General features: G+C 42.2%; 2 protein-coding genes across 2 annotated transcripts; both read left to right on the top strand.

The window, feature by feature from the left end:
• Positions 1-16,125: 16,125 nt before the first annotated feature.
• Positions 16,126-46,453, top strand: OBI1 (ORC ubiquitin ligase 1). Its single transcript, XM_038387930.2, is given in 20 exon segments — positions 16,126-16,497; positions 26,299-26,434; positions 27,268-27,359; positions 29,496-29,744; positions 32,222-32,320; positions 43,708-43,760; positions 43,762-43,989; positions 43,991-44,180; positions 44,183-44,210; positions 44,213-44,259; positions 44,261-44,505; positions 44,507-44,567; positions 44,569-44,739; positions 44,741-44,780; positions 44,783-44,847; positions 44,849-44,944; positions 44,946-45,087; positions 45,090-45,113; positions 45,116-45,211; positions 45,214-46,453. Coding segments are annotated over 20 exon segments (2,178 nt in total). The 5' UTR covers positions 16,126-16,425; the 3' UTR covers positions 45,258-46,453.
• An 11,860-nt stretch (positions 46,454-58,313) lies between these two features.
• On the top strand, positions 58,314-59,338 carry POU4F1 (POU class 4 homeobox 1). Its single transcript, XM_038369762.2, is given in 9 exon segments — positions 58,314-58,489; positions 58,491-58,561; positions 58,564-58,652; positions 58,654-58,863; positions 58,865-58,976; positions 58,979-59,025; positions 59,027-59,165; positions 59,168-59,307; positions 59,309-59,338. Coding segments are annotated over 9 exon segments (1,014 nt in total).
• The last annotated feature ends 12,751 nt before the right edge of the window (positions 59,339-72,089 follow it).

The following is a 72,089-nucleotide window of genomic DNA, read 5'->3' as shown; positions in this document are numbered from 1 at the left end:
ACTTAACTTTGTTTATAGCAGCAAAGCTTTGGCCCTTAATTTAGCTCAGGTCTCAGGCCTCAGACCTTTGATACAAGGCCTTATGTCTCAGGCCTTCTTTCTACTATATTTATAAGATTTAAAATGTAATGCACTCATGGATCTTTTTATTTGCCTGTTGGCAATCCAACATTTAGAGTTCATATTTTCAAGCTTTTTTCCATAGCCATAAAGGCTAGAAATGTACTTTTGTTTTTAAAAGGAAGCTGATACTCACAGGTAATAATTTGATCACAGGAGCTAGGCCTCTAAGAAAAACACCAAAGAGTGTGAAACCAATGACCAAATCAGAAGAGTTGGCAACACTAGATGACATGTTTATGAAGACAAAGATAAATTCTGAAGTCCTGACTTTGGGCTTTCTGCTCACCTATGTACCTGTGTCCATGGAAGAGGAAGTTCCGCCTTCACAGACATGGAAAAGGAGGGGACAGGAGGAATTGGGGCTGGGGAGACAGCTGGACTCCTCCCAATTCCCCCTGCCAAAATAATTACCTGTGAAAGAGACTATCAAAAATTACTAAATTGGATACATGCATGTCATGTTTATATACCCCCACGCGTTATCCATCTGTGCTGCTTCCTCCGTCTATGGTGACCATACAGCAAGTGTGAAAAATTGGGACGGGGTGAGGGGGTAATAGGCGCCTATATAAGACAAAGCTCCAAATATCGGGGCTGTCCCTATAAAATCGGGACACATGGTCACCCTACCCCCATTGCTCTGTAGATCCCCCATTCATGGGCAGCTAGGAGGCTAACACAGCTGAGCAGAGGCAAAAGCATTGCACAAGTGCCCCTTATCTCTTATCACAGGGGTAGCCATGTTAATCTGTATCCACAAAAACAATGAGGAGTCAGGAGTCACTGTCAAGGTTTCCTTCCCCACTCTGAACTCTAGGGTACAGATGTGGGGACCTGCATGGAAAACCTCCTAAGCTTACTTTTACCAGCTCAGGTTAAAACTTCCCCAAGGTACAAACTATTTTACCTTTTGCCCTTGGACTTTCGCTGCCACCACCAAACGTCTAACTGGGTTTTTTATTAGGAAAGAGCCATTTGGAAACTTCTTCAACCCCCCCAAAATCCTCACCAAAACCTTGCACGCCCCTGTGGGGGAAGGTTTGGTAAAAAAAAAACTCACCAATTTGCATAGGTGACCACAGACCCAAACCCTTGGATCTTAAGAACAATGAAAAAGCATTCAGTTTCTTAAAAGAAGAATTTTAATAGAAGAAAAGGTAACAAGAATCACCTCTATAAAATCAGGATGGTAATAACTTACAGGGCAATTAGATTCAAAACATAGAGAATCCCTCTAGGCAAAACCTTAAGTTACAAAAAGACATAAAAACAGGAATATCCATTCTATTCAGCACAGCTTATTTTCTCAGCCATTTAAAGAAATCATAATCTAACACATATCTAGCTAGATTACTTACTAAATTCTAAGTCTCCATTCCTATTCTGTCCCCGGCAAAAACATCACCCAGACAGACCCAGACCCTTTGTTTCTCCTCCCCTCCAGCTTTGAAAGTATCTTGTCTCCTCATTGGTCATTGTGGTCAGGTGCCAGCGAGATTATCCTAGCTTCTTAACCCTTTACAGGTGAAAGGGTTTTTCCTCTGGCCAGGAGGGATTTTAAAGGTGTTTACCCTTCCCTTTATATTTATAACACGCCCTGCAAATCACAGATGGGGTGAAACGCTGGCTGGGATTTCTTCCTGGAGCTCTAGGAAAAAACAGAGTTAATAAAGACACATGCACCTCTAAATATACTACCAAAGACTAACAATATTTTCCATATCTCAAGGACGATTTTAACCAGTTGATTCTGGGAAACTTTCATGGGAAAGTGCATCAGCCACTTTGTTAGAAGCTCCTGAGATGTGTTGTATGTCGAAATCAAATTCTTGGAGAGCTAAACGCCACTGAATAAGTTTTTTGTTATTTCCCGTGGCGGTATGAAGCCACTGTAGCGCAGCATGGTTGGTTTGCAGGTGGAAATGCTGCCCCAAACATATGGGCGTAGCTTTTCCAGAGCGTAGACAATGGCGTAACATTCTTTTTCACTGACTGACCAGTTGCTTTCCCTCTCAGACAGTTTTTTCCTGAGAAACACTACAGGGTGGAATTCTTGATCCGGTCCTTCCTGCATTAAAATTGCTCCCACACCACACTTGGATGCATCTGTGGTTACTAGGAACGGTTTGTCAAAGTCTGGGACCCTTAGTACAGGGTCAGACATGAGTGTCGCTTTAGCTGGTTAAAGGCCTTCTGACACTCTCCGGTCCACTGAACGGCATTTGGCTGTTTCTTTTTGGTAGGTCTGTCAGTGGGGTAGCGATTTGGCTGAATTGCGGTACAAAGCACCTGTATAACCGGCCAAGCCTAAGAAGGAGTGAACCTGTTTCTTTGACTTTGGGACACGCCACTTTTGGATAGCATCCACTTTGACCTGTAGGGGGTTGATAGTTCCTTGACCCACCTGGTGTCCAAGGTAAGTCACTCTGTTTATGCCTATTTGACACTTCTTAGCCTTAACAGTTAGTCCTGCCTCCCTTATGCACTCAAAGACTTTTTGTAGATGTTCCAGGTGTTCTGCCCAGGAATCTGAAATATGGCCACATCGTCAAGGTAGGTGACTGCATATTCTCCTAATCCCGCTAGGAGACCATCTACAAGTCTTTGGAAGGTGGTGGATGCATTAAGGGAGTACATTAAATTCATACAGCATGTGACATGTGTGATGAAGGCTGATATTTCCTTGGCGGATTCATCTAGTGGTACCTGCCAGTAACCCTTGGTTAAGTCTAAGGAGAGATGAAACTGGGCCCATCCCAGTTTCTCTAATAGTTCATCTGTGTGTGGCATTGGATAGTGTCTGGGTGAGTTACAGCATTTAGCTTACGGTAGTCCACGCAAAAACATATCTCCATCTGTTTTGGGAACTAGAACCACTGGAGATGCCCATGCATGGGCATGGATTATACCCATCTGTAACATATCCTGGATCTCCCATTCTATAGCAGTTTTAGCTTGAGGAGACACCCGGTAAGGTTGGACTTTAATTGGGTGAGCATTACCTGTGTCAATGGAGTTCTATGCCTGTTCACTCAGTCCTGGGGTGGCTGAGAACATCGGCGCATAGCTAGCGCAAAGCTCCTAGATCTGCTGCTGCTGCATACGTCCAAGGGTCATGGAGAGGTTCACCTCTTCCACTTTTCCCTTCATAGTAGATACCTTCAGGCCACTCAGCATCATCTCCTCCCTGGGCTGTAAACTGACAAACTTTTAATTCTCTGGAATAAAACGGCTTTAGAGAATTAATATGGTACACCTTAGGCTTTCGGTTGGAGGTGGGGAATGCTATGAGATAATTAACAGCTCCCGGGCGCTCCTGGACCATGAATGTCCCTTCCCACCACACTTCCATTTTATGGGCCTGGAGCACCTTTAAGACCATGACCTGGTCTCCTACTTTGAAGGAACACTCTCTGGCATGTTTATCATACCAGGCTTTTTGCTCTTTTTGCCATCCTGTAGGTTTTCTTTAGCAAGGGCTAGAGAGGTTCGGAGGGTGTTTTGTAGGTTAGTTACAAAGTCCAGAATGTTAGTTCCTGGAGAAGGTGTAAATCCCTCCCATTGCTGCTTCACCAACTGTAACGGCCCCTTAACCTCGTAGCCATATACAAGTTCAAATGATGAAAACCCTAAACTGGGATGTGGTACAGCTCTGTAGGCAAAGAACAACTGCTGCAACACTAGGTCCCAATCATTGGAGTGCTCATTTATGAATTTATGTATCATGGCCCCCAAGGTTCCATTAAACTTCTCCACCCATGCCATTTATTTGAGGGTGGTAAGGAGTGGCAACCAAGTGATTTACCCCATGAGCTTCCCAAGGCTTCCATAGTTCCTGCCAGGAAATTAGTTCTTGCATCTGTGAGGATGTCAGAGGGCCAACCTACCCTGGCAAAAAGTCTGCTAGTGCCTGGCACACACTTTTAGCCCTGGTGTTGCTTAGAGCTACTGCTTCCGGCCATCGGGTGGCAAATCCATGAAAGTCAGTATGTATTGCTTTCCTCTGGGGTCTTTTTTGGAAAAGGACCCAGAATATCCACAGCTACTTGCTGAAATGGAACTTCAATGATGGGAGTGGCTGGAAAGGGGCTTTGACCTGGTCTTGGGGTTTTCCCACTTTTTGGCATACCTCACAAGACCGGACATAGGTAGAAACATCCTTGCCCATTCCCTCCCAGTGGAATGACCTCCCCAACCGGTCTTTGGTCCTGTTCACCCCAGCATGGCCACTAGGATGATCGTGGGCTAAGCTCAAGAGCTTGACCCGGTACTTAATTGGAACTACCAACTGTCTCTGAGGATGCCAGTCTTCCTGGTGTCCACTAGAAAGAGTTTCCTTGTATAAAAATCCTCTTTCTACAACAAACCTGGATTGATTAGAAAATCTGGGTTGCTCCATGCCGCCGTCCAAGCTCTCTGGAGGCTTTCATCTACTTCCTGTTCGGTTTGGAACTGTTTCCTTGATGCTGGAGACATCAGTTCCTCACTGGATTGTGGACCTATGCTTGGTCCCTCTGGAAGCAATGTAGGGGATGGAGCTGTTTCCGTTGACTGTGAACTGCTCTCTGCTGGTGCACTATGTTGGGGTTCAGGCTCCGGCTCAGCCTCTTGTGTAGGGTTATTGGCTGCTGCCGGTTCAGGTTCGGTCGGGCCCCCTGGGGTTGGGGTTGCAAGTACTGGATTCAGTGCTTGCAACGGGTCTGGTGCTGGCTGTTCCGCCGGTTTCAGTTCTGGGACTGGCTCTGTCTGGGTCTCTGGGACTGGATCCACTACTGCTGTTGCAGATACTGGCCTGGTGTCCAGGTCCATCACCTCTGACCGGGTCCTGGTAGAAGTTTCCAGAACAGCACTAGGCGTCATTGCTGGTTTAGTCTGGCTGCGGGCGACCATTCCCACCCTCTTGGCTGACTTCACATGATTGGCCAAGTCTTCCCCCAACAGCATGGGGATGGGATAATAATCATAGACTGCAAAAGTCCACGTTCCTGACCAGCTCTTGTACTGGACAGGAAACTTGGCTGTAGGCAAATTGAAAGAGTTTGACCTGAAGGGCTGAATCGTCACTTGGATCTCTGGGTTGATTAAATTGGGGTCCACTAAGGAAGCATGGATAGCCGACACTTGTGCTCCAGTGTCCCTCCACGCAGTGACCTTCTTCCCACCCACACTCACAGTTTCCCTCCACTCAAAAGGTATCTGGGAGGTATCTGGGCCTGAGGACCTCTGGTGTGATTCTGGTGCAATGAATTGTAATCTGTTGGGGTTCTTGGGGCTGTTGGCCTTTACATGCTCAGTCTCGTTGCATTTAAAACATCATCCAGCTGACAGGTTACTGGGGCGAGGTGGGTTGCTGGAGAATGGGGTGGCGGGACGATAAGATGTCTGGAGGGTTCATTGGGTGGGGCCTTGGGTGGCCCCTGGTAGTAGGGTGTGGTCTGAGGTTGTCCCTTCTGGTATCCGCTCCAACTGTGACCAGTTTTTCTTTTCTGTCACCTCCACCCATTTGGCTCCAATCTCCCCCCGCCTCGATTACCGTTTTGGGCTTCCCATCTAGGATGTATCTTTCTATTTCCTCAGGAACACCCTCTAAGAACTGTTCCATTTGCATTATGAAGGGCAAATCTGCTGGAGATTTAACACTTGCTCCTGATATCCAGGCATCCCAATGTTTCACAATGTGGTAGGCATGTTGGGCAAATGACATGTCTTGTTTCCACCTTAGGCTTTGAATCGCTGATGGGAATGCTAGGGTGTTAGCCCCATTCTGACTCTCGCCTTGGTTTTAAACAGTTCATTCTGGTTCATGTGTTCCTCAGGCATTTCAGCTGCCACCTCAGCTAAGGGTCCACTGAACTGCGGCCTAAGCTCTACCATGTATAGGCCTGTAGAGATGCTGTACCCAAGGCAGACCCTTTCGAAGTTTTCTAAGAAGGCCTTGGTATCATCGCCTGCCTTGTAGGTGGGGAACTTTCTGGGATGGGAAGTGGTACCTGGAGAAGGATTGCTAGGGTTTGTTCTGCTGAGCCTTTGCCTTCTCCATCTCCAGTGCATGTTTCTTCTCTTTTTCCTTCTCCTCCAGTTCTTTGGCCCTTGCCTCCATTTCTTTTTCCTTCGCCTCCATAGCTCTCCTGTGAGCAGCCTCTTGGTTTTTTTCTGCCTCCACAGCTCTCCTGTGAGCAGCCTCTCGGTGTTGTTCTGCCTCTTTCGCTGCCTCCATTCTTTGTCCTTTGCCTCCATTTCTCTCCTGTGGGCAGCTTCTAGGGCTTTTTCTGCCTCTTTTGCTGCCTCCAGTTTGGCTAACTCCAATTTGTGTAGTGTCTTGGTTTCTGTTATCTTTACCTCTCTGTTTTTAATTAACTTTACACCCAAGAGTTAGAAATAAAACAAACAAACAAAAAAAACTTGGCTTGTAAAATTTTGCTGTGCTGTAATATGATATCTATATTCTCTGATAGTGATTGTCAGCCTACAGAAAAATCCAAAAAAACCCCAAAAACCAAAACCAACAACAACAACAAAATTCAAAAAAAAACTCCAACAACCCTAACACCTTTGTCTCCAGGAAAATAGGCAGAAAACCTCTCTAGTTGCTCTTAGATAAAAAAAAAAAAGTCTTCTTCAGGTCTGTGAAGACTTGTGAATTTCCCTGCAAGAGGTTAACTACCCTTCTTTTAGGTAGAGAAAACTCCAGCTCACAAAAGACAATTCCCTTTAGTCTCTGCTCTGGCCCCAAAGCAGAGAAAAAAAAATCCTAACTGCTTTCAGTTTAACCTACTTTCCAGCAGCCTAAAGGAAAAAAAATATTTCCTTTTCAAATCTGTGCTTCTGGTTCAAAAAATCTCAAAATGATTTCAAGTTGATCCCACCGCTCTGCCACCATGTCAAGGTTCCTTTCCCACTCTGAACTCTAGGGTACAGATGTGGGGACCTGCATGAAAACCTCCTAAGCTTACTTTTACCAGCTCAGGTTAAAACTTCCCCAAGGTACAAACTATTTTACCTTTTGCCCTTGGACTTTCGCTGCCACCACCAAACGTCTAACTGGGTTTTTTATTAGGAAAGAGCCATTTGGAAACTTCTTCCCCCCCAAAATCCTCACCAAAACCTTGCACCCCCCCTTCCTGGGGAAGGTTTGGTAAAAAAAAAACTCACCAATTTGCATAGGTGACCACAGACCCAAACCCTTGATTCTTAAGAACAATGAAAAAGCATTCAGTTTCTGAAAAGAAGAATTTTAATAGACGAAAAGGTAAAAAGAATCACCTCTGTAAAATCAGGATGGTAAATACCTTACAGATTAATTAGATTCAAAACATAGAGAATCCCTCTAGGCAAAACCTTAAGTTACAAAAAGACACAAAAAAGGAATATCCATTCTATTCAGCACAGCTTATTTTCTCAGCCATTTAAAGAAATCATAATCTAACACATATCTAGCTAGATTACTTACTAAGTTCTAAGACTCCATTCCTGTTCTGTCCCCGGCAAAAGCATCATCCAGACAGACCCAGACCCTTTGTTTCTTCCCCCCTCCAGCTTTGAAAGTATCTTGTCTCCTCATTGGTCATTGTGGTCAGGTGCCAGCAAGATTATCCTAGCTTCTTAACCCTTTACAGGTGAAAGGGTTTTTCCTCTGGCCAGGAGAGATTTTTAAGGTGTTTACCCTTCCCTTTATATTTATGACAGGCACCTTAAAGACTAACAGATTTATTTAGGCATAAGCTTTCATGGGTAAAAAATCCACTTCTTCAGATGCTTGGAGTGAAAATTACAGGTACAGGCATAAATATATATTGGCACATGAAGAGAAGGGGGTTATCTTACAAGTGGAGAACCAATGTTGAAGGCCAATTCAGTCAGGGTGGATGTGGTCCATTCCCAATAATTGATGAGGAGGTGTCAATACCAAGACAGGGAAAATTGCTTTTGTAGTGAGCCAGCCAGTTCCTATTCAAGCCCCAATTGATGGTGTTAAGTTTGCAAATGAATTCTAGCTGTGCAGCTTCTCTTTTAAGTCTGTTTTTTAAGTTTTTTTGTTGAAGAGTGGCTACTTTTAAATCTGTTCCTGAGAGTCCAGGGAGATTGAAATGTTCTCCTACTGCCTTTTGTACGTTACCACGGCACACCTGGTGGCTGAGCTTTGTGACTTTGTCCTCACCCACAACCATTTCAGATTTGGGGACAATCTTCAAGTCAGTGGCACTGCTATGGGTACCCGCATGGCCCCACGGCATACCAACATTTTTATGGATGATTTAGAATAACACTTCCTCAGCTCTCATCCCCTAGCACTCCCCCAACCCTCTACTTATGCTACATTGATGACATCTTCATCATATGGACCCAGGAAGGAGGCCCTTGAAGAATTCCACCTGGATTTCAACAATTTCCGCCCCACCATCAACCTCAGCCTGGACCAGTCCACACAAGAGATCCACTTCCTGGACACTACGGTGCAAACAGGTGATGGTCACATAAACCCCACCGTATACCGGAAACCTGCTGACCGCTATACTTACCTACATGCCTCCAACTTCCATCCAGGACACATCACACGATCCATTGTCTACAGCCAAGCCCTAAGATACAACCGCATTTGCTCCAACCCCTTAGACAGAGACAAACACCAACAAGATCTCTATCAAGCATTCTTAAAACTACAATACCCACCTGGGAAAGTGAGGAAACAGATTGACAGAGAGAGACGGGTACCCAGAAGTCACCTACTACAGGACAGGCCCAACAAGGAAAATAACAGAACACCACTGGCCATCACGTACAGCGCCCAGCTAAAACCTCTCCAGTGCATCATCAACGATCTACAATCTATCCTGGAAAACGATCCCCCACTCACACAGGCCTTGGGAGGCAGGCCAATCTTCGCTTACAGACAGCCCTACAACCTGAAGCAAATACTCACCAGCAACTACACACCACACCACAGAAACACTACCCCAGGAACCAATCCCTGTAACAAATCCCGTTGCCTTCTCTGTCCCCATATCTACTCTAGCGACACCATCATAGGACCCAACCACACCATCAGAGGCTCATTCACCTGCACATCTACTAATGTGATATATTCCATCATGTGCCAGCAATGCCCCTCCGTCATGTACATTGGCCAAACCAGACAGTCTCTATGTAAAAGGATAAATGGACACAAATCAGACATCAGGAGTGATAACATACAAAAGGCAGTAGGAGAACACTTTAATCTCCCTGGACCCTAAATAACAGATTTAAAAGTAGCCACTCTTCAACAAAAAAACTTCAAAAACAGACTTCAAAGAGAAGCTGCAGAACTAGAATTCATTTGCAAACTTAACACCATCAATTGGGGCTTGAATAGGAACTGGCTGGCTCACTACAAAAGCAATTTTCCCTGTCTTGGTATTGACACCTCCTCATCAATTATTGGAAATGGACCACATCCACCCTGACTGAATTGGCCTTCAACTTTGGTTCTCCACTTGTAAGGTAACTTCCTTCTCTTCATGTGCCAATATATATTTATGCCTGTACCTGTAATTTTCACTCCAAGCCTCTGAAGAAGTGGGATTTTTACCCACGAAAGCTTATGCCCTTTATCGCTTATGAATCCACTGGAGATCTCCGGAGATCTCAGGGGATTTTTAGGTTAAATGGGTGGAATTTCCTACTTCTCCTCTGGGGGGGGGGGGTAGCGTGGAGAACACAGGCCCTCCCAATACCACCACCCATGGAAGAACTCCTGTGACTCGTCTGCACAAGAACAAAGAGAATGGGACCCTACTTAATCAAGTCCAATTCTGTCTGAGGGCAACATTTGTTTGGTTTGAGTGAAGAGTAAAAAAGGAATATGATTTGCCCTATGGTTTCCTTGTACTTCTCCCTCCCCTCCCCTAAATCTATGTTCCTGTTCCTCCTTCTCCATCTCAAACCACCCTAATCTCTGCTAAAGATTAGCATGTTTGCATTATCACTTAGTATTAATGACTGTAGTATGAATATTTATCATGATAATTATTCTTATGTTATATACAAGCATGTCATTATTATTTCACTAATTTCTTATTGCATCTATCACAGTGGGTCAGGCACTTTCATTACAATAAATAAATAAAAATAAATTAAAACACAAACCAGGACCAAATAAAAACATTTAATCAAATGCTAGCTGAAATAGAGGCACCTGCCATCCTCCCCTGAAGAGACAATGTTATCAACTCACTTTTATCTGCTTAAAAGGTTGATTTTTATTGGAAAGGTATTTCCTATGGGCAATGGAACACTGATAATTCTTAAATATATAGTTTTGTGTAATGCAAAGCTTTTAAACAAAAATGTGGGACTTACTACTCAGAAGAAGCATGCATTAGTGGAAAGCACAGCAGTGTATGAGCCAGAAATTACCGAGGTCTAATCCTTGCCCTATCAGTGACTCACTCTGGCCTTGAGCAAGTCACAGAACCTCTGTGTGTCTCAATTTTCCCATCTGTAAAATGGGGTCAATAATCCGTTCCCACTTCACAGAGCTGTATTGAGGATAAATTATTTAATGATTCAGGTACTGACCAATGGTTACATTTTTAGTCAAGCTGGTTGAAACTTTATGCATGAAAAGGTTTTTTGGGTCTATGTGTGAAAAAATGGACTTTTTTCAACATTTAAAATTTTTGTGAAAAATTGCAGACTTTTGGAATGTTTTGGTTTTTGCAAAGAGCTCAACAACATTTTTAATTGATGGTTTTATCAAAAAAATTATCAAAATCATTTTGAAAAATTTCATTTGCCAAAAACCTGGCTTTCAGTTAAAAGACATTGAGAAATCCTTGTGGCACCTTAGAGACTAACAAATTTATTTGGGCATAAGCTTTCGTGGATTTTCCACTCTATGCATCTGATGAAGTGGGGTTTAGCCCATGAAAGCTTATGCCCAAATAAATTTGTTAGTCTCGAAGGTGCCACAAGGACTCCTCGTTGTTTTTTGCTGATACAGACTAACACGGCTACCACTCTGAAACCAGTTAAAAGACATGGTTTTTAGTAAATGAAAACTTTTGACAGAGATTTTGATAACTTAGTTGAAAATTTCCATAACAATCTTAATAAAAGGTATTTAGAAAAATCCGTAAGAAACAAACAGATAATGGGTTCATTCTGAACCTGGTGAAATGGAAACAACTTCAAAAATTTACATTATTTCATGAAATCATTTTCCCACCGTTTGACCAGCTATACAATTTTGACTCTATCCTGCCTTATTTTTAGAATGTCCCCTGACAACGTTGAACAATACAGATGATGTTACAGAGGCTGTGTAAAGCTTGTTGTCATTTTGTATCAACATATTTTTTCCTTCTATTCTCACATAAAGGGTTCAATCCTACATACTTTGCATACTCAAAACTCCCATTGACTTCAGTGGGAGGTTTAGGTACACAAGCTAGGCAGGATCTGGCCCAAACTACCATTGCTTTCTCTGATTTATTCTGCACTTAGATGGGTCCCCCACTCTGCCCAGTCAAGGCGTATAAATTCATCTGGGAGGCACTTGTTAGAAGCCTAGGACCCAATCTTGTTCCTATTGATGTTAATGGAAAAGCTCGCATAAACTATAGTGTTGCAGAACTCAACCCTATCTCTGAATACATTGGGCCTGATTCTTCACTCCCTGGCAGCGAATGTAGTCTCAGAGTGAAGCTGGATCACAAGCTAACCTTCTATGATGATCTGAAGAAGGTAGCTACCGAGACGAAGACAAGGATCAACCTGGTCCAGAAACCAGCAAGCACAAGCTGGGGAGCATCAGCATCAGTGTTACAGACATCAGCGATGGCCCTTGTGTACTCCATAGCTGAGTTCTGTGCACCGGTATGGACCAGAGGCTGTTATATGCAACTTGTTGATGTCCAACTGAACAGTGCAATTAAGTGCATCACTCGAACCCTCAAGTCAACCCCAACACCTTGGCTTCTAGTGCTGTCGCACATCGCTTCCCCATCCATTTGCTGTGATGCTGCAACCCTTTGGGAATTTCAGAGGACTGCGGAAAACAAACATTTTCCCATCCACCAGGATCTTAACAATGTCCCTCAGCACTGCTTGAAGTCACATAAACCCTTTTGGACCCACAGGTTTAACCTTCAACAATGCAACTTCAACCCTGATGAAAGCCAAATGGAGTTTACAAGAAGTTACACATAAATATCTCGTAAAAGACCCGACACAGAGATCCCTGGCTTCAATCTCCCACGGAGCTCCTGGGCAACCCTAAACCACATCCGTACAAACCGTGGAAGATGCGGATACTCGCTGCACAAATGGAAAATTAAAGACTCTCCAGTGTGTGACTGTGGTCACCCAGAATAGATCATGGAACATATAACAACTCAATGCCTAATTCACAAATACAAAGAAGGCATCACAGCAATACACTCTGCTACTCCAGATGCAATTAACTGGCTTTACCATCTGAATGTAAATCTATAGTTGTTGCTCTACATGTACATCAGCTATATGAAGAAGAGAATGTAGTCATTTCTACCTGTGCACAGTAACAAAACAGCATCTTGCACCCACTTTGCACAGGTGGTGGGAAGCGGATAATCAGGCCCTCTGTGTCTATAACCAGGGTTTTCTCATTCCAGGAGCCCTATCTTTGGAATTCACTCCCTTTGGGGGTCCCTCAGATTGTGACCCTAAGAAGCTCTTAGGGCACAAGACAAGGTACATCTTTTTTGCTTAGTATTTGAATAATTGCTTCTGTTTTGATTCTGTTTCAATTTTCTGAAATTTAAGTGCCTGGCTGCTACAGCAAGAAGCAGTCCAGAAAGAAGCATTTTTAAAAAATTCTTGAAGAAAGGTATGACTGTTTAAGAGCTACAAATTCTACCAACAGAACTTGTCTATATTCCTTGCCCTTCTCAATTATCTAAATGTGAAAAGATTTAGTTGTCTCCACCTGAATGGCTGATCAGCGCTTCTTGTGCTGGTTTTTCTTAGAGCTTTCAACAAAAAAACCTTGGAATCATGTCACAAATAATACTTTTGATATTTTTGGGGTAATGTGCCAAAAAGGCTTCAGGGACTCCAACTGCATTTAATAAACTAAGTGATAAAGTTAGCAAGTAAGACCCCAGTCCTGCAAGCTGATCCTTGCTTTTTTGATACCCCTCTTTCTCCATTTTTTTAGCTGTGGGTATATTAATGCCACTCTCCAAATCAGATGAACTTTCACAGTTCACCACCTAGACTCCTCATGCTGGAGTATTTCAACAGCCATCCAAACATTCCTAGAACTTTTCTTTTCTTTCCCACCAACCCTGTGCTCATTGACAGATCATTGACCCAACTCCCATTGACCCATGTTAACCAACTTTTCAGGGCCTGGGCCATTTAAATCCTTGTTACCTTCTGCAACATTTCTCATCTCCGCTTAGCAGAGGTAGATTGCTAAAAACTTCCTTCTTCTTTTCACTCTCTCACACTACAGAATTAAATATTTTCCATGCCCCAGAAAAGTTGGTAACATCATTCCATTTCAGCTAAACCTCAGGTACTAGTAGATCACAAATAATTTTTGAAGTATTTGTTCACTGTCTAAGCTTCCAACTACAGCAGAAATCTGCTAACCAAATAAGTTTAACCTCTGCATAGAAAATGTATTCCTTTTAGCAGGTATTCAGAAAGAATAGCTTGCTTGTTTTAGGAGCTACTTTTGCTTTAAAGACAAGATATTCATCTTCAAACTAATGTGTTCCTTTAACAGATCAGTTTCCTCTTACATATACTTCTTGAAAGTGGAGGAATTTTATTCCTTTGAAAGATTTACTGCATTATCAGGTATTTGTTTAAAAAGGTCTCACATGTCAGTTCTAAGACACATTTCTTTATATTTGATTTCACTTTCATGTATTTTGGCCTTTTTGTTCTTTGTGTCATCTGTTAACGCTGTTTCAATTAAAAAAAACAATATAAAAATAAAAATAAGAAAGATAAATAAAAGGGTTTCTTTGACAGCCTGTGATTTTGTTTGGTGCATGGTAAATTCAGTAATTTAACAAATCTCTTATTTCGGCGGTATATTTAAAGCTCGTTTAACTGTAATAATAATCTTTAGGTTTATATAATCTGTGCTGCGATGATTATCAGAGTCTTTTCCTATTTTCTTCCAGGTCTTAGGTGAGCAGGCCAGGGATAGCAGCAGTGTATTCTCCTAGAAGATGGCAACCTGCCTCTATTAGTTTTAATTAGACAGGCCTAGTCTAGAAAATCACACTTCCCAAAATCTGGGGAAAGTTTACATCTAGATCTTGATTTTATGGCTTGGGCCTATCCCACTAGTAATGGGCGAAACCAGAACCCAAATCCAAGCAACCCTACTTCTGGGGAAAGTTGAGATTTTGATCTGAGTGTTGTGATGTAGGCTGTTTTCTCTCTCTTTTAAAGAGTTGCTCTACAGTTTTTTCTGGTAGGGAATCTGTATTTTGGAGATTGTGGGCCACATCCTTGAGTCCAGCTGTGCTGCACTTGGAGTAGAAACTGGTGGGGGAGGAATGTGGCTCTAAACCACCCTTCTGCTCCCCTGATCCAGAGGCTGGCTGGGGGATTATTTCATCTTAATTTAGAGCACCGTGAAGTATGCTGGCATTAACAGTCCCATACATACCTTCAGATGCCATGGAGCACCAGAGCACAAGCAGCTCTAGCCGGACTGCCAGCCCCTCCTTAAAGCACTCCTCTTATATTAGAGTGGGGACCACAAACAGATAGTTTAGAACCTGTGTTGACTTTGTGACACCTGGGGATTCCCTTTGGCCAGGAAAATTCCCAGTTAAAAAAGGTTTCTAGGAGATTTACACTGAGCATTGCAAATCAACCACAAATGGGAGTGGCAGGGGGATTAAGGATCTGGCCCTGTTCACTTCTCTAAAGTCTAATCCTGCAGACATTTACTATTAGGCATAACAGTTTATTATTCTAAAGCCTGCTCTACATGCAGTTTTTGTATCAGTATAACTATTTGAATTAGGGGCAGGGGGTGATCTTTTTTTCAAAATAGCTATACGAGTACAAATTATAGTGTGGATGAAATTATGAAGGTGCCATATTCCAGAAGCATTTACTCCCCTTTCCCATATGGGAACAGCTATACCAGTATAAAGCACCTTCACTTTAATAGCTATACTGGTGTAAAGCACCTGTATACTAACATAACTGTGTATATATTACAGGTGTGAGGGAAGAGGGGCTGTACTGCTTTAACTAAACTAAACTTTTGTGTGTACACAAGCCCTAAATTATCCCACTGATTATTCTTGGTGATGTTTGTCAGAACAGATCCTTAGACTGTAAACTCTTCAGGACAGGCTTCATGTCTTCTTTTGTACCTTGTACAGAGCTGAGCACCCTCTGGGCAACTAATATTAATAACTAAAATAAAATAAAGAAAATAATAATAGCTGTTTATAATACTATACTAATAATAGTAATAACAGTCATGCATTAAATAATAATAGGGTGAAACGGGTCCTACGCTACATTGCTACACCATTTAAACCCCATTGACTATGATTTTCATTCTCCTTGATCTTAGTTGTTCCATCTTCTGAGAGTTATGGAAAAGTGGGGTAACAAACATTTTCCAAAGGTTCCTTCTTCAGCTCCCCTCAAAGAGCAGGTTAAAACCAGACATTTTAGAGAGAAATCCCCATACCAGCACGGCAGAGTCCTGAGAGTTGGCCAGGAATGCGATTTATACTTGGGAGGATGGAGGCGTCTCCACCTTACTGCTGCCCTTCTGTGGGATTGGAAAGAGACTGCTGACGCGCTGAAGATGTCTAAAGCTCTGGCTTTCTATATACGCCGGGGGAGGGGGGGGGGGCAAGATGCTGAGAGACCCCCCAAGGAACAACAGAGGGAGGAGAAATGAATCCTGCCCAGGAGACAGGCAGAAGAGGCCACTGCTCAGTGAATGCTGGTACATGAACAGGAGAGGACAGCCTGCAGCTTCCTAGCCCAATAAACCAGCCCTTGCTTAAAGGTGGGTGTGGGGGGAGGGGGGCAGGTTAACCCTCGGGAAGCATGCAGCTGTGAACACGCTGCACTCAGAAGGCCCCAGCCCCCAGTTCCGCCTCCCTTCTGCTCCAGGGGAACATTTCAAAAGCGCGATTTCGGTTGCCCGGGTTGCGTTGCGGGTTGGACTCGCTGGCTTGCCGTACTCCGAGCGAGCGCGTGGGGGACCGCCTCTCTTGCGGCTGTTGCCGCCGCCGCCGCCGCCTCTGGAACTGCCGCGCTCGCGGGATTCGAAACGCCACAATGGCTCAGAACGTTCAGAACGTGACATTGGCTCTGACGCTGCCCATCACCTGCCACATTTGCCTGGGAAAGGTAATGGCGCTGCCGCTGCTGGGCCAAGCGAGCGGGGGTAGCGGGAGCCGGCTTGCACCTCCTCCCCCAAATGTGCTCGGAGGCTGGGGGGGCTGCGGCTCTAAGGAGCCTCGCAACAAGTGCAGCCGCGATCAGGGATTGGGCAGGTGCCTGGATTTACCGTTGTCCCTTTAAACAGCTCCCGAAGTGGCGCCGGAGAGGGACCGAGGGGAAAAGTTGGGGATGAGTGGTTATGCCAGGGCGGGGAGGGAGGACCCACGCCGGGTGGTGTATGCCGAGCCGGGATCGTGACTAGTGGCGTTTTACTGCTAGCAAGTTTTATTGCCACCTTTCCGATTATGGGAACCATGCGCTGCGCTCGTTAAAAGAAATAATGTCCAGCCCTGCGAGTTAACGGAGAGAGTGAAAGGGGAAATGGCCCTTCGGCTGAGTGGCCCCTAAACACGGTTTATCCCTCCCCCTGAATGTGGATAAAAAAGCTTTGTCTTTCGAGCTCTTCGGATGAGTGGTGAGTAATGTGTTCTTTGAAGCAGGGAACTGCATGTTAAAGAACGACTGGAACAAATATTTCAGGTGCTGGATGTGGAACAGAGTAGATCAAACAATGCGGAGCCAAAGTCTACTCCAGGCAGCTGAAAAATGTTCCATTTTCCTAATTGAAGTTCTCTCGGGCCAGAATCTCTTCCCTTGGCCCTCGAGATTGGGGAGGGCTACTGCTGAAAGTTGGTATAATTCTTCAAGAACTCATTTTCATGACTGGTTGCTTTCCAAATTCACTTTCTTTTCTATTTCCTCTTCTCCACCCCAAAATAAATAAAAGACTTTGTGAAGAGGGACTACTACTAGGAAATAGTTTCTGTGCTCTGGACTTGTTGGTGAGTGTGTGTGTGCTGGGGGGGGTCCCTCTTTGCTAAGTGACAATGAGGTTTTTTTTGCAAGGTGTTAGGAGGGGGAGATGCCTGACACACAAAGTGGGTAAGGCATAGGGCAAATGTGGTCCTGAGATGCATGCAGCTCTTTTACAGTTAAAGTGTGGCTCATGGAGATTCCCCCCCACACACACACCTCCCCATTCTACGCCTACCAGACTGGGGGGGGCGGGCAGGTGGGAGAGAGGGGAGCTTGGGACTTCTGCCCTGTGGCGAGATGGTGGGACTAGGTGCTTCTGCCCTACAGGGAAGGGAACCTAAAGAGCCTTAGCTCTGTGGGGGGGACACCTTGGGGCAGTTGCCCTGTGCCCTGGTAGGCACCACCCTGTGGGGCAGGTTGTGCGTATCTTGTGGCTCTTGAACATCTGAAGATTACTGTCTACAGCTTGGAGAGTCAGTAAGTTTGGACACTCCTGGCATAGGGGATGCCCATACTCCAACTGCTCACACTTGCTAAGTGTCTCAATTCTGATCTGGAGGAAGAAGAGGCTAGTTCATTCACTGTCCATGCTGACTATTCATTTCTTGCCTTTTCTGCTGAGACTCAACAAGGTCTTGTTGGTCTTACGGTCTTGCTTCTGATTCTGTGGATACCTGCTTGCAATTAACTGAAGGAGACCATCAACAGTTTTGAACGCCATGGTACAGAATGGCTTTTCTCCAAAATCTGTGCTTTGTTCTTTAGAACAGTGGTTCTCAAACTTTTTTTTTTTTTTTGGCAGCCCACTTAAAAATTTCTGAGGGTCCTGGCGGACCATTTAATGATCTTGCCAAATGTTGTTTGTACCATTAGCTAACTATTGTAAAGCGCTTTGGATAAGTGCTATATTAAAAAAAAAAATCCCTTTAATTAATGTGTGTTAGTTCTACAAATAAAAGCACACAACTCGTATTTTAATATCAGTAGTCTTACCTTTCTAATTCAATGGATGTACCCTCTCTCCCCTGCTGCAGCAGCCTCCAAGATGGGGCTGGGAAGGAGGGGGGGTCTTTCCCTCTCTCCCCCTCCACGGCAGCCTCCGAACTGGGGCTGGGAAGGAGGGCGGTCTCTCCCCAGCAGCTGCAGCCCTGGACCTGGGGAAAGTCGCCTCTTTCTCTGGCCGCCACAGCCCTGAACATCCCAAATTCCCCCCCACACACCCTCTTCTCACCCCACTGGCCCCTCCCACCAACCCTTTATTCCCCCCCAAGGCCACCACCTCACCTCACATGTGTGTCTTCTCCAAGGTCCAGGCACCTAATTATTGGAGCCCTTTATGCTCTTGTGTGCGGCCGCCCAGGTGCTCACCTTAGAGGGAACTATCTGCGGACCACTGGAAGGGAGCTCGCAGATCACTGGTGGTCCATGGACCACAGTTTGAGGACCTCTGCTTTTAAAGGTTTTCATGATACTTTAAGTTCAGTACATATTACATCAAGATAAATATGTTGACGTTATAAATGGACCTGGTAGTAACTCTTGCAGTTGAGGATGTTTAGTCGTTCGTAACTTTACCAAACTTCAGCCATTCTCGGTGAAACTTTCCCTACTAAGTGTTTGCTCTTAACTGAAATTTTTTGGAAAACTTTTCAACAAAAACAGTTCAGAACCAAGAACAGGATTAAGGGGGAAATATGTTTTCTTGCTAATGTAGTACAAATTCTTGTAGTACAGCTGTTTTTTGTTGAAAAGTTCTTGTGCCTGCATGCTTTTGAGCATGTGCTTGAAATTTGGCAGGGGAGTCACCCTGGAGTCAGAGAGGTGCCTTTTGCTGTCCCATGAAAATTGTGCAGGGTTTGGATGGTATGTGATAAATAAGGCATGGAGCCACACATTCAGTGGTGAAGGTAAAAAGAAATATTGAATGAATAGCTACTCATTAACTGAAGGCCCTCCGTTCTGTGCACTGAGTGAGGCAGAAGTCCTGTGGGGAATAAATAGTGTGTGATCAAGTAATTTAAAGATTGAATCATAATATATATGCACAGGGGGTGGGGTAGGAAATAAATTAAAATTGTGCAGGTGACTTTAATTTTGGAATTTCATAGGTTTTGAATACCTGACATTGCAACCTTAATATTGTTTTAATCTGAATATTATCTTATATTTAAGTTTTATTTTAACTGTGAGCTCTGTGGTCATGGGCTATCTCTTTGTTCTGTGTTTGTACAGTGCCTAGCACAATGGAGTCTTCGGACTAGGGCTCTGAGGTGCTGCAGTTATACTGTATATTGATGATGGTTCTTGAATGTATTGCCAGCTGCACGACTTTAGCTCTTGAAGACTTTTTCTTAACCACCCTTCTTAAAGAATACCGAGCATCATTACTTGAAGTTTATTGGCAAGGCATCCAGAACGTTGTTTCCATTTTTATTATCTGAAGGGTTGACAGCTTGCTTAGGCTCAATCCTGCACTCACTGAAGTCTATAGTAAGTAGACTTCTGAAGATATGACCAATGGCCTCAGTACGTTTGCTACTCAGCTAATTTTTTGTTTTAAAAAAAAATGTTAAAACACATTATTGCTGTAAGAAAGCAGAGTGTTAAACAATCCTTAATTAAGCAACTGGTTAACTGATTACCCGTACATGTTTCTTAGGGTTCTTTTTAATTCTGATGGCTTAACTAAAGAAAAGAACTCAGAGTTGAATTTAGCTTTGTAGAGTTTTGTTAAATATCCTTAACAGCAAGTAATAGCATAGGATATAAGAAAACAAAAAATTGTATTGGGCTGTGACTTAATCAACAAAAGCTAGAAAATTGGTGGATATAACCATTCACATTATCAAGATCAACTCTCAATAGAAAATAATACTTGTACTCGACCACTAGCTAGAGAAGATTTACCTTTAGATTTTTGATTTTCTCAGATTGGAGCCTCACTTGTGCCAATTGGTTATCAACTCTAGTGTTGCTAACACGAGGGGAATGCTGGGAGGGACAATCCAAAGCTAAAGCATAAGGCAGTTTGGTCAATCACTTTCATGCCATTTCACCAAGCTCTCCTTCCTGATGGATCTATGGTGGTCAACCATTCTAACCTACTTTCCCACAAATTATATTCGCCCCAGAATCTGACTAATCCTCCTAACTGTCTAGCACATATTTCTACATTTATGACAGACTATATAGACTGAGTGCGGTTCAAAACGCTTGTACACTTGATCTGTATTCATGTCTATATGAAACGATTTACAAGGGTAGACACTTGTACTGTAATGTTCTGCAATTTCCGTTAACAAACTTGTTCAGTTTCAAAGCTACTCTAGGACAATCTTGATTGGAACCTTTTGCAAAACAAGGACACGAACCGTAACTCTGTGACAACCTTTAAAGTACATACACAAACATACAAGTACACTTCCTACTAATTAGCTATCGAGTTTCAGGAAAGGGTCAATTGATTTGGGTCATAATCCAAGGGAAAAATCTGTGGACTGCTTATCACCAGATCTTTGCTCCAACGTTAGCAGCTTTCAGCTCAGTTATTGTTCACAGCGGAAGTTAACGCTGCAAATGCAGATGAAGCAAAGGACAGACACAACTATAGTCTTTTCCTTGCATAGTAGTGGGCAACCCAGACTTCTGGAAAATAGAAAGAGACAGTTAAAGATACCTATCCAACATAGTTACTTGATGTCACCAGAGGACTCCCAGGTGGCCAGCCCAGGATCTCAGTCATCTCCCTTCCAGGTGTCTCCAGCTTTAAGAAAGCAGTGTGCTGCAGGAGATGGCCATTTTCTCCCATTTCTGCTGGGTGTTTCAGCTTGGTTCCTTTTCTTGGAGATGCTGGTGTGGACCAATCAGATGTTGATCCAGGCCTCTGGACATTTTGAATCTTCAGCAACCAAAATGAGAGGTATCCTCTCTCCCTGTATAGTCATCACCTTTTAGAGTTCTTGCAGCTAGGACTGGAATTTTCCAGTCCCTCTGTGCAGCACATCTTCTCACACCAGCTTGTGTAAGACAAGTTAGGCCATAGCTGTTGCTACAACCATCCTGGACATACTGTGAACACCAGCTAAATTGCTCCAGTCTGCAACTTACCTCTGCAAATCGCTTTCCATGGGTCCCTCTGCCTGCTATGCATCCTTTGGCCACCTTTGCAGTTATGCTTGCTCAATTTGCAGTTTCTACATCTGTGCTCTGCTAGCTGCTAAAATATCCAGTTTAAAGTTCATATAATTATACAAAGAGCTTCTATATTCTCTGATGCTCTTTTAATTTGTTTTAGCAGTCCATTGCATAATGGAAAATCACTTCAAGAACTGTTGTTTTCCAGCAGGGCAGAACAGCTGTATAACTTTTCCATTTCTGTTCTTGTTTTAATAACAGTGATGGGGCCACTTTTATATGAATGAGTTGATGCCATGCATTATTAACCAAACAGTTACATTTATGATTATTCCATTCTGTGATTGAGTGTGCTTATAAACACAATTTTTGGTTTCAGTTCCTTTTATTTGCTCCCTCTTTCAGGACAGATATATTTCACTAACTTGATAGTTTAAGCATGCTTGAGTGCAGATATTAGCCCTACTTGTTCACTTTGTCATTAAGCTTAGGAATCCGTATGATTGCAACCCCTTTATCTCCCTAATAGGATTGCTTATGAGATAAACCCTGTCATTAAAGATTACAATATTTTGCCCAAACCTGTATCACTTATAGCCGACTTCCGTTTATGTGGAATATAATATAAAGTTATATTTCTGTGTATAACTTTTAATCAGAATATTAGAGTCCATCAAGTTCCCTGTTTTTCAGTAAGATATATGATGCCAGATACAGTAATGTTTCATATTCATTTTTTGTTCATTCAAAGATGGGGGAAAAAAATTTTCCCCCCAGTTGCCTCAACAGTATGTTCTTCTGAAAAGCTGCAGCAACTCCAAGTTTCCTCAGGCTATCTAAAGAAATCATGCCTGTTAGACCTGGAGTTTTTTCTCTGATCCCTCTGTCCTGTCTCTTCTAAACAGTCTTGTTGCCTGGAAAATTCATAATAGTGACTCAGACTTTGGGGTCTTCATTGCTACACTGGTTTCAAAGTGACATGAATGTGCACAGGATTAGACATTTCCAGTTAGCTGTGCAAAAAGCCTGTCTAACAACGTAATCAATAGACATTTTGCATGAAAGAATGGTAGGATCACTTCTCTCTCAATCCTCCCCAGATAAGCTATATTAAAAAATAATAATAATAATTGAACAGATTAAGGCACTGGACCAATGAGGTTTAAGCTACAAGTTGTATTTGAATTATACATTTTAGCAATGTCAAATAGTGTTATACAAAAAATGTTTTTGGATAACTGATCTTGATATTGTAATAGAGCTTTTATTGTTGCACATATCACTTCGTTTAGATAGCAAAGTACTTCTTAAAAAACCCTGAAATGAAAGTAGTGTTAATCAGGAGCACAATACCCTAGATCAATGTTTCCCAAACTTGAGACGCCGCTTGTTCAGGGAAAGCCCCTGGCAGGCCCGGCCGGTTTGTTTACCAGCCGCAGGTTCGGCTGATCACGGCTACCACTGGCCGCGGTTCGCCAGTCCAGGCCCCTGGGCTGCGGTAAGCAGCGTGGGCCAAGGGACATATCGGCAGCCGCTGCTTCCCACAGCCCCATTGGCCTGAAGCGGCGAACCGTGGCCAGTGGGAGCCGCGATCGGCCGAACCTGCGGACACGGCAAGTAAACAAACCGGCCGGGCCCACCAGGGGCTTTCCCTGAACAAGCGGCATCTCAAGTTTGGGGAAACACTGCCCTAGACGGTAATAAAATGTAATTTTGATGTTTTGCTTAAGGTGTTTATAAGTGTGCTCCCACTTCAGGTTTTTGGTATCTTGAGGTCTTGAAATGAATCTTGCCGTTGTGTGTGTGTGTGTGTGTATTGTATGCTATTGTTTTTAGTTTTCAGTCTTTTTGGTAGCTTCTGAGTGAGCAGGAATAGGGGTGTATTAACAGGAGTTTTGTATCTGCAACACAGGAGGCTGTGGTGGATTAATGATTTTTCCACCTCTAGGCCCAGAAATAATTACCGTCCCCCAGCAAGCTCACCTCCGCTCTGACTCCGCCTCCTCCCCTGAGCATGCCGCCGGGTCTTGCTTCTCCTCATTCCCTGCCAGTGCTTGTGCGCGAAACAGCTTCACGAAGGAGGGGGGAAAGGGGGGACATGGCGCGCTCAGGAGAGGAGGCAGGGCTGGGGCTGGGATTTGGGGAAGGGGACTAATAGGCGCAGGGAATGAGGGCGGGGCCGGGGGCGGAGGCCGCGAACCACCACCGGGGAAGCAGCCTCTTGCTGCTATTATAAGTTTGCCGCTGTAGGCCTTATCGGCCTAGGTGTTAATACGCTGCTGACAGGAGGTAATTGTCCCACTCTACTTGGCACTGGTGAGGCCTCAGCTGGAGTATTGTGTCCAGTTCTGGGCACCACACTTTAGGAGAGATGTGGATAAATTAGAGTCCAGAGGAGAGCAACAAAAAAAAAGGTTCAGATTGGAACATCTGACCTCTGAGGAAAGCTTTTTTTTGTTTGTTTTTTTAAAAAAAAAAAAAACCAAAAAAAAAAACCAGAACCCAACTGGGCATATTTAGTCTTGAGAAAAGAAGATTGAGGGGGGATCAGTCTTCTTTATAACAGCTCTTAACATATTTGAAGATTTAACAGATCAATTGTTCTCCCTGACCACTGGAGATAGGACAAGAGGTAATGGGCTTAATATGCAGGAAAGAAAATTTTAGGTTCGATATTAGGAAAAACTTCCTAACTGTAAGGATAGTTAAGATCTGGAATAGGCTTCCAGGTTGTGGAATCCCCATTATAGGAGGTGTTTAAGAACAGGTTGGACAAACACCTGTCAGGGTTGGTCTAGGCTTATTTGGTCCTGCCTCAGTGCAGGGCCCTGGAGATGATGTCCTCTCGCAGTCCTTGCCAGGCCTATGGTTCTATGAAAGCAAAAAAAGAAAGCTACTTTTCTGGCTGATGTGTGGGGAAATAAGGCAAGACTGTTTGTAAAGAGATGTACTAAGCAACCAGAGTACTTTAAGATTAAGATTCATGATTTTAGAACTTCGGTTGTAACCAGGGAATCATAGGGCTGGTTTAAATACAATCTGGAACCAAAATAACTAAATTAGTTTGAAGACACAAGGTTGGTTAGGCAATATCTTTTATTGAACCAACTTCTTTTGGTGAAAGAGGCAGGCTCTCAAGCTACACAGAGCTCTTCTTCAGGCCTGGTCTAATAAATTGGTTCAATGAAAAATATTACCTCTCCTATCTTGTCTTGCTAATATCCTGGGACCAACAACGCTGCAAACAATGGAATAAATCGGTGTAACACTTCTTTGGTACAAGTTTGTGTATGGACACTTCAATCAAATAATTCAATTTGAAATAACTTAATTGAATAATGAGAATAAATTAGGTTAAATGGCAAAAGACCCTCTTAATCTGAAATCCGTGTCTACATTTTAAAGGTGTGAATTAAAATAATTTGATTATTTGGATTCCACTTTGTTCATAGACGGGTCATTAGGTTTTCAGGAGTGTCATTTTGGAAGTTCTTAAAACAATGTTAAATCTGTAATGTAATAGGGACATGAGAGGTGAATTGGTGGATGGACTGACAGTAATGGGGGCTTGATTCTATTCCATCTGTGTCCATTGTTCTCAATTTGTGTAGGATTGAGTTTATAGGTATGATTACTACAAAACACATCCAGTCTGGCTTTAAAATAAATCATCGGCTATCCTCTTTATTTTGTTTTCTTTTTCATTCTCCCCTCTCTCCCATTTCCATCTATGTTATGACTGCCTTCTTAATGCAGCAAAGGAAAAATCTTGAAAATGAACAGTTTTATATAAAAAGGAACCATGTTTCTTAAGTTCTTGTTTTGTTTGAACTTTGGTTTTAATTATTTCCTACCTGAGGCATTTTAGTACCTAAAGTAATATTGAGTGTTGTTTGTCTATTTCCAAAGTAGATATTTTGGATGGAGATGGAGGGTGGTTTGGTTTTGTTGTTTCTACTGTTACACGTGTTGAAAGTCTTCTTATAAGCATAGGAATCAGAGCTGTGGTTTAAGAGATTTGAGAGCATGAATTAATTTTCTGAAATATAGCTCTACTTTCTGTAACAGCTAAATATCGTAGTGAAGTGCAGAATCTTCCTTGCATAGTTGGTTTTGATTCCTGATGCCTGTTTGTTTCCAAACAGAATTTAAAATTTAGTCAGAGAGAGAGAGAGAGAGAGAGAGAGAGAGAGAGAAATATTTTTAGTAATATTTTTCTAAATATTTATTTCTGTAAACCTGGTACTTTGTTGCTTTGGAAGGGAAAACATAAACATCTTGTTGAACTCAATGCATTTGTGATCCAAAAATTTAAGTGAAAGTTTTTACATAAATGTTCATGTTGCATAAGCTTTCAGTTAGCCACCCTGTGCTATTTTGCAGTGTATTGCACACCGGTATCACACCTTTAGAAAGAGAAATGGGTTAGTGATCCCTGGACCCACAAGTTGAAATCCCAGCTGGGTAGATTTAGCTCCTCATCCTTCCAAAGTCTGTTTCCAGGCGGTGCAGATGAGACTTTAATCCTAGATGCTCCAGTGGCAGTTCTTGCAAGAACATGTTTTTGACTTGTGCCAAAACCCTTTTCTATTCCCTCCGTGTGTGAATCAGTTATTGCCTGTCTCTCGGTGATCCTTGACCTAGCCCCGCTGAAATGCTGCCACGTCTATCTGTTTGTTAGTTTATGAAGTTCTTTGGGATCCATTTTTACTGTTAAATCCAAATATCTCCTGAGTGACGGTAGTTATATATAATAGACTAAAACCAAATAAACTTAAAATAGCTTTAAAATATTTTACAATCTCTTTTTTGAAAAAGGTCCGCCATCCGGTCATCTGTGTCAACAACCATGTGTTCTGCTCCATTTGTATCGATATGTGGCTGAAGAACAATAGTCAGTGTCCAGCTTGCAGGATCCCTATCACCCCTGACAATCCCTGCAAGGAGATTATAGGTAAGGGCCTGTTTCAGAGTAGCAGCCGTGTTAGTCTGTATTCGCAAAAAGAAAAGGAGTACCCGTGGCACCTTAGAGACTAACAAATTTATTAGAGCATAAGCTTTCGTGAGCTACAGCTCACTTTAGCCACTGAAATAATGTTCCAATATTTGCTCACAGATGAGACTCTTCCTTAGTGAAAACATGCCGTAATGTTTCCATACTGTTTCTTAGGTACGTTTGGAATAATTATTTATAGATATGGGCCAACACGTTTTAAAACACAGTGGCTAAACAGGTGATCTGACTTTTCAGTGAGCTTCAGTGGGCTGTCTTTGAAAGTCTTGGCCAGAGAGTGTAATTGTTGGAAATGGACAGAACCATTGTACATCCTGCCTATATATTGTGACCCCCTAGCCCAAGGAGAGAACACCTAGCAGGAATGCCAACTAGTTCCATACAGAGACTGACTAGACACTATTTTTCTGGAAAATTCTCCAGAAGTTGAGTCTGAGTTGTAAAATTTGAATGAGGGACCTGTACTTCCCAGAGTTTAACGTTCTCATCTGGGTTTTTTTGTTGAGACTTATCTCTACATTTTTCAATATTTAACAAGCGTACTTAATAAATAAAGTAGACTTGATTACTAATCCTCTCTCAAAATAAGTCATCTTTCTAGATAATTGTAGGTTTGATTTCCCCATCCCTAGTGGATTCTAGTGGTACAGTTTTCTTTAAAACAAAAATAGGAATCTAAAGTCACATGGAGAAAAATGGTGTATTTTATTAACTTTGGATTTGGACTGAAAAACAAACCCAGTAATAATGCTGTTTGTCTTGCATTGCTGTAGGAGGAACAAGTGAAAGTGAGCCCATATTTAATCCTACAGTCAGAAAACATCTTCGTAAAACCAGACTTGAACTGCTCCACAAAGAATATGAGGTAACAGCAAAGATGATAACTTCCAGATGAACAGCTTGTTATGTACAACTCTTCTCTTTAATTTCTACGCTTTCTTTTTAAGAAAAGTTTCATTTTCAATACACACTAAAACTCAAATTTATCTCTTAATCTTTTTTTGAGTTTGTGTGGATTTAAGATTAGGACGTAATTTGAATTTCAGTGTGGATTCATTTCCTAATCTAGACTTCAAGGTGGGAGTTCAGAAGAACTTGTACCCTGCTCCCACTGAAGTCAATAGGAGTTTTATTAATAACTTCAATGAGAGCAGGATTTAGGCCAAGCACTTAAAAAATCCTGCCCATAGACTTTAGTCCCTTCGCACGCGCGCACGCACCTTCATGAGACTTACAGTATTTTTAATGCATTATTGTTAACTTGTCTCTTCCTGCTGCTGCACCCAAACAAGCGTGTCTGTGCCTCGAGGTGCAAGAAAGTGACCTAAAGAAATCCCTCTTCACTATGAAAGAAAAACATTTCTAGGAGAAACACTGTCAACTTGCATTTTTGACATGGACTAATTTTTTTTGAAAAAATGTACGGAGTTCTTCTAAAATGACAAAACACTTGGCAGATCTCTCTGCTCCCCTGCTGCGTGAAAGACCTCCTGTGAACAGGGGAGAGTCGGCAGGTCTGAGAGCAACACCAAGTATGTCTGGGCCCACACTATCTCTGCCCATCTCTGTTCACATGGTTGCCTGCTGCCTCCTCTTCAGATTTTGTGAATCTGGTAGGAGGGGTGTAGAGACAAATGCTCCAAGTGCTAAACTCTTCCCTGAGACCTGTGGTTTTGTCCTCATGAGGGAATAAGAAGAGGCAGAAACGGATGTGCTTCATCTGCTCCCCAGGTCTTTGGAAGAGCCCTGCCAGGGGAGCTCCCGGTGGAGGAGCCCTGCAACTTGTTGGCACTTGACTACAAGCATCGGGTCCAGGTCAGGTGGGAAATCAGCTGGACCTTTTTGGATCAGGTCAGCTCTCCTTTTCCTGCCCCTGGGGTCAGCGCAGGGGTTGCTGCATGCTGAGAAGCTGCAGTGCCTCTCGCTCTGCAGCACACACAGCTGAGCAGGGGCTGGCAGCCAGCAGGAGCAGGGTATGGAGCTGTTCCTGTGCTGACCCCAGGTAGGAAGCAGTGGCAGTTACTCAGGTTTGGGGGGAAGGGTCGAAGGCAAGTTTGGTCAGAAGATGACGTAATCTTCTCGGGTTGGGTGGGCTTGGGTGGGGCCTGAAAGTTAGGTCCGAGCAGACCTCTAGCCAGGAGATCCCTTATATGCCTGTCGGATCACCCCCAAATGTCATTACGCTTGAGAACTGAAGGGAATAAATCTCCAAAACTCAATGAATAGTTTCTGTCTAAAATGCGGAGGATTCAATGCAGAAGACCAAGTTACATTTTTTTTTTATTTATGAATCAACGCAAGACCTAGGTTTTTATAAGTGTGTATCCTCCTGTAGCCTTATTTTCCACAGCAGTTAGGCCATGCAAGCCTCTGTGTGGTCAGCAGTATAGAGAGCACATAAATAGTTATTGCCAAGATATCAGGCACAAATAGGCTTTCCCATAACCCTCTTCCTTCCCCCACCCCTCCAAGTGTTTGTTTTTGGCATCTTATGGACGTTGAGATTTTTTTTTTTCTCCCCCTACATTCTTGTCTCCAAACATGCAGCTCAAGACCTTTTTTTATACCTTGGTCTCTCTTGATCTCTTCCACATTTCTCATTCTTTAACAACAGCAAATGAGTCAGCAGACAGTCCATGTGAGCACACTGTGTAGGGGCCGGCCTCCCAAAATGTGCACTACAATAACTCTTTGCTGTGTAAAGTGTCCAGTTCACATCTAGTCTTATGCGCTTGCTATATGTAGTCAGAGGGAAATACTCTTCCCATCGCTGAAATCCAAAGCTACACTCCAGAATGCAGCCTTCCAAAACCTGCCCGGGCGTCAATCTTTGAAAAGTTCTGTAATGAATTCCTTGCAGGCAGGGCATCCATGCTGGTGTCCAGAGGATCTGTGTACATAAAGTACTTAGAGAATTAAGTCCCGAGGTAATAGCAGTTAATTTTTTATCTTTTTCTGGTCTGTTGCATTCTTGTGCTTCCTGGGTTTGTAACACTTTCAGGATGAAATAGAATCCTTGCAGAAAGAAGTGGAAGAGCTAAGAGGTAAAAACCTTGGCTTGGAAGCACAGCTGAAAACAGTTCTGGATCCTGGAGCCTTGGGTCTGTGTAACACAGATGAAGAAAGTCATCAGCCTACAGATGAGGCGAGCCGAGCTGGCCCAGAAACTGTAGAAGAATGGATCAAGAAACTTAAAGCTGCTAATGATCTATATGAGAAAGCAAAAGATGATGTGGAAAAGTTAAAGGAGGTACCAAATGTCTGCTTCTCTACTCATATAGCCGTGTAATTGTTTCATGTTATTCAAATAGGGGTATGGGGCAGTCTGACCTTTTGAGTACTTCATAGCTCCAAAAGGAAGAGAGAGAAAAGTTGAATTCTTGTGACTATTGGTGTATCGTAGTATTTCTACATAGCAAGTGCCTGATGCTTTTGCTTGTTGTAGTCATTCTCGCATGTGACTTTTTCAACTTGTCTGTCATCCCATGGCTCAGTAATTGGATTATACTAGCACTTGTTTTCGGTATTGAGGACCAGAGTCTTCCAGCTTGCAACAATTTATAGAATATATCTATTTTGCCAAAAACAGCCCAGTTGACTTAAACAGATTTTACACTGTTGACCTCCTTGCTAGCTATCTTTTTCGATGCAGTTTGCTGAGACAGAGTAACTTGACCCTTTGATATATAAAGACCTGAAAAAGAGCTCTGTGTAGTTCAAATGCTCATCTAATTCACCGACAGAAGTTGGTCCAATAAAAGATATGACTTCACCCACATTGGCCCTTGGAGCTAAAATAGACAAGCCTTAGCATGTTTAGGACCAAAAGATCCTGTACTGGAAACTTTTTAAAACTTATTCTGTACTCCCTGCAGTATTTGGGACTTATTTTGTTGACTCTTTTTAGGTTTCTTGACTACAGCGTAAAACAAAACTTGTGATTTGGAGGAGAAGAGAGACTAAAAATCAGTGAAAACAAACTTAAATATTGAAATCTTCTAAAACTCACTCTCAAGGGCAAGGAAATTTTGCCTAAAACAGTTTGAATAAGAATGAAATTTCAAAGTTAACTTGAAGGACAAATTGAGGAAACTTAACTTGTATTTATTAAAGATGCTACCTTTAATTTCTTCTGTTTTTAATCTTGCATTGCCTCCTGGAAATTGAAGCTTTAGCATATTTAGGACATATCATTTTTTATGGTATTAATACTAACGATTTATACCTTCTTAATGCTACAAAGATTCCCAGGGCCAAATTCTGCTGTTATACCAGTATAAATCCAGAACAGTTCCATTGCCATTGATGGAGTTGTTCTGGATTTGCATCAGTGTAATTTAAAGCATATTTAATCAGAGCCAAATTCTGCTTTCAGTTATGCTGATGCAAAGCCAGAACAATTCCATTAATGGTAATGGAACTGCCTTAGAGTCAAACTGGTGTAACAGCAGAATTTGGCTTTTCGAGTCTTTGCGGTATTTAGAAGGCATAAATGCTTAGTACTAATATTGAAAGAAAACAAACAAAAAAGTAGCAGATCGTTCAGTCTAGTGCATAACACAAGGAACAAGGAGGAAGAAGGGCTTTGATCACAAACTTTATTTATTTAAGTCACAATTTTAGCATTATTTAAACTGTGTAAATACCTCCATATAAGGCAAAGGTTCCCAAACTTGGTTTGCGGCTTGTTCAGGTTAAGCCCTGGTGGGCCACGAGACACTTTGTTTACCTGAGCGTCCTCAGGTATGGCCACTCACAGCTCCCAGTGGCCAGGGTCTGCGAACTGCAGCCGCTGGGAGCTGCGAGCGGCTGAACCTGCGGAAGCTCAGGTAAACAAAGCTTCTTGTGGGCCACCAGGGGCTTACCCTGAAGAAGCTGCGAACCAAGTTTGGGAACCCCTGATCTAAGATTGTGAATCATGAGTCTGCTGGGTTCTCAGCATTCTTTCCAATTTATCAAGATTGAACAGTTTTCAAAGTGCAAGGAATTTCTTCTCCCTGTTTTTAGGCCTTAGTCTTAATTTGGAGACTTGGGGAGGAGGGAATGTAGCTGGTCTAAAAACATTGCAGCAGGAAAACTTCTCTTGACATGAAGTATCTTGTTAACAAGACTGTCCACTGAACTGAGAAGAATAAATTGACCTCAATTCAAAGAGTGAGCAAGGCAATAAATCAAGAGTCTTAAACTTAACATCATGGCAGCTATGCCAAAGGAAGACGGCAAGTAGTTTGTCATAAAGGATTTACATCCATAGGATAACTATAAAGCTTTTTTTTTAGAATCAGAGCAATCTTACTCTAGTTTGGAGGGGAGAAAAGCTGTTCAGCATTAGTTTTGCTGATACCTGCACATTGTAATATTAATGTACTTAAAGTATTTAGTCATGTGAAAAAAAAAAAAACATGGAATTGCCATTAGTACATCCGCTTAATGACTCTCTCTACTAACGAACATAGCTCTGTTTATTTCCCTAGATAGGAGCCTTGCAGTGTATTTTGGAGATATAAATAAAAAATGTCTGCTCTCTATTCAGTTTTGTGAACCACTTCCCCGGGTAATTTTTAAGTGGTGTCCCTGTCTGAGGGCTGTTTCCTAGCTGCAGTTTTCTAATGCTGTCTCTTTAAAAAGCGCAAACAGCTTGTCTTATAAATATTATAAGCCAGTTCTGTTTTACTCTATACTTAATTATTTTTTACCTTTTTTTTTTTTTTTTTTTTTTTTTTTAAGGCAAATAAGAAACTGAGACTGGAAAATGGTGGCCTTGTGAGAGAGAATTTGCGACTGAAGGCTGAAGTTGATAGTAGATCACCTCAAAAGTATGTAAACGTTTTAAAAGCTACAATATTTTATTCATAGACCGTCTTTAACTGTTGTACAGCCTTAGCTTAAAATTAATGTATTTAGTGTTTGTGGCTTGAATATGAATTTCCCTGTCCACAGACCTTGGTGTCCACTTCAATCTTAGCAAATACATGTAATATACGATCTCTGTAGTATCACCATTGTGTTACATGGGCGGTACTGTAAGACTCAATGTCGGCTTTCCTTTTCAAGAAATTTCACTTCTCTTTCAAGCTGGCATCAGACTCTCTTTCGCAGAGGGGGCGGGATTATTACCAAGTGACCTGCAGCACCAGGTTGTTTCTCTTGGTTTCTATAGCGTGTGCCTGAGTTCTTTGTTCAGTCAAAACTCTGCAAGTCAATGAAAGTTTTCCACGTGAGTAAACTGCGCAGGATTAGGCCTCTTAAGTAGCAACTTGTTGCTGACTTCCACTGTAAATTTACCATTTTAAACCATTAAAAGTTTGAGGACAATGACATCAAAAGGCAGAGATTGTCATGCAGACTGCGCTTCTCTGCTGAGGTGTCTATCCCTTGCTCATCACGGAGGCACTACAGGAAGTGTTTCTTCCGGTTCTGATTTCTTTGATTCTTTAAGTCAGATTCTGACAAGTTTGACACCAGTGTAACTCCACTGACCACAGTGAAGCTATTCCTGATTTCATGTTCAGGGTAACTAAGACTCAGGCCAAAGACACTTTCAGTACTGTGTTTTTGTTTTGTTTTTTGTTTTGTTTTTTCTTCCCCTTTCCTGGCTTTGTGGTGGTACAGGATAGGAGAGTGAGCTGGTTTCCATTGTGGCTCACACATCAACTAAATTATTCACCAGGATGAAATCCTCCTCTAGGTGGAGAGCCTGCACAAAGCTTATATATCACTAAAGCCTGAGAATGGACTTCTGCATGCACAAAGGTGAATTTTGGCCAAAAGTATGATGATGTGTGGGACACAGAACACAGTTTGTGAGGTGGGTTTTTATTTTTAGGGAGGGGGTCCCTCTTTCTGTTGCTCCCCTCCTTATCCCCAAAGATCTCAAGATGAGTTTGCAGGGCTCGTAGTTAGTTGCAACTAAAAATATGGTTTTCTGAGCAAATCCTGGAGAAATAATTGAGATTCTAAACACTGGACCCCACAGTGCCACTTTAGGGGTTCTTTTCTTTGTTTTTGTATCCAGTACAGTGATTTATCTGAGCAATTACTTTCAGTGTATACATTGTTTTTTTGTATGCTGAATCTTCAGAAAACAATAAGGAATGTGGGAAGCTAGCTATTGTTGTCTGTAATGGTGTCTCATTCCAATCTAAACTAAATATCTGCTTGAATCTATTCCTAATCTAGCAGTATTACTGTTGTTTCTCCTTTTAAATCACACTTTTTAGTGAACTGATGGAAGCAGAGCATGGAACGTAAATGATTAATTTATGCAGTTAATACCCTTTATAGTTAGTTTGCCCACAAAAAGATTTGCATTATCCCAAAGTAGAGGTCACCTTGTGAAACTCTCACTAGTGAGCGTTTTATCTAAATATTGCACCCCAAGTCATCTCAACATGCTTAAGTTTTCAGCAAAGGAACCATTGATGGCAGTTGCATTGGAGATCTTTTTTTGGAAAGATCCATTTGTAATATTGATTTTGTGCCTGTAACTTTATGGGAAAACACAACCTGCCTCTTTGTTGGTTAATATAAAGCATTTCTTGTAGTGATGATATTAATGTCCTTTTTTGAAACTCACAAGCCTTGCTGAGGAATCTTACTAATGGCCTTAAAAAGAGTAAACTGGTAGCTCCACTGGCTAAGCCCCAAAGATTTAAAAGTAGTCTTGGGAGAAATTCATCTTGACAGTATTTACTTTCTACCCAAAGTGAGAGATGGAGCTGGCTATCCAGAGTATTCTGTATTTTATGATTAGTTAGATTCAAATTTGTTTTGACCGGCTCTGTATCAGCTTATTAGGTATCCTAGGTCCTGAATATTTAATTCCTTCTCCTGCCAGTTAAAATTCCAGTCTGAGAAGCTTTTGGTAGCATCCAGAAGATTTTTCCCCCCCACCCCCACCCCAGCCATTTTTATCTTGTGGTTAATCTTTCCATTTATTTTTAAAATTTGGACATTGTAATCTCTGAACTTTGGGTAAAAAATATTATTTTGTGTTTAACTCCTAAAACAAATATTTTCACTGTTTTTTTTTAAATAATTATATAGTATGTATATGTATATAAACAAAACTTGGAAATATTTTAATTATAAACAAAACCAAAACTGCTTTGAGTCTTTCTAAGGTCAGTTGGATTGGTTTCCCACAGAGCAATCATGAAATTACATCTGTAATGTGGCAGGAAGAGTGTTGATATGTCCTGTAGAAAAATCAAAATTGTTCATTGTTGTTTGAAGTAGCATTCCAACTTCTCTAAACAAATTTCACTGAGAACTTCAAAATGATCCTTGCTCTGACTAACTTGATTAAAGATAGAAACTCATGTCAGCAGTGGACTTTTTTTTTTTTTTTTTTCAAAATTGGTAGGAATTTGTCTTCAGATACAGCAAGATTGTCCCTTATTCCTATAGATTCTCTACCCCTGCAACATCCTCTTTCCCCCTCCCTGCCCACAAAGAAGTTGGAAAAGGAAACGCTGTTTTCCTAGTTCAGTTGCTGGAGAGCCAAGTGGCCTTGTGAATGAATGGAAGACCCCTAGCAAAAGGAAGTATGACAGGTTTCAGAATGCATAGTATACAATGGAGAATACATGTCCTTTCTATAGTTTCAAAACTGGACTCCCATCTCTCAGACTTTTACAGCAAGAGTGTTCTTGGAAGAGTACTCCGAGACCAACTGCTGTCTGCTTCCAGGAAAGACACCCTTCTTCAACAGCCCTGAGAACAGATGTCTCCAGTATAATTATCTCCTGAGCTTCTGTGTGGTGGGACAAAGTTCTGAGGAAAATGTCAGTGCTCTAGGTGCAAAGGTTTTAATCTCCAGCAACTGAGTCAGGACTTGCAAACCTTATGGTCAGTTTTGTGGGATGCCTCAGAAGACCTCATTCTTCTTGCCTTGTGATACTCACCATCCTTGGATGCAAATTGACTTTGTCGCTTAATTTTTTGGAGAGGCTTTGCACACAGTTGTTTGGCCTCTCCAACCCTCTTAAGCCAAAAAAGAGGTTCTTTTCAAATGAAGTCCAGGTGGTTCTTGGAATCCAGCAAGCAGCCTTTTTCGCTTCTTTCTGGATTCTGTTCAAATCCTACTTCTACAACTTGGAAATAAACAACTCTACTTCGTGCAACAAATAAGGCTCGGCCATCCTTCATGGCCTAAGGGAGACGGACACTTCTCTTTTGTGTTAGGGATTGATCATGTGGGGAAGAGGCGTGTGTATGTTATGTGGTTGACTGCAGTAGATGAAAGGGGCTACTTTCCAATATTATGTCAATGTATTGATTTTTACACAAGTTCAGTGTGTAAAATCTATAAGCATGTATTTCTCTTCCAGGTTAGAACTGGAGTTTGAACACTACTCTTCCAGACTTTCTGCTGTGAACCGTCATTGTCTGTTAATGAAAAAAAATGAATGATAGGCTCTACCCCAAATGTTCCTCACTGGGGCAAGGTTTCAACATCTGTGCAACTACTCTTGCTTCAGATTTCATAAAGCCACATGCTTGAGGGCTGTTGTTTCTTGGCCTGTCCTTGATCCTAGTGGTCTTCTCCAGGCTGAGCAACCCATAGGAGGAGGGGATCCACTTGGGAATCACTTCCTGCATGATCTCATCAGGGCCCTGTCCTTCCAGGAGATTGTCTGTCTGGGGAAATTTACAGGATGTTGCTGATATTTCAGCATCACAGTTGCTTGTTGAAGCTGGACAAAATTTCACTGGTTCCCACGCTATATTTGCCTCACTTCAGGGCTGTTTTCGTAATCCACCAGCCTCGACCTACTGGAGGAGAGGTACCATGTTTAATTTCCCCTGTTTAATCTCCAGACCAACAGTTTCCATCTCTCAATTCTTCAGATTATTCAGGCACAGTTATTGGGCTTACCTAAACTCCAGTCCTCTGGAGAACTGCTCCTCCATGTTTGGGAACCATTAAGAAGAGTCCAGGCACCTGCTCACCCGCTCTTCTGGCAGCTTCATTCATTCCTTGTTGTGGTGGCTGTTGGAAATATAATCGCCTAGATCAGGGGTTGGCAACCTATGGCACGTGTGCCAAAGATGGCACGCAAGCCGATTTTTTTTTAATGGCATGCTGCTGCCTGCCAGGTCCCAGCCGCCGGCCCCGCTCAGCCTGTTGCCAAATCCAGGCTGGGACCCTGGCAGCCAGCAGCATGTCATTAAAAATCCAGCTCACCCCAGCCCGCTCTTCTCCATCCCCCGTGGGAGCAGGATGAAGAAGCTTGGTCCTGCCAGCTGCTGCTGCAGGGCAGGCAAGCTCGCCCCCCTCCCCGCCTCTTTCCACCAGCGCGCTGGGTTCCTGCTCCTCCTCTCCCTCCCTGCCGCCGATCCGCTGATGGCCCTTGCGAGGGAGGGGGAGAAGCCACTGCTCCGGGGAGGAGGTGGAGAAGAGGTGAGGATGGGGCCTTGGGGAAGGGGGGGTGGAATCAGGGCTGTGAGCCACTCTGGGCAGGGGGCTGGGAGCGCCCCCATGACCCTAGCCCATACTTCCAGCCCTCTTCCCTGACCCCTACACCCCCGCACACACACCCCAGCCTCCTGCCCTGACTCCAGCACCCCCCATACATACCCAACCCCCCACACCCTATGCCGACTCTTGCAACCCCCACATTCTCACCCCCACCCTGAGCACCAAATGGTAGCTCCTACACCCCCCCCCCCACACACACACACACATTCCCACCTGTACCCCTAGCACCAAATGGGAGCTGCCCTGGTAAGCACTTCACACCCAAACCTCCTGCCCCAACCCTGAGCCCCCTCCCCCATTCTAGCTCCTGGCCACACCCTACACCCCAACCCCAAGCCTGCTCCTTCACCCCCAGCCCTGTGCTTAGTGCACTCCCACCCTCATCTTAGTGTGGAGAGAGAGGAAAAGAATGGGCTAGAACCAGGGAGAAGGTAGGTACCCACTCTATGTGGGCAGGCCGGGATCGCAGACCGGCAGCAGGCTGAGCGGGGCCAGCAGCCGGGACCCTGGCTGGCAGGAGCCGGCGGACGGAATCCCAGCTTGCTCAGCAGCTCAGCCTGCTGCCAGTCTGGGGTTCTGGCTGCCGGCCCCTTGCTAGCCGGGGTCCCAGCTGCAGGCCCCACTCAGCCCGCTGCCGATCTAGGTGAACGGAACCCCAGGCCGGCAGCGGGCTGAGCAGGCCGGCAGTGTAAGATCAGCATTTTAATTTAATTTTAAATGAAGCTTCCTAAACATTTTGAAAATCTTGTTTACCTAAACTATTGTCGTATGTAAGTTATATATTATATAGACTTAGAGAGAGACCTTCTAAAAAACATTTTAAAATGTATTACTGGCATGCAAAACCTTAAATTAAAGTGAATAAATGAAGACTCGGCACACCACGTCTGAAAGGTTGCCGACCCCTGGCCTAGATGGTGAAATTCCTTTTCGGAACCCCCTGTGATGAGGGTAGCAAAAGTATAAATTACTTATACACTTTTACTATGTTTCCTTCTCATCAGTTAGTCATTCATACCCAAGCTACATATGTCACTTTTAAAATCTTTCCTTGTAAATCAGTTCCTCTAGCCTCCAGTATTTTGTTATAGCTCTTACCAGAGCTCCCTCCAATTTCTCAACATCTTGCTGTGTTCCAAAAACGGTTGTATCTATGTTCTATAGAGACCATTAACTCCCTGCTCCACGATGTGGCCTCCATGTGTATGCAGTCCAGCCTACCAATGTATGCATTGGCCTTTTTTTTTGTTGTTGTTGTTTTTGTTTCCTTATTGCACTGCATGCATTTCTTATTTACTGTGCACTATTAGTAAAAAGCCAGTGCAAGTGTTCATTGGTGTCATTGCTTTCCAGGTACCTCCTGTCCACTCAATATCTTTGTTCTATGTGCATGGGTTTTTTCCCCAGACTTTGATTTTTTTAAGAAAATCATGTTTTCTGCATGTTTTAAGAGTCCTTTAGTATTTCTCTTAAAGCTGGTGTTGTGCTGCTACGTACAACATGATACCTGCTGGAACATTTGTACCTACATACAGGGTCCGAATGGCAGTCTCAGAAGTTGTAATAAATTTCTCCTGGACGTCATGGGGATCGCTTTATAATATCTATATCAACACAGTGGGCAGAGAGATACTCCCAAGTATGGTCCTTGCTTCAGCCATTCACAGTGTGGATGGATTGCTGCTTTTGGTCACTGGGACCTATAGGCTGCAGTTGCTTATTATCGTATCTTTCCTGAGTTCTAATTTTTTCTCCTTCTTGCTCCGTGGATTCCCAGTAGTCATCCGCAGTGATGGAATATCAGTCCATGAAAATGAGACTACTTCTTTTCCTATCCGCAAACTCTCATTTTGCTAATACACTTCTAATATGCTCAACCCCACACTGAAGATCCTCCCTAAAAAGCGAACATTCGTGTTTTATTATTCAGCTTCAAACCTTGTACCCTCCTCTGGGAAAGGGAAATTCCTCTGTTCCCGTTCCCCAGTCCTCTTATAGTAAAGCATTCCAGTGCCCCAAAGCATTCAGCCAGAGCTGGTGTAGCTTAATCATATAAGGATGAGACTCACCCTGTAACGATCAAGAGTGGTTTCAGGAGTTAGTAATTAGACTAATTTACCTTTGAAGAAGAACATTTGGGCCATTTTTCACATTTATGTATTAAAACGTCAATACCCAGCTATTAAGAGCTGGTCAGTGCAGAGCACTAACCTTGCTTTCACTAGCCTCCGTGCCACTTGGTCCTGTGATGCTCTAAGGAGTCTTATTCTTTCAAACGTAGTATCCCCTTTCCTCTCATTCTGTATCTTTCATGTTCATCCCACTTTCCATTGCCTGCCCCCCTCACTCACTTCCGGTTACACCCTTTCTTGTATTGTTTAGCCCCTTCTGTCACCAATATTCTATTTATTTTTTCCCCCTGCATTCCAGTGTCTCCCTGCTTACTTACCCCTCCGTTTTCTTCTCTTCCTCTCTGCCAGGGACAGAAGAGGAGCTGCTGCTGTCTAGAGCTGTGGCAATGTAGCCTTCCATCTTTGGGGAGGAGGTGCTGCTGCTGAGATGAGGGGGATAGTGTTACATCTCTTTGTGCTCTGCCTCCCCCTAACCCATGCCTGCTTCCTGCCACAGAGCAGCTCTTCTCCTCTCTCCTGCCCCTCACCCTCCGTGACCAGAGGACAGTTGAGCAGAGGAGCTGCCTCACCTGCCTTCAGAGAGTTCACGGCAACCCAATTAAGCCTCTTCTCCTCTCATCCCCCCCCATGAATCAGTCCATGGACCCCCTCAAAATCTAGGAGCCCTGATCACAGGCTTCAGAGGCCCTGATAGCTAGCCCCTGAACAGCTGCTATGATATTAATAATTCCAGTGTGGTTTAAGTCTATTGTCATGGGCTTTGCGGGGTTTTGTAACATATGCACCACATCCCCTCCCTCACTCCACACCCTGTGAGAGATCCTTGTGTTTCATGGGTGTATATACTAGAGGGGCTGTGGGACTAGTTGCTATTTTGATCTTGAATTCCTGGCTTGTCACCTCGAAACCAAAACCTTCATGTTATTTTAGTGCTTTGTATATGGTTAAAATACAAAGGGCTTGATTGTTTTAGTAGTTTATTATACTTACTCTGTACAAGTTTAAACTATGCACATACAGAGCTAAGGGCATAATTTGGTTTGCAGAACAATTATTACTGAGGTGATGTGGGAAGGAAAGAATCTAAGATGAGTTTGCAGGGCTGGTAGTTAGAAAAGAATAAATGTATTGACTTGAAACTAAACAGACTTGATCTGGAGTTAGTGATAGACAGTAAACATGAGTCCGAACTGCCTTTAGTTTTAATTCTCACTTTTCGGAGTGAGAACACATGTTTGAATCTCCCTTTGATTTAAATATGACAGGGCTACTGAAGTATAAGTTGCAGTAATATCTGCAAAGGAATGTCAGTTCTTGTTACTCAACAGAAATACTTACAGCTGGTAGCTTTTTGCAGAGGTAGATGAGGAACTGGCTGTTTTTCTCATTACCAACTTTGACTTGAAATATTTTTGAGGATAAAACTTGACTGAGAGAGGGAGTGACTTTCTATATTTCTGTTGTGTGGGACAATGTGCATGGACCTCGTTAGGCTGTCAGCCTTCTACACCTGCGGGGGGTAAAAGGATGAATTTGAGACATAGGAATAGTGTAGATACAGGATTCCTTTATATATTACTGTTGCGTTGTTTAACATGGAAAATATTGGAGACAGTGTCTCTCAACAAGCATTATTAAGTACTTGCCCCCAAAACATTCACGTTGCATGTTCGTTGCAGTTCTGTTGTTGAGTTTCTCATGATATCCACAAGCTGGAAAGTGATTTTTCCTGAAAGCGTTCAAACCTATCTATATGCTTGGCACATTGCCTTAAAGCTCGGATGTCAGACTTACTTTTTCTTTTCTTTTTTTATCTTCAGGTCACAATTTTTTTTTTATTGAGACTGTCCAATGTGTGGACAGTCACTAGAACCATATAGAACTTTTCCTGGCCATGGAGTAATTTACTTAAATATTTGAACTAATATGGCTGGCTGGGGGAGAAAAAAATAGTATGGAAGCCTCGAAAATTTGGATTTTAAATGCACACATGTCTCAAAGTAGAGATGGAAAGTTGCTCTATTACTTTGATGTTTCATTGTAGATGTAACTATTTGTAGGTTGTCCGTATGATGCTCCTTTTTCTAAAAAAAAAAAAAAAATATTCCCAGTCACATCTCCCTACAACAATTAACATATTAGCAATGCTGCTAGCTTTTGAATGACAAACTTCATTTTTTCCTGAGGACACGTGTTCTAAAACTTGCACTTGAGAATACAATGCTTCCTCTTGGTAAGCAAATCTGAGGTTGTCACTAATGCCATTTGCATTAAATAAACATATAACACCGTTCTTCCATTTAAAAAATTGCCAGGTATGCATATAAATGTAAAACATGTTTAATTTCTATGTTAAAATGTCTGTTGCTACAATCTCTGGACAATTTTGCTTACTCTGCATAAGCAATTTTTATTTCTCTCTGGTGATTACGCTTTAGCTTTTAAGCTAATCATGACTTTAGAGAGAGAGAGAGTGTGTGTGGGGGGGGACCATATCAGATGAGACACTGTATCTACTATGCTACCTTATACAGTGGCTTCTACCAAAGTCTTCAGAGGAAGTAAAAATAAATACAGCACAGTGCCCTTGGCCTGGGAAGCAGGGAAAAATCTTTCATGATCCTTGTAGTGCTCCGATAACTCACTATGGCATATCTGATTTCTCTCTATTTGAGTTTTGAAATTAAGGGATAAAACAAGCCAAGATATGTTGACATATTGTATTTAATGGAACATAGTGAACTTTAAATATAGTCTGTTTAAAAACAATGGGTGAAAAGTGGCATCGGGTATTCTACCTATCTGCATCACCTATCAACATATGTGGATTTACAATCTGTGTTAATATTTCTTTTTAAAAACATTTTTTCCGTCCCATACTGCTACATATGAAAGACCCACACCATGGGGAGAAACTGACTAACTATACAGGGAAAATGGTGAAACTAATTATACACAAAGTAAACAAAATTCAGATACTGTTATTCTAGGTTGACTGTCTCCCTTTAAAACACATGTAATAGCAAAGTTATTCCTTATTTACTAAGCAATGCATGGCAAAATATGGAAAGCTTGTCTTGTACTGGTTTGCCACTTTGAGCTGAAAATGAGATTTGTAGCCAATTCCGTAGGTGGATGTAAACCACTGTTTCCTCCCTCTTATAGCACCAGTGTGGTAGAGGCTGTATCCAACTTCTTCAAGGGTTCTGAGAACCCCAGGCTTCCATAGTTCTTTGGTTGTAATTGTTAGCATACACCACCTCTGGAAAAACAGTCAGCTGGTGTTCAGGGATCAGAATTCAAGAATCAAAATCTGACTCAGTCCTTTGCTGGCAACACACATGTTGCTCTGTAGCAATGCCTCTGGCTGTTTCAGAGATGATATTCACAGGCTGGGGATGCACCTGCATTCAGACCTCATTGGCCTGAGGGTGATATGTATGTGTATGTGATATACATATGATATGTAGGGCTAGGAAACAAAAGTTTGGGGATGGGAAAGAGGTTCCTTGTGGTGCCAAAGAGGCCTTATAGGCACAGTCTCTGTGCTGGTAATAGTCTGCTGTAAGAGTGAATGTAAATCAGTGCCTGGTGTATAGGGGGGAAGTAAGTAGCCCAGTATAATAGATGTTGTGGTTTTTAAAGTGGCTGCAAATTTTTCCCTCCCATAATATCCAAACTTAATTTGTTTTCTTTCTGTAAATTGAAAATCTGAGTCGGAGCAGGAGATTTCCTCATGCCTACCTGTCAGAGGTAGGTTAGAATTGGGTAGGTCATATAGATGACTTCACCTTTCCCAGAGGGCAGGTGAAGCTTTCAAGTGAGGGTGGGTATCTACACTTTCTTCTGTAACTTTGCAAATGAAAATATGCTCTAGCTAGAAATTGTGTGAACTCATTATGTGCAACTCTTGCAATCACAAATGCCAATTTTTATATATTGGAATCCAGGAAGTGTAATTAGATTGATATACAATAGTAAACCCTATAAAATCAGGTAGCACTGAACTAAGTTAAAGTACTGTGAAGCCCAAAGAGAGGCTAAGATGAATGTAATTTAAATGGTCCAAATAAGTATTTAAACCACCTCTAAGGATTGTTGCAATTCTGAATTTCATATGGGCATTTTATATTTGACAAGGTGACATTGTGTAAGAAATGTAATTGTAAAACTCTGCTGTACTGTAGGAAAATGATTGAATGTAAATATTTCAAGATGTGGACCACTGTTCCAAATGTTCCCATAAATCTTTTGCCATTGTTTAGGGGATAATTCTTCATGCATATTGAGTTGAATTGATAGATCCAGCCCCTGGAAGGGTAATCTTCTGCTTGTTATTGCTTCACTATAACTTGAGTGGTAGATGTGTTTCATGTATTCACCTCCACCTATACATATGATTTTTTTCATTACTAGCCCGTAACTACAACCCTGAATGGGACTATTTTTACTTTCAAATTAACATGGTGTGTGTTGACAGTACTGTCTCTTCTTGAAACTAGAGTAGGAAATTTATTTGTGTCAAGATTTGAAAAAACATAGCACAAATCAATCTTTCAACATATATTTCTCTCATTCACACTTCTTGCAGGTTGTAGGTTACGGCAGCTGCGCTGCAGTCCAAAGTAGAGCAGTGTGAACGTGAACGAACCGTCTGAAAAAGCACTGGAAAGAAGTGACAAGTACATAGAAGAACTGGAGGGTCAGCTTACACAGCTGAAAGGATCAAGTGGAGAAACCCAAATGTGGAGTACTGTTAGTGAGAGAGCACTTTTCACAGATAATAAAGGAAATGAAAGCAGTGAAGAAGACATTGCATCATTGAAAAGCCAAGTAGAAGACTAGAGAAAAAGATTTACTACCAGCCAAGTCCTGACATCTTGAGCAATTGACAGGTAATGGACTCTTGGATAGCGATGGCGCTTGCTCAAACTCTGGCTAGTCAGACAGATCAAATGGGCCGGACACACACAGTCGTCCGACAAACAAAGAACTATTTTCAGGGTGTCAGGAAGTTCTCCTGGATATAGCTGCTACAATATGGATGCCTGCTTTAGAACGACAGTGGGATATAAAGGTGAGGATTGTGCACCATATAAAGATGAGAACTTTATGAGCTTCCAGCACCATGTACACCTTCTTTGTCTCTCAGGTTGTCTCCAGTTGAACACCCCTGATATCAACGAGAGTCCTGCAGTAAAACAAGAGAGTACAGGGAAGCCATCTGCCTTCCTAAGGAAACTGGAGTTTGATGATTTTTGTGACACTTCAGATGATTGCAACAAAGGTTCTCCAGAATATAGTGCAAGCCCCTGCAACAGCGAGAAGAAAGTGACTTCTTGTTTTACTTCAGCAAAGGCCAGTGTTTGGAATAGCTGCTCAACAACTATGCTGAAAACTTAGATTTGAAGGTTCAGAGCAAAACGCAATCACTAGTCATTCAGGAGAGCCATCAGCCAAAGTCCAGCGATAAGCATGAACTTCTCTATCTAAAAGATACAAACTATCCGCTCTTCGGAAATGAACGCACAAGACCGTCCAGTGAAGCATCCATGGATGCTGCTTACCTTGAATACAAATTTTCTGAGCTGGGACATCCATGATGTGCAGAATCTGACAATAGTAAGAGTTCCCTACTACAACTTTAAGTCCTCTGAGCTTGCGAATCCTTCACATCAACACAGTGTTCTGAACTCCTGAATGAATCAGATAAGAAGCTGGAAGAAAGGAACAAACAAAAACAGTATTCACATGCCCTGAGTCAAGTAGTGACCCAATTGGTTAGATTGGAAACCTGCTACATTTTCAGTCCTCTCTCCAGCTGGACTAGATATGACGTGAACACTTCCCCTTGTTGTCAGGCTCGAAATTCGGAAAATAGGAAAGCAACGTCAGAACTGTTTGTTTCAAAGAGAGTTTTACCCAAAGTTTTCTTTTCAATACCTCACAAAAGCTATTTGAAGAACAAAAGTTTGGTTCCTCATTTTTAAGATGTCATCTGAGATTCTAATCTTCACAACCAACTTCAGTCTCCTTGGGCTTCTTCCTTATTCCTGAAAAGAAAACATAAAAGTGTCAATCAGTCGACCAAAAGAAAAATTCAAGCAGCCTTTCTAGTGCTAGTCCCTCAAAAACTACTAAAAACTAACTCTCTTGTTAACTTGAAGTTAGTAGTCTTAGTGCCAACATGAGAACATTTAAAATGCCCAAGTGAACTTGATTTCTGGTGAGTTCCATGTGACCTGATTCTGTCCCTTTTGACCAAGTGAAAGCTGAATGTTCTCTCAGCACCCCAAATTGTTTCACTTAAAGAAACCATTCAGAGCTTTCTTCTTTGATAGAAGATTTTGTTTGTAATCCTTGCTTTTTTTTTTTTTTTTTTTTTTAAATGTCAGGTTACGTGAAGCTCTCTTTGAGCAGCAGTTATGTCCTCCTTGAATATGACCAATTTTAAATGTTCTTGTTAAATCAATCCTTTATATGGGAAAGAACTTGCTTTTAAAAGTTAATTTCCTATGCTACATGGTAATGGTAATTCTTGTAATGCTGCTACTGGTATTAATTGTTCACTTGCCATAAAACACTGTAAAATCTGTTGTAAAACTTTGCTTCCAGAGGAAACTGCTACTGCTGCTTTAGACCAATTTGCATGGCACTATTCTATACTGAAACTGTAGTTAAGTGTGTATATAATGCAGCAGCCTCTCTTTCAGTGTTCTTCTGCATTTCAGTTAGAAAACCTCTCTTCCTTAAGACTGAAAACATGGCTTTTTTTTTTTTTGAAGTTAAGCACAATTTTTAATTTAGTTTCCACAAAGCATTGTTATTCAGAACATGTTCAGAATGCCTGTGTAGACCATAAAATGGGTTTGTATGCTAATGACTTGTTTACCTAATGTGCACTGAACCATTTTACATAATACTGTACTGTTTTATATTAATACTGCATGCTTTTCTATGTGAATTGAATAAAGATGTCATAAGCACTATAATCTTTGATGTTGCCTCAGATATTGGACTAGCACAGGAAGAATGGGAAAGTTTTTTCCTTTTCAAATTACAAAAAAAAAAAAAAAAAAAAAACTGTATAAAACTTGGGTTACAATTTTTGAATAAATTCACATTTATCTTCCCCCTCCTGTTGGATGCATTGCCTTCTGGTGTCAGCGTCAGTGCAATGATGGAAATGGGTTTCAGCTTTTCTGGAGGTGACTTTTCCACTAAGTACTGAATAGGTCAACATAATCTGATGATCTGTTACTGACCGGAGACCCAATTAAGCAGCAAAGCAAGATTGGTCTCTGTGCATTACGATGTACTTTATTGTGTTTAAAATTAAATATGCTTTTTATCTTAGACATGGAATTGTCATTCTAAACGGACCCCATGATGGCATTTCTTACAAATGGGCAGATCATGTCTATCGATGGATCAAGGACAAGACATCTATAAACTGTCTTTAGCCCACCTGATTAGAGGGATATGCAGCTGGAAACTCTTTGGACCTAACACTTTAATAAAAATATGTAGTTCTGTCAACAGTTGGACCTAGAATATATTTTGCATTTTCTGTATACATGTTCAGCAACAAGTTTGGCTTTACTTTTGTGCAAATATCTGTTCCAAAATGTTTCACTAATGCCACAAACACAGTATCCCTGCTGCAGCTACAAGCCTCAGTACTAGACACCAACCTATTCCATAGCACCTCTTACTGTAGCTGATACTGGGTCAATCCCCCAAGAAAAGGTATGTTTGTCAATGTACAATTTTAATTTATACTGTTCAGAAATTAAGGGGCCATCCTGTTCTGGACACTAATTCTGAGTGTCCCTAGTTAATTATGTAAATCAGAGGATTACTTTGTGTTAGCACTTTTTTCCCAGACCATATTTACCTTCTGTTTAAAATACCATTGCCTGATAGTAAACATGCAAGCACACATGCAGTTGCCAGATGCTGGGGTTAATTTTTATTTTGATTCTTTGTAGTTGTATGGCCAAGCTCTTGGGTCTTTGAATGTAAATTGTGCATGTTTATACTTCATAATCATTCGTTTGTTTACACCATGTCATTTTATCTTTCGTTGATAGGGTTAAGTAACATCACGAATTGTTGCTGGTGTCTTATTTAAAATCAAGTCAGAATATATGAAATATATATTGTGTAGGTAATCCTGGTGATTTATTTTTAAGCAGCATTTTGATAGACATGTTTAATTTTAGTCATGCAAGTGGAAAAAACATTAAGAACTAAAAGAAGTGGTAAACTGGCAAAGGTTAAACTGTATCCCTTGTCTGTCTTATCCACCTCAGCCCCTTATACTCTGCAAACTGAAGTACATGCTTAACTTTTATGCACTTAGTAGTCATAGGTATGTCTGCACTGCAATTTAAGCTCCTGCTGTGGCCCCCTGTTAACTGTGATGTAGACATTTGGGCTCAGGGCTGGAGCCTGGACTCGGCTTGCCTCTCTCTCTCTCTCCAACAGAGATTGGTCCAACAAAAGATATTACTTCACCCACCCTGTCTCTGTAAAACACCTGACACACTTAAGGGTACTATATCAATAAATAGTAATGTGTAAGATTCAGAGTAGTAGCCATGTTAGTCTCTATCCACAAAAAGAACAGGAGTACTTGTGGCACTTTAGAGACTACAGCCCACTTCATCGATGCTCCAGCAACCCCACACCAAAAACACTAACCCAGGAACCTACCCTTGCAACAAAGCCTGATGCCAAACTCTGTCCACATATTATTCAAGTGACACCGTCATAGGACCTAATCACATTAGCCACGCCATCAGGGGCTCGTTCACTTGCACATCTACCACTGTGATATATGCCATCATGTGTCAGCAATGCCCCTCTGCCATGTACATTGGCCAAACGGACGTCTCTATGCAAAAGAATAAATGGACGCAAATCTGACATCAGGAATCATAACATTCAACAACACGGTAGAGAACACTTCAAACCTCTCTGGCCACTTTAGTAAAAAAAATTTAAGGGTGGCAATTTTGCAACAGAAAAGTTTCAAAAACAGACTCCAATGAGAAACTGCTGAGCTTGAATTAATATGCAAACTAGATACCATTAACTTGGGTTTGAATGGAGACTGGGAGTGGTTGGGTCATTACGCATATTGAATCTATATCCTTAAGCATCCTCACACCTTCTTGTCAACTGTCTAAATGGGCCATCTGGATTATCCCTACAAAATTTTTTTTTTCTCCTGCTGATAATAGCTCCTCTTAACTAATTAGCCTCTCACAGTTTGTGTGGTAACTTCCAACTTGTGTGGTGTGTGTGTATCTATCTTCTCACTCTATGCATCCAATGAAGTGGGCTGTAGCCCACGAAAGCTTATGCTCTAATAAATTTGTTAGTCTCTAAAGTGTCACAAGTACTCCTGTTCTTTTTGAGTAATATGTAAGCCACTCCTTTTGATTAAAGTTTACAGAAAGATTGGTGAAATGTACAGCCTATACAGTGAAACAACTTTTCAATAGTAAAAAACCCCATAAAATGTGTTTATATTCTTCAGGCTTTTTGTTGGTGCTTTCATCTAATCTTGGCTGTATTTAATGTTTCACAAATAAACGTATTTAAATACAAGTTAATCTTTGTTAAACTGTTCTTACATATAGTTATGTAGAACATGTAGGCTCTATCTCTTCCACAAGATCTATACAAATTAACTGTTGCAGGCTTTGATCTAATAACAAGAAAATAGGCTGCCTGGAGCTTACTAGGAAAATATTGTCTTTCTCCAGTTCTATGAAGTTTTTCCAAAGTCAGGCTAGGTCCTGCCTGAAACAAGCTCCATTAAATCTTTAATTCTGCTGTGTATATAGCAGTCAGTAAAAAGCAAGTTACAAGTTAAATTTACTATGTGGTTGGCTTATTGCACAAGACATGTAACTTCCACATTTTCAATGGCAGTGATGGAGATATCCCTTTTCCCTGTTCTGGTGTATAGACCATACATGGCATATGGTCTTCAGAGAAGAGGAGGCCAGAGAGCATTATTAGCACCAATCTTTTCCCTAGTCAATATAAGAAGAAACCTATTTCCTCCCTCTTTTTTTTTCAAAAGTGAATGTCACCTGTACCCTAAGGGAACGTGCTTTTACTGTTATTATCACTAAATCAAAGCTGCACATTGACTCCTGTAATTAACTGCTTACACTATGTCCTGCTACTGGGGGAAGCGCTCTCCAAGGTTTTTTTTTAAATTTCTTTTGTTTTAATTTTGCAAGTGTTTCGCTTATAAAATAAGATTCTTTAAAATAATTTGTACCAGTCAGAGTAGTAGATTAAAAGATGGTGTTGTCTGGGGATGAGAGTAGCCCAACCAGCTTCTTAACATTAGGGTCAAAAGTGCAGCCTTCAAATGTCTGCTATGTGCCCAGAAGCACTTTAGAACACCTGCACAGATGATCTTAGTGAAGGGCATGTGTGTTAGAAACTTGGTGACCTAAACTCCTCATGTAGGGCTGTGACTTCAATGTAAAAAAAAAACAAGAAAAAACCAAAGAACTTCATGGGCAAGGTCCCAACGTTCTCTTGGCCCTACATACGTTTATAGGGCCTGCGCAAAAGGGAGTATGCTAATATACAGTACAAGTGATGTAATTCAACAGTTGGTTTAATAAATTTTAGTTTTCCCTCTGCTGTTGTGTTGGTTGTATCAAGCCCTTCACTTGAATACATTTTTACAGACAGTCTTCAGATAAAGAGTTTTAGTGATGGAAGGGAGGGGAAAAAGGTAGCTGGGAAAGACCTGTGTTGTGAAAGAGGGTTGGGTATGGTGGAAAAGGGATGGGCTGGGGAGAGAGGTGCTGGGAGAGAGAGAGCAACCCCAGAGAAGTAAAATGAAGTTTATTAGAATTATTTTCAGGATTCTGGTACCTCCTACTTTAACAGGTTGCTTTCACATGGCTGTGTGCCTGCTGCCTAGCAAATACCAAATGCTTAGGGAGAGCAGCAAATTATAGGACAATCAAATGTTCAATTGTAATAACTTCCTATTAGCTTAAACTGAGGACCAGTGTTCCCTTTTTTTGCATAACAGCTGGGCTAGAATGAAGAGAGAAGAGTACGGTTCACTTTTATTTCTAGGTCAATTTATTTTTACACACTTCTTAGTGCCTTAGTCTGGGTTACAGCCCCTCAAGAAATTAGTTGGGGTATTTTAATTCCCTTAGAACTGCAAGGCCAAAAGCTTTGGTAATATTTTCCAATGAGCTTAAATTGTGTAAAAACACAATTTTAAATAAGCCCCTTTAAATGTGCCCCCAAAATTACGGGGTGTTTCTGTGAAAGAACTACCGGGATCAAGGGTGAGTGGAGGTAGGACCATAGCTCTGTGTCCTTTTTATATAATTTCCCCTGTCCTTGAGTACTGTTCCTGATATTTAGTTTCCCCCCTTCAAAACAGGACATTTGGACAGAAGAAGGAAGAAAATATCCATTTGTATAGGCAGTTGGATCTTTCTGCTTAGTGTGTTCTCCCCCAGTATACAAAGCTGGTCTAGCTGTAGCTTTGGACTAGTCTGAAGTAGATTCTTTCATCAGCACTCAGGCAAATAGGAAGGAGTTCCTTTATTCTCCATCCCCACCCCAAATCAACAATGTCTCTAAAGCCCAGCCCAGCTGTCTACACTTCTAGTACCGCCATGTCTAGGTTGGGCTGAAAGTTACACTCTCCACCCCTTGTATTTGCAGTAAACTTCCCTCTGTATGATGCTTTCACTGATTCAATGAGACCTCAGTTCTTTGGCCTCTGGTCCCCATCCCGCCCCAGCGTCATGAGCAGCACAGAAACCGTTTGTTTGTTTTTTTTAACTGCTAACAAAACCTGGTGATTAAGACACGAACTAACAAAGAGTTTTTATTCCACCTTAACCTTGCACACAAACCTTTAACAAATAATTAATCCTAATGAATTAACACTTCATTTATTTAAACGCGCTCCAGTTCATGAATTAATTTTCATGCAGTGATTAAAGGCTGTTAAAATATGCATGATTTCGTTAAAATTTTATAATAAATCAGGGCAATGTGTTACATGACAAGGCAACTATTTCCCAGCCCCTCGGAACGTGCTTTGATTTGTGCAGAGACTGGGAGGCGAGCGCATCGCTCTGTATTTTGGCAATTGAACAGATCTCAGAGGCGCCTTTAGATTTAACTTCTGATCGACCTTCTCCCCCGCTACAAGCCCCTCTCTGAGTCGTTTCTTATATAAGGATAGCTAGTGAGAGCCACAGAAGGTATGCTGTAAGGGAGCGCAATCAAAGGGAGATGAAGCAGACAGTGTTCAATTGTCTGTTTGTATTATATATGTGTATGTAATATATATATATATATATTAAAAATTAGCAAGACATATACCGATGGTACTTCAATGATGTTGAGGTGTATGTGATCTGGAGACTTTTATGCTGCAGGCCGTTCCCGGTGTGCTTTTTAATTGGCGTATATCACTTAAAACTAGGAACCAGAACTTACCAGAGACAGCTAGAGCTGCAGTATTTCTACTGGACCCCGAAGTAGCTCCTCCAGCCCCGCTGTTCTCCCGAAAGGGGACTTTCTGAATTACCTTGGGACCTAACTCACAATCAAGAGTTTCAATTTTTAATATGACAATATTCTTACACTTTGGCTGCAAAAGCAATTATTGCAGCTTGTACATCAGTAATTAGCAGGTCTTTGCTGATGTAAGGAAATCCTCATTAGGACAGGAAATACTTTTTGTGCATTCACCCATAGGGCTTTTTTTTAAAAAGGGTAGGTTAGTTTAATCGTCTAAGGGAGAATAGCTTTTATACTAAATGAGATATTGACGTTCAGTAAACTTCACCAAATAACAGGTACCCTAGGCTTTCTTTTCGTGCTACCACCACACGCAGGGAAAGTTAGGGTAGAGCAAATAAAAAGTCAGTCTAATTCTTGAAGTAAAACTACATCAGAGATTAATACAGGCTGCTCTATAAACCCCTAAATGACTTTTTTTTTTTAAAAGTCAGACTATATAGCAAAGTATGATGCGACGTTAGAGTTTAATATCCCAAGCTTTAGTATATTCATCTTTTGGGAATCCTAAAAAGGGAAATCAAATACAATGGGTTACAGTAATTAATTTATAAATCGTTTTACTGTGGGAATAAGGGGTTTACTTTATTAGCTCTCGGGATAAGCAGTGCAGTCAATTAAGGAAATCTGCCTATTTCTTACATTTGAAACAGGAGAAAACTACCGGAGACAAGTAAATGCATTATATAGCTATAGACAGATATATGTACGTCCCTTTATCGTGTATGTTTGTCCATAAAAGTGGAGCTACAGCATGGTCATATCGCCAGTGAACTCATGCTCGGAGCTTGCAAGTTTATTACCATCAGTATTCATGAGACTGGAAGTACCCACTAGGAATAGGAATAACAGCGAATATTACAATAAAATAAAATATATTGCCAGGCCCCGTGAGATGTCCATACCTCTGCGATCCGAGAGAGACTGACTGACTGACTTTGTGTGTGGTTAGGTATGTGTATTGCAGGTGTAGCCTGGGGCTGTATTGGTGACTGTCACAGAAACTGGAAAACGAAGAAGAGAAAGAGTTGCACTGAGGACTGAACAACAACTCAGCCTAGACAGATTTGCTCACAAAGCCAGCAGAGAGAGGAGAGAAATCTGAAATGCAAAACACCCCCAGTCGGCTGGATCCTGCGCCCATTGAAAAAAAAGGTAGTTTTGCCATTTATCTCAGTGGAAGCAGGATCGGGCTCATTATAGGCTTTCTCTTTTAAAAAGTATCTGAGGGACCGAAAGAGGATTGTGGTTTAAAACCATCCCTTTGAAACGTTCTCTCTTCCTCCCCGCCCTCCACCCCCGCCCCACTCTTCACAAACGTGTCCAAAGTACTGCGAACGAGGTTTGGTTTATCTTTGGAGTTAGCCATTTGTTTATGATTATACCCGAGGAGCCAAGGAGACTCAGATAATTGCTGAGACTAAAACAAATGTGAAAGTCCTCGCCTCTGTCTACCTTCCACTCCCGCTCTTGGCCTCTGTTAGGGAGAGATCAGAGAAGAAAGAGTTGATTGAGTCTTAAACTTTGAAACTAAGTTCAATGCCTGAAGACTCCAACAGAATAAAAAGAAGGGCAGGACAAAAAACTGGCCGCAGAACATTATCCAAACCCGAGTTACCGAATGTGCATTAGCAGGCAGGGCCGGGGTATCAGCCCTAAATTCAGTTGTCTTTTCCAGATTCGGGAACGATGAAGTGAGCTGTAGCTCACTAAAGCTTACGCTCAAATAATGTGTTAGTCTCTAAGGTGCCACAAGTCCTCCTTTTCTTTTGACAAACTTGAGTGACTGGGGCATGAGGCAGTATGGGTTCCCGTATCAATGGGAACTGTCCAGCACAAAAAAGCTCCTGAAAAACATGATGTCGAATACCTGCGAGATCTTCGCTCATAACATACTCCCCACCTACTGCATGGGATTTTTGCGCAATAAATATGCCTAAAATTATTTGTAACAAAAGAGTGCACTATAACTAGCCTGCAATGCATGTGGATACATCTACAGCCAGGTAGAAGTTGTACTTCCAATCTGATTAAACCAACAGGCGTTATATTGACATACTGCCCAGACATACTGTCCATTTCCCCTGCTCCTGCGCTAGGTTGTTATCGCTCCAGGAAGACCTGTTACAGGGAGAACACAAACCATTGGCTTCGAACAGATGTTACGGGTGGTGGGGGAGGAATAGCTCAGTTGTTTGAGCATTGGCCTGCTAAAGGATTGTGAGTTCAATCCTTGAGGGGGCCATTTAGGGATCTGGGGCAAAAATTGGTGATTGGTCCTGCTTTGAGCAGGGTGTTGGACTAGATGACCTCCTGAGTTCCCTTCCAACACTGATATTCTATGAAACCAGTCCTAACATTAAAACCCTTAATAATATTCCTCTGGGGCTAAATCTCAGAATGAGATGATGAAGTTGCAGGAATAAAGAGTCAAGGCTGAGCTTTCCGAAGTAAAAGGAAATAAATGGCCCAAAAGGAACTTGAGTTGCTGGTCTATCTGGTAAACTTTAAAGCAAAAGCTGCCCCAAATCAACTTCTGTTGTATGCTTTTTCACCAACGGCAGATATGCCCAAGGCTACATTCTCTACTTATAACTGTGAATAAGCGTATTGGTTTGTGGCAAGCCAAGTTGGCCTGCTACAATGCAGGCGCCATCTAGAAGTGGTGCAATCGCTACCACGTGTCAGTATTTCCCAACCAGCCAAAACCGAAGGGTGATATTATTAATGACACTACGGACCTTCTGACTAATGGTCGAAAGCTCACGGAAGGCTGCTGTAGAGGTAAGAAGTTAAGGGTTTACAACCAGTAGCCCAGAATCCGCGGTGTGATGAGCAGCCTCAGAATTTGTAACCGAAGAGAAAAGTGAGAGAAGAGTGCGTGGCTCTGGCTCACGTACAGATTTCATTATTTCTAGTGGACTCTCCGCCTGGTATGCCAGTTCCTAACGCCCCCACCACCTTCCTCTAGTGCACAGGTTCTCTCCTTTCTCCCGCACGCCCTTAAAAAAGCTACTATCGCTGATGAGTATAAGAAATAGACCCACTAAACACGTGTGGGCCACGCATATCTACCTCTGTTTGTCACTATATCCGTTTGTGTATGCGGTTTGGATCTGGAGAACATACTATATGATATCTTGGCTTGCGAGAAGGGAAAAAGTAAGCCCATGGAATAATCCATAGACAAAACATGCCATTTCCTCCTTCTTTTATCAGCACTTGAACAATCCTCATTTACACTGAGCGTTCCCTCTACCGATGTACACTGGTGAATTTACTTGGCCAGCGTTCTGGCTAAACGGGTACATTTGTCCAGCTCTAAGTGTCTCCATCTTCAGCGTCAGGTCAGAAGCCCATTGTCTTTGTATGGCTGATTGGTTTACCGTTGTATCTATTCTATTGGCAAAGGAATGTGGGTTGTTTTGCATCAGGCTCCAGCACGCCTTCTACTTCAACACAATGTATCAAATGCACCATTTTCCCCGTGTGCTGATCTCAATTTACAGAACATGGCTCAAAAAGCTACGGTAAATCATGAATCGTTAATAAAGCATGTTAGTTATCATTTTGTTCCTCTTAAACAATGATTTCGATACAGGTTCCCGCCTTAAAACCGAAAGTGTCAGTTCTCGTTCGTCCCTCTACTAGATAAAGTTGCATTCAGCAATCCCTGGGGGACACCGAGTAATGGATGGAGACCGGCTCCCTCTCGCATCTTCTTTCTTTCTTTCTTCTCTTTCTTCTTTCTTCTTTCTTCTTTCTTTCTTTCTTTCTTTCTTTCTTTCTTTCTTTTCTTCTTTCTTCTTTCTTCTTTGCGGATGAGAACTGGAGAAAGCCATATAATGACAAATATGGACTTACTTGGGATTTTATATGGACTTTGTATGGTGTGTGGTTGAGGGGGGTATATGTCTATGCATAGTATACGAATATGTATATATGTACATAGACGAATCTCAATGCATGAGAGATACAGCTATTCCGACACTCTTTAAGGAGGCACATGGCAGATCGGTTATCAGATCACTGCCTCAAACAAACACCGGCTGCTTTTTCCTGGTGCCTGTCTTTAGCACTCCTGGAGCAGACGTGATAACATCTGGGCTATCACCCAGGGTTATCATTAGAGTGCCCCCAGTGGACTGGCTTCACCTGTGTTGCTCCCTTCGGATTCAAATTAATCCCAGTTGTTGATCATAAACGTGAGAGACACATTTACAGGTTGATTATTAAAGGGTTTGGCTGCCACCGGTTTTAACTACATACAGTTAATTTGAGAATTGCACTCTAAAAAGATCGGGCCATAACCCCAAAATATTAGTCATCAATGTATTGTGAATCATTACTCTATTCTTTCTTCCTAACCGTTCATCTAAATGCAACAATAAAACTGGGAGAAACACAGACAAAAAATATTGCAACAATGTTATTTTCCAGCCTCTTCCTCCTTTTCCTTCTGCCAGAATGTCTATAAAGGCGATTCAGACTAGCTTCCCTGTGTTCTCTCTTCATAAAGAAACCAAACTACCCGTAGTTTTAAAAATAAAAAGGCTTTGTGATATTTTATGCTTCAAGTCATGCCGGAGTGAGATATGGGTTTTCACACGATTAAAGAAGAGAGATTTTACAGGCTGCAAAAAAGGAAATGCACAATTCATTTCAACAGTGTTTCCCATGTAGAAAGCACATGCTCCTTGTGGGCTAAGTGGCTGTCACTAGCGGTGCTTGACACAATAATATTTGCTACAAAATAGAGGGGGAGGGGGGAATGAAATTATATGAATCAATAGCCCCTGACAGCTTCAAACAATGTCTGTCACAATGGATTATCTCAAGGAGCCTATTTAGAATTTCTAAAAGTAACAGGCTTACGCTGGAAAACTCACTTTCTGTGTTGAGAGTCCTCAACACAGGAGACGTACACGTCTCTCTGCAGGACTACCACAGGGCACAGGAAATTAACATCTCTTTCGCTAGAATCCGGTTAGTATTTGACATAATGATAACGGTATGTAATTAGACACCAGGAATAAGCCAAGTAGAAAATCAGATATGTGCATTGCAAGGACCAGCACCCTAAGCTGGTGCACGAACTCCGAGAGAGCTACATAGTCACGCACACTGCATTGTATTGCATGTAAGATCTGGCATGTATACATGTACGTATACTCTACGCAGATGCACAGGCAGGCACATAGTACATAGATGTGCACGTTTGGTGGCTCTGTGTCCGATTAGAAAGGCGAGCATTGCGCATGTGTCGCAGCTACAGGTGTAGCCACCTGCACTGTCCTTCCAGCCTGGTGGTCATTATAAGAGCAGCTCTCAGACTCCGGCACCGCCTAGCCGTGCAAACGCGCAAGGAGATGCAACAAGGCGCAGGAGGCGGGGGGAGCCAGCTGATGTCTATCAAGCCGGGGCGCCAAGCTCTCGCGAGAGGGTCCCGCAGCCACGAGATGTGGGGCTCAGGTGTAAGCGGAGCGCATCTCAGCCCAGCGCTAGGATAGAGCAGACAGATAAGTGAGACCGAGGGGCTGGAGGGAGTCTCACCGTGCGGTCCTAGGGAGATCCAAGAAAACAGCGGCACCAGCAGTGGGATCTGCCGCGGCACCCTCACCCCCACCCACCGGAGGAGAGCGCCCGGAGAGCACTTTTCCCCTTACTTCAGGAGTGTTTGTGGATTTACATGCCAAGCCTTCAAGATGATGTCCATGAACGGCAAACAGCCGCATTTTGCCATGCATCCCACCCTACCTGAACACAAGTACCCCTCGCTGCACTCCAGCTCGGAAGCAATAAGAAGAGCCTGTCTGCCACTCCGCCGGTAAGGGGCAAGCCGCTGCATCTCTCTCTCTCTCTCTCTCTCTCGTTTCTCTCTCTCTCCCCCTGTATACTGCATGTATGTGCACTAATAAAAAAACCGCTGCGAGGCACATTTTGACAAGCGCGCCGCTCTAATGTTTTTTCATGTCCTCCTCTGCAATCATCCGAGCGCCTGTGATCTCTTTTTGAAAGCGGGTTTCACACGAGTCTCCGACTTCGTCCACTTTCGGTATTAATTGTTATGACTCGGCCTCTGAAAGGAATGTTCTGTATGCGCGCTGGCGTTTGACACAATTCCCAGCTGAGAGTTACATATCCATTTTCTTCTTCTTCTTCTCCCTTCTTTTCTTTTTCTTATCCTTTGCCCCTTCCCCCGCTTCTGGTTCCCTCCTCTCTCTGCTCCACTCCTTGCCCGGCTTCTCCTCTCTTTCTTTCGTCCCACCTTCCTCCTCTCTTTCTTTTCTCTTCTACTCCCGCTCCCGGTCTCTCCCTTTTATTCGCCCCTCTCTCGGCTCCCCATTCCTCACTCCCCCTCTCCTTGGGCTCCCCTCTCTCTCCCTCCCTGGGTTGCAACCCCCCTTTCGCCTACCCTCCTGCCCTGTCTCCCCCACTATATCCCACCATCTGTCCCTGCTTTCCCCACCCCTTCCACTTTCCTCTCCTCTCTCTGCCCAATTCGCCTCCCCTCTCTCCTCGGCGTTTGCCCCCTCCCGCGTCTCTCTCCCACACCATCCCCTCCTTTCTGCCCCCCTATGCCTCCCCCCCCCCTTTTGTGTCGATGCAGTTGCAGAGCAATATCTTCGCCAGCCTGGATGAGACCCTGCTGGCCCGGGCCGAGGCTCTGGCGGCCGTCGACATCGCCGCTGTCCAGGGCAAGAGCCACCCCTTCAAGCCGGACGCCACCTACCACACCATGAACAGCGTGCCGTGCACTTCCACCTCCACCGTGCCGCTGGCGCAACCACACCAACCACCACCACCATCACCACCAGGCGCTGGAGCCGGGGGAACTGCTGGACCACATCACTCCCCGTCGCTGGCGCTCATGGCCGGCGGCGGGGGGCACGAAGGGGCCGGCGGGGGCGGCGGCGGAGGCGGAGGGGAGGCGGCGGCGGCGGGCAGGCGGCGGCGGGGGGGGGTTGATCTCAACTTCGGCCCACCCCCACTCGCACATGCACGGCCTGGGCCACCTGTCGCACCCGGCCGCCATGAACAATGCCCTCGGGCCTGCCCCACCGGGGCTGGTGGCCGCTCACCACGGCGCGCGGGGCCAGGTGGCCTCGGCGGTGGTGGGGGCGGCCGGCCTGGCCTCCATCTGCGACTCGGACCACGGACACCCGCGAGCTGGAGGCATTCGCCGAGCGCTTCAAGCAGCGGCGGATCAAGCTGGGCGTGACCCAGGCCGACGTCGGGCTCGGCCATGGCCAACTGAAGATCACCGGCGGGGCTCGCTGAGCCAGAGCACGATCTGCCGCTTCGAGTCGCTCACCCCTGTCCCACAACAACATGATCGCGCTCAAGCCATCCTGCAGGCCTGGCTGGAGGAGGCCGAGGGGCGCCCAGCGCGAGAAAATGAACAAGCCCGAGCTCTTCAACGGGGGCGAGAAGAAGCGCAAGCGGACTTCCATCGCCGCCCGGAGAAGCGCTCCCTGGAGGCGTACTTCGCCGTGCAGCCCCGGCCCTCCTCCGAGAAGATCGCCGCCATCGCCGAGAAATTGGACTGAAAAGAAACGTGGTGCGGGTTTTGGTTTTGCAACCAGAGACAGAAGCAAAAAAAGGATGAAATTTTCCGCCACCTACTAAGCAACCCGACGCGCCAAGTTTCCATCCCCTGGAGTGTGGGCGAAGGGAGGGGACCGAGGGGGGGTCGTTGGGGGGCTGGGAGTGAAGGGAGGGAGATGGGGGGGCCAGTGGGAGGGGAGATTGTGGAAAGGACGAGCGGGCTGGAGGAACCAGTGGACTTCTGTTTGACCAGAGACACTCAAACATCTCCTGGGGACAAGGAACAATGTAGGGGAGAGAAACAACAACAACAATAAACTTCTAAAGAAAAGAAACGAGAACAAGAAGAGCAAAAGTAAATGCTCTAGAAATCCATGGGGGGGGGGCACTTCTGCAGGGCTGATCGCCCCCTTACAGGAAGAGAGAGCGAGAACAACCCAAGCGTAAACACACAGAGACACACACAAAACTTACAAATAAATACATTTAAAAAAAAATCTAAGTCACCCAATTTTAAAAGAAAAAAACCAACAAACACAACCCAGAAGGTGAAACTATGGGTGATGATGCTCATTGGTTTTGTTTGGGTCTCTTTTTGTTCTTTTGCTTTTAACTATGTTTTTATGGGGCTTCGTGATGGTTCTTCGCTGTATTACTGCGGGTTGGAGAGGGGTGTTTTTGCAGTTCACAATTCGGTCGGTGCCTGGGGGGATGTGGTAGGGGGAAAGAGAGAGAGAGGACTCTGTCCCGTGTTTCATAAACACTAGCTAGCGAAAGAGCAGGGAGCGAAGCTCAATCACTGGCTTTATACTCCGGGAAATTTCCCCCTTCTTCTGCCCTCACTCTGCTAGGGAAGCCAACCATTTTTCTAACTAGCTATATAAAAAGTTACTTGCCCTTTGTTCTTTTTCCTCCCTGGGTGCGCTTTGTGTTTATATCTAGAGAGAGATCCATATCTCTATAGGGATACATCTAGCTAGAGATACAATGCATTACGTTAGCTGTTATATCTGCACTGGCTGCCCTGTTAACTGTTAGAAGAAAACATGCGCTGAGTCTCGGGGTTAAATGTCTCCTTCCCCTCTGGCATCTCTTCCAAATCTGTTGGAGAGGTTTAGAGGATTGCGGTGGTAGAAGGTTTCCTGTTAGTAACAGGGTTTATTTTACTAAGTAGGCAAGCGAAATCACCAATATAAAGAGGCAGGATTTGAAACGACATTTATTTCTGCGGGGTCTGCATGTTGAGGGGGAAAACATTTGGGTTTAAAAATCGTTTATTGTAAATAATAAACGTTAGGTAGAGGAATTGTTTTGTATGGTTACATTTGCACTATTCACAGTCTCCCAAATTGGAAAGCAAAACAATTATTCCGTATTATTAAAGATAAAGGTGCATTATATCTCGGAGATTGGGGGGGGGGGGGTGAGGGAGAAAAGAGAGATGGCCAGAGCTCGTTGGATAAAATACCAGCTGTGTGCAAAAGACATTCACTGGGTCTGGTGTTATTGGAAAGGCTTTAAAAACAAGGCATTTCTGAAAAGAAAACACCCTGCTGTTTAAAACAAACAAACAAAGACTGAAACCATGCATGACCTAAAAAAGGCACAGGAAGATCCCTGATAAGGTCTCGCCACTATTTATTTATTTATTTATTTATTTATTATTTTATTTAATTATTTAATATATCATTGTTTGCAGCGCAAACATTCTATGCATTTTGAAACTGAGCACTAAAAATAGAGTAGCTACTGGTAGAACCTTTTGTGGATGGTGTAACTTCACAGTTTACTGCCTGTTTTCACCGAAAACACAAACATTCTTGTCACGTTCTTGTACTTAGATTTTTTTTAAAAAAGGAAGAAGACTGTAAATATTTTCGTTAATGCAACACACACATACACAAAAAATGGTTACAAACTGCAACCACGTGTGGATCCTGAAATGTCTCACTGAATTATCTACCTGTCCATGTATGTTTGCTGAGCTTTCTCCTTGGTTGTGTCTTTACTCTATTACTTTTATTTCTTTCAGAAATATTTCTGTAACACAAAATACAACAGGGAGATAAGTCCCAGCACACTTACAAATAAAACAAACATGAAAACAGAATAGTTTATTATTGGGTGCATCTTTTTATGTTTATTTCTGAGTCACGGCTGATAAATTCAAGGTATAGCCGTTAGACAAATACTAATTCTACCAAAAAATAAAAATAGTGAGAGATGTATTTTTCTGCTAAATTCAGAAATCATTACTTTGAGATAGCTCTTATGTGAAAAGCGGTGCTCTGAATAAAATTAACTATATATTAGCTGCCTGTGTTTCTTGAAGTTTATTCTATAACTGCAGAAAATATAAATCAAAGTAAAATTCGAAAGGACTTCTGAAGTATTTCTTTTCAGTTTGCTGGAAAGGATTATGCACCTACAAAATATGTGTAAAGAAAAAAAAGCTTGGTGCTTTCAGGTTTATATGTTGTTCTGACTGGCCTAATTGCACTTAATTATGTAACAAAATATTTTATTTTTATTTTGTGTTAATAAATATGAAAATCATAAACTGATCTCTCCTGACGTTGTAAATGCAATTGTTCATTAGGAACGTATAGGATGCCACCTACTGCTTCAAGTGATCAAAGAACCTCTTTCTTTTCTGATGACCTGTGTGACTAGATCAGATGCCAAATGTACAAAGTTACTTAATAGCTGGGATTATTTCTTCTGTAGATTTATTTTAGCCAAATCTTTTTAATTTTGCCGGTAAATCTGTGAATTAAGACACTTAACGTGATGTTCAGAAAAGAATAAAACGTTCAAAAAGCTGTGATTTTAAGCAACTGTTGATGTTAAAAACAAAAGCACTAAAGGTATTTTTAAAAAAAAAAATAGAGCTCGTCCACCGGAAATTGACTTGTTTCTGTTATTATGAACTTGAAATGTCATCAGAATTTTTAATAAATGCATTTGTAAAAAATATTATTTTATAGAAAAGTATTACCGGATATCATTTTTGGAGAGTCAGGAATGAACAAATAAAATAAATTACAAACTTTTTTTTAATCTTCCCCCAAACTGAAATGTTAGAGGACAACACGTTTGTATTATACAACCATGACAATGTATGTATTGAAAAGTAAAGAAGTTTGTTTTGTATTAAGTACAATCCTCATCGAGTACAAAGAAAATACTATGTTAATAAAACAGATAATGAAAAAAAAAATAACAGCTTTGCAGAGTTTCCTATTTTTTTATGGTAGGAAACTGTGCAAAACCAGAATGCTCTGCTTTCTGTTGAATAGATCTGAAAACTTCACGACAGAATCCCAAGAACCGATAAGGCCTTTTTAACTAACTCACTGAAAATAGCTCCGGGGGTGGGAGGAAAGTGTGCCAGGACAGGTCCCAAGGACCGATTAAACGTTTGCTTCTTAAAAAGCCTGAAGAGGGAGAAAATCCATTCTAATCTAGTGTCAAGAAATATGTAATCGCCTGAGCGGGGAGTTCAAGTTGGTTGCTAAAAAGTTAGAATTATTCTCCATGCGGGAAAATGTTGCGGATCTATTCTAGAATATACAACCTAATATCTTTGGCACTTCTATCCCGTTGAGAACCTGTGACCCCTGCCGTGAAAGGGTGAGGAAACGTGGTACCGCAGTCTCTTTCCTTTCATATTTTTCACATTTGCTATATCTTGTCGATTTCCCGGTCTGATTTCCCAGCCAACTCCTTAAGACCTAGACTGACTTCTGGAATTTCTGTTTAACACTTGTTCTCCAATTGCTTTCAACTTAGATGAGACCATCATAAATGAATAATAGACATCCACTGCCATGATAGTATTGATTTTTACTCTCCTGTGATATTAAGACTAATTCGGCCCTGGTTCAACAAGTAAGAGGCTCCCCAGAAGGAGCATGAAGTGTCCTACAGCACAGTTTTTATGGTCTATATCCCCACCGACCCCCACCCATTCCCTCTTCCCTCCAAACAGAGACAGATTTGTCAAAAGATAATTATTTTAACTCTGACGGACTTTTGATCGCATAAAGCGGATACTGCTGCGTCTGCCCTCTGTTATTCCGGCTTTTCCCAAACGATTTAAAATCCCTCCAGTTATTTAGGTCTTGCTTTGCAGCCGATGTATTTTTTAAGCTTTTATTATATTTACCTGCTGATTCAAAAAGAGGAGAAAAGCTTAATTGACTTTAAACTATCAGCAGCAGAATTCCAATTCGCATGGGAACCTATTTCCACCTGCGAGACAAGCATATTATTATCAGTAATTATGTTATTTAATAGTTGATAAAATATTAGAGCTCACTGCTGCCTAGGCCCCTTCTCGATATAAATGGGCCCTATGCCAGAAGAGCGATGGGTCTGCAGAGCAGCTTTCGATCACGTGCACTACAAAAGGATAGCTGCAAATACAATTACAGAGCCGCCTTTAATAATTCATGGACTGAGAGTTAGAAAATTAATAAAATGAATTATAACAAGAGGCTAATTAAAAACTTTAGTAATTGTTGTCAAGACAGCTTGATGGGAGGCGTGCTGCACAACCCCCCCTCCCCCCTGCTTTTGGAAAACATTTTTTCTTTGAAAACCTAGAATGTGAAACAGACTTGGTTCGTTCGGAGAGCCGTTTTGATTTTTTTTTTATATGGTTGTAGGTCATTTCTACTGGAATCTGATTGGAGTGAAAAATAGCAATCCGGTATCTGTAACATGGCAAATCAAAAAGTTCCACGGGGTAAAGTTAACCTAAAAGAGGAGCTCACGGATTAATATTTGATTGAGCAAACAGACAACAACAACACAACGCAAGTGTTTCTACACGAGCAGAGCGTGTTTCTACTAGAGATCTGTTGGCTTTGCACCATTCGGATAAAGAATGGATTTTGACACAAAGGGCTTCAGTCCCTAGCCAGGCAAGCCCCTGTCAGTTACGGTCTGTAATATGCCTGGTCTGAGAGTTTTAAAAGTGCATCTTGTACACATCCATTCCATCCCGCCAGACTTTGGTCTGAGTAAGGGCTGCAGGATAAACCGGGCGTAGTGTGAAGCATTTGATTTATACACCTCCAAAGTCAGTGAAAGTCAGTGTTAAGATTCCACCTCAACCTTAGCTTGCCCTTTGTGATTAGGCACTGCAGGGGATCTAATGTTTCTCCACTGATAACAATACCGAGGCAAACTTTGATCTTGGTGTAACTCAGACGAATGCGATGGAATTACACCAGGAATTCATTTGGCCCAAGCAGGCCACTAATGGCTGTATACCTGTCTTTAACTGACATCACTTTGCTTTTGCAAGTTTAAACAGAACTTTAACCTTGGTTTAACACGGACCTGAGTTTTAATTTCCTTTGTTTTCGTTTACGGATGGGAAGAAACTATAGAAGAAGCAGCTCACTTGAAGCGTACAAGAGGCACTCTTAAAGCTCTCAGATCATTGACACCGGGGTAACGGATCTGAAAGAGCCCTTTCTAGTCTATTGAGGCAACGCAGACTTTTGGAGAATCTTAATCCAGGGATTACTGGCATGATGGACCTTAATGGTTCCTTGCAGTCTATTGTGTCAATGCGAATTTATTGACATTTAAACTGCAGCTCCCGGTCTGATAGTTTAATGACTGAGCACGTGAACAAGAAATTTGCATATGCATAAATATGCTGTACAAATTATGCACTATATCTCCTGTCCAAATCCTTATGGTAAATAGTTGCTGTGCATACTAGTCCCTCTTGCAACATTATGATGAGTCTTTAAACTTTCTTTATCTAATACCCAAAGGCATCACTGATTATGGGTAAAGGTAATTTCTTTTAAAATAAACGTGGTCTTTTTGTTTGTTTTGTACAAAAGTCCTAAAATAATAATATAATAAAAACTTGAGGCCATTAAAATGTCTATCGTTTACTATTTATAAATTCAAGTAGCCAAAGGGATTTAAAACCGAATCTGATAATACAAAGAAACACTATATTGACACGTTGCAGGTAGACCGTAACTCAGAGCTGATTTTTTGCAATCAAGTAACAAAACTCTCAAAATAGCTTCTTACGGTGGAAATGCTGACGACCCCCGGACTACAAAGGCTCTGGCATACAGCAGTTTCCAGTGCTGGATACTAAGCTTGAGTTATAAAGCCCCTGAAAATAAGGCTTAATAATGGAAATGCTGACAAGCACTAAACTATAGATATGAGACATACTGCTGTAAATATCTACATATATAGATGAAGAGTGGGGTAGATGTATACACAGGTACCTACCCCGGATGAAAGCAAGCAAGTTAAAAGGTGTAAACTAAAGCTAAAATGTGTAAGATCTTTTCTTTTTCATTTTTAAAAAGATGTTTCCCAAGGAAAGGATAGCATGTCAACATGAATAGTTTTATGCAAGGCTGCTTAAAGAAGACAAGACACCTAGATGCATAACTTAGGCCTTGATTATGGTCATTATGGAAATGGAATTACTAACAAAAGTTTGTTTGGTAACTAATTATCCCACAATCTCTGCCTCTCTTCTCTTCAGCATAATGTATACAAACTTTTGTACACATGGATCAGAATAAAACAAGGTGTTGACAGCATCCAGCAGTGGAAATTCACTTGCACAAGACTTTTTCTCACTGAAGTGTTGACAATAAACATTTAATGAAGGCAGAGACTTGGATGTCTCCAGACAGTGTCAGAATACTTTAAACAGACCATTAGCATGGCTTCTTCTACTTCAAACAGAGCACACCATACCATAACATTATAAAAATACAAAGTATGAAACAAATAATCTGTTTATACAGATATTTTAAGTTGTTTTCACCAGTTCTGACATCCCCTGTATTTAGTAACAGAAACTTACTCAATTCAGATTCCTCGCGCTTAAAAAATGTTAAATACAGTTAATGCAATATTAATCGCCCTTTGGTGATATAAAATGCAATATTTTCAGGCAGCTATCGAGCTTTTCTAGAGGAAGAGCTGATGAAAACAGTCACAGCTGAATAGTGGAGAGAAAAAAAGCTCTGTATTTATTGCTTTTGTTTGGCTTTTGGCTACAGAGACAGGAACATTCTAATGGGGTAAGGACATTTATTTTATCTGCAATCTATTGCTGCTCGAGCAGGAGTGGCAGATGGGGTTTGGTGTTATATTCACAGAGTAATTTAGAGCAAATCCTAATAACTAATAATGATTTATGTTAATTTCAATCACTTATGTGACTTTATTAAAGCCGTGCTGTAAAAGAAAAGGGAAAGCTGGAGAGGCAATCTGTATCTAACTGAAACTGAACCGCGTGCTTTAAGAAAGAATTAGGTTGCTTTAATGAGTTACACTGAAAATTGTGACATGGTGAATGCAGTGTCTATGACTATTATTCAGATACGGTACAGGGCATTCTTTTGAGATTGTGCACCTTCAGATCTAATTTCCTAAACAAAGTGCCCCATGTAGAAAGCCCAGCTACCTAAGAGAATAAAATATTCTCGTATTTATGATGCAAAATGTATTGATTGTGTTAAAGGAATCTGTTATTTTAATGTGTTGGGTTGCTATGCCGTCCATCTAAGGGTTTACCAAGCATAAATCCTGGCGGAATTAATGGTAACATCCCCAAAGTACTGGATGCAAAACTTGTATTACGGGCTACATAAATGTAAGGAGATCTCCGATTCTTTACCTACATCCTTAAAGCCTAGCCCCGGATTTATTCCTCACTGGAAATCTCCAGTTAGTTAAGATTTTGTATGCTCATAAATGAATGGCTGTTTCCAAGAATCATTTGCATTTTCCCCTACTATCTTCAGTCCAATTACAAACTGGTCATATTGGCACATACACACCTAGTATTAAGTGCATTGAAGTGAGCGATGTTTTCAAAGGAGAAGGAACCGACTAGTGCTTTTCTTCATAGGAACAGTTTGATGAACTGTACAGAAGAATGCATCCGATGAAGTGAGCTGTCGCTCACGAAAGCTTATGCTCAAATAAATTTGTTAGTCTCTAAGGTGCCACAAATCCTCCTTTTCTTTTTGCGGATACAGACTAACACGGCTGCTACTCTGAAACCTGTACAGGAGAGGAGTACTTACAATATTTTGAAAGGGAGGGTGTTCTTAGCTCCTGGTAATTTACTTTCTCAGCTACCTTTCTGCGTTTTTCCGCCTTGAGGCATACAGTCTGAAAGTAAAACAACATCAAAGCTCCTGATTAACACCATTTTCCTGAAATCAGAAGACGAAGCTAGCTGGAACGTCTAATCTGGTGTTAGCGTTTATTTTCGAACAAAACGGTCAGAACAAAGTTCAAAAGAGACAGGGCAGTTATCTACGGGGGACTAAGGGAAAAGGGAAAGTGCAAGGCGTGATTTATGTTTCTGTCAAACACTGAAATGGATCAAATAAAAACCTTCTGTTTGCTACATTCTCTGCTACTGTAATGTGGATTGTAATTTCCGTCTCCAAACAACGGTTTGGGAATATACAGCAATTAGCTCCTCTCACACCCCATTGCAAAGCATTCTGTTTTAAGAGAGTTTCCCCAACTTTTAGATTCTTTGCAGGAGACTGGTTTTTTTTTGTTTTGTTTTGTTTGTTTTTTTGTCTCCGAGCTTCTACTGCATTTTAAATGTGACCCTGTTCCATAAAAAGTCGTTTTTGTGTTGTCTGTAGTATCGGTTTTATTTATAGCAACTACTTTTTTTCCTGGTAAAAAAAATCCATATTTTAAGGGGTGGAGCTGATTTTGATGTCTCTCAGAATGTCCACCCCTGAAAGCAGTAGAGCTATCTCAGTTAATACTGCTTGTATGAAAGAGCTTCAAACTCATATATGTATCTGCTTTTTGAACTATGGAACAGTGCACATGAACTAGATACTGGCAGTATTCAAGTGTGAGTGTGTACATAAGTGTGTAAATATCTGTCTATCGATCTAAACACATACACACACAGATAATGTATATAGCTTTACATGTGTCTATGTATATAACAACACACACACACGAATTTAACACGGCGGATTTCAGATAAGGAACGTGGTGGATCTTTGTTGCTAAAGTTCATTAGGGTTCTGCCCTAGTGCTTCAGTACCAGGAATCCGATGAAGTGAGCTGTAGCTCACGAAAGCTTATGCTCTAATAAATGTGTTAGTCTCTAAGGTGCCACAAGTCCTCCTTTTCTTTTTGCGAGTACCAGGAACAGCTCCCTTAAAATTGCAGAGTGATGCATTATTGAAAGACTGTATCAAACAGCTCTGGGGTGCAGCCTGTCTGTGCTGGGCTCTAGATGAAGTCTGACTGTCTGACTGCACAGAAGCCTCTAATATGTTAATGGCCGTAGGGGATGCCTAAGGTACCATCTCAAGCTGCTTCGCACACCATATGTCAGGCCGTTAGCCACATGGATCTATTAATCAAAGGGAGAGCGAGAGCGAGCTTTTAATACTCCACCCTATTTTACTATAGTCTTCCTCCTTTAATTTTCTCCAATATAAAGCACAAAACTACCTAGAAAAGAAAGACAGAATTCTCTTTTCATCCAACCCTTTATAGACCCATTTATAATTAGCGTTAAGGAGAGTAGGGTACCTTCACCCTGGCAAGGTTTAGCTTAAAACTCCTGCTCAACTTCTTCGATAAAGAAAACATACGTCCACCCACACAACAGAAACGTCATGTCCTAGAGAAGCCGCCTCTGAAGGAAAGTACTTTAATAGCAACCTCGCCATAACCTCCTATTTCAAAATAAAGGGGCAGTTACAAATCTGAGCGGCCTTCCGCACTGTCCCTCAAACACCAAATACTCCATTGTAACGCGTTATTTCTTTAGTTTGAGTCAGCTCTACGGTGAATACAATGGTTGAGCCCCGAAGTGCTGTGTCCTCATGGGAAAAAGGGTGTCAGTCTTCCCAGTTCAGTAAGTAGAGTGGTCCAAAGGAGAAGACGAGCAGCACCCTATACTTTTCAATATTGAAAATACTCTTAATGTTGAAAACAACTTTCAAAACGTAGAGGAGAGAATTTCTGGTACATGTTGCTGCTTAATGTTACAAAACAGCGCTCCCCTAAGCACGTCTCTTATTCTGTGGGGGGGGGGGGGGGAGATAGCTATGTATCCACGCATGTAGCCTGAATGATTTGTACACGAGAGTAGAGAGGAGCTCCTTCTCTGAGGAAAGTGAGGCTCTTGCTCTGAACATGTGGTTTTAGAAAACCTTTGCATGAGCGTGTATCCACACCCAAACTCGTACATGCTCCTCATAAATAATGTTACGCATATCGTAGACCTGACGCAGGTACACGGCACAACCAACAGTCATATAATAATTCCGCGACTCTTACACTTTCCCTTTTCTCTGATGATGAGTGAGAGGCCGCATACCTTTTGCTCTTGCTTGTTCTAAATAAAGTGTTTTTTAAAATCCAGTTTAGTCCAAATATGTTGCTGGAGAACACTGGAGCCCAGGGACAGCAAGCTATTATGTAGAGGAAACGACGAAATCTCCTCCACTTGCCATATAATGTAGTAGAATCGGAAAGGTTAGGTTTCCTCTTTAGGAATATGTGTGCACAGACAAAATATGCAAAACATACACGTTGGGTATGTTCTAAAAAACCCAGAGAGAAGTCGAGTGTATTTACCGATTAAGACACATGTGGGAATAGGGAAAACATCTAGAAACTACATTTATAATACGATTGTACAAAAACACACCATAATATAGCTCATTAAATACTATAATTAGTATCATATACTAGGGAGAGACAGCTTTGCGTGGGGAAGCATTTGGGATAATATCTGATGTATAAGCATAGTGCAGAGAGCATATTGAGTATAGGGTACAGTATGCTGAATAGATTATGTTGAAATCAAGCTTAAAAGACAGAACTAACTTCTGATATTTCTCCTCTTTGGTCTGAAAAATGATTAGTGCATCTTGTGCTTAGACATAAAGCTACTGAGGTGACCGTCTTTAAGAACATGTTTCCTTTAATAAAGATTCGATTTAACCTGTAATAGCCTGCAAAAATGTTAAAGCATTGCCAAGCATTATATTACATCAAGATGGAGATAAATAGATGGGTTGAGCGTCAATGATTCTGCCTTTCAAACTACCTTGCTATGGAAAGGCACTTATTACCTTAAAAATTTGGTGCACACACCAACCATCATTTCCTTCCCCGAGAAGGTAACCCATATATCTACCGCTTTAGGTTTCCAGCACCTCGTAACTTAATTCCTTCAGGCTATTCATCAGCACAGTAATTAAACTAGCAAATGGATGTAAATAAAGTGAAATTGGTTTCATGACAGATGAGCCGAAGAGGCCTCTGACATGAAGCAAGCCAGGACAATAATTATTTCTGCACCGGGCTCTATGAAGAACTCCATCTGGATTTATTAGGTGCTTCAAGTTATTTGCTGGGAGCAGGCAAGACAGGAGGATTCACGTTAATTTGACAGGATTTTTTGCATTCTAAATAGGTTACAGAAACATTAATCTAGAATTAACTTTATCGAAACTATAAGTAGGCCTAATTCTGTATCCAGAATAAAAACACCCTTCAATCAAAATAATTTATTAACCAGAAAAGGGCTAATTAAACCATTTATTTTCCCAGTGCTCACTGAGTGTCTACGTTGTAATTCAGGTCTCCACATATTCCCGACCGAAATAATGATCCAGATTGTTTTGGTGTCCAATATACGTTACACTTTTTGGAAAGAGTCTTGCCTTTTAAAAACCAACACAGCAGCAGCAATAGAGTGAAAGCGGAGTTATATGAGTTTTTAAGAGCTCCTCTTTCCAAAAGTCATCGGCAATTACATGCTCAGCCAAACCAAATCTGGTAGGCATCTGCTCCCACCTTTCTATGAAGGCAAAGTTTATACCCACAGAAAATAGGGACGCACAAGGATTCCAGGAAATGGGGGTGTTTGGACTCAACAAAGCTCAAGTGTAATTGGAGCCATCAGGTCCAGCATGGAGTGGAAGTAATATACTGAATAAATAAAAAAGGGCTCTCACAGCAGGTGGAGATTAGTTCCTTTTCCCCTGAAAAGATTAGAAACTGGCTGCTTTATGCTTAAACGTACTCTCAATTATTTAAGCGCCCCTTCGTGATTAGCAAGTAAAAGTAACGCTCCAAAGCGCTGAAGAAATGAAGCAAGGATAACAGTGCTTTCCCACCGCTCACGTAGGCTTTCCAGCACCGTGGCTAGCTCCCTGCCGGCTAACAACACTCATACAGGGGAACCCTCTCCGATACATACACCTGGAGGGGGTAAGGGGTGGGGAGGCGAATAAGGAGGGAGGCAATTTGAGCGTGAAAAAATTCCGCTCTCCCCCAGCCTGGAAGAACATCATTCTTGCAGAGGCGATTTGGACTTGTGAAAAGAATTCCCCTGTATGCTGAACCCTCAAATCCACCCCCCCGGCAAAAGCTTGAACATGTTCTCAAAGGAAGGGGGAGGGGGTGAGAAGGGGGGGAGTGTCAAGACTCTGTGTCACACCACAGCAGTTGATCAGAGCTCAGATCTTTTGCAGTGTTGTCCTAATAAAGCAACGCGCATTGTACATCCCCACTGTAAGGGGAGTGGGTAATTTTAAAGCCAGAGAGGGATTCTAAAGGAATGTATTTCCCTTTCTCTCTGAGTCTCTCTCCCTTTTAACCAGAACAGGAGGCTAATTATTTAAAAGTTCATGTAAAATTATAAGACAGAGCCCAGTCCTTTAATTAGAATACAGTATGAATAGGGGTAGCATATGGAGGAGAATGTCAAGAAGAGGGTGCCAGGGGCAGATCCTAGGAAATCTGTATTCATTTC

This window comes from Dermochelys coriacea, chromosome 1 (genome assembly GCF_009764565.3).
Source record: "Dermochelys coriacea isolate rDerCor1 chromosome 1, rDerCor1.pri.v4, whole genome shotgun sequence".
NCBI classification, from domain to species: Eukaryota; Metazoa; Chordata; order Testudines; family Dermochelyidae; genus Dermochelys; species Dermochelys coriacea.
Note: the sequence above shows the minus strand (reverse complement) of the source record. Positions and strands in the feature narration are given on the sequence as shown.